Source organism: Balaenoptera ricei, chromosome 1 (genome assembly GCF_028023285.1).
Source record: "Balaenoptera ricei isolate mBalRic1 chromosome 1, mBalRic1.hap2, whole genome shotgun sequence".
Taxonomy (NCBI): domain Eukaryota; kingdom Metazoa; phylum Chordata; class Mammalia; order Artiodactyla; family Balaenopteridae; genus Balaenoptera; species Balaenoptera ricei.
In genome coordinates, this window is record NC_082639.1 from 125,515,687 (window position 1) to 125,587,490 (window position 71,804).

General features: G+C 47.4%; 3 pseudogenes; 2 read left to right on the plus strand and 1 right to left on the minus strand.

Annotated features, from left to right (window-relative positions):
* Positions 1–7,383: 7,383 nt before the first annotated feature.
* Positions 7,384–11,026, minus strand: LOC132369198 (thimet oligopeptidase-like; annotated as a pseudogene).
* On the plus strand, positions 11,025–15,250 carry LOC132369250 (serine/arginine-rich splicing factor 3-like; annotated as a pseudogene).
* A 19,907-nt stretch (positions 15,251–35,157) lies between these two features.
* LOC132369290 (serine/arginine-rich splicing factor 3-like) lies at positions 35,158–39,433 on the plus strand (annotated as a pseudogene).
* The last annotated feature ends 32,371 nt before the right edge of the window (positions 39,434–71,804 follow it).

Consider the following 71,804-nt stretch of genomic DNA (forward strand, 5'->3'; position numbering starts at 1 on the left):
CTGGTTTTCCTTCTGTCCCGCTGGCCCTCCCTCTCAGCCTCCTTTGCTGGTCCCTGATCTCTCCAAGTCTGGGTGCCCCATCCCTACACCTCTTCTGTCTCCCTCTTTAAACGCCCACTTCCTTGGTGATCTCATCCAAGCTCATGGCTTTCAAATGACTCCCGTTCAGTATAATTTAATTAGTTGGTTTTTTATCATCTGTCTTCTCCCAAAGGAAAGCAAGCTCTACAGGCAGGGCTTTTTTTGTCTTAAGTCAGGTTTATTAAGGTATAATTTACATACAGTTAATGTCACCCTTTTTAGTGTTCACTTCTGTAAGTTTCTGACAAACACGTATAGTTGTGAAACTGTCTCTGCCATCAATTACAGGACAGTTCCCATCACCCCCAAAAGTTCTCCATACCCTTGTGGTCATCCCCTCCCCCATGTCCCGCCCTGGGCAGCCACTAATCTGTTCTTTTGTCCCTTTTCCCTAGTTGTGCCTTTTCTGAAAAGTCATATAAATGGGATTGTACTGCGTGTAACCTTTGGAATCGGCTTCTTCCACTTATCACAATGCACAGCGCATTTGAGATTCACCCATATTGTTGCAGCTGTGAGCCGTTAGTTCTTTTATTCTATTGTATTTTATTGCACAGCTTTGTTTATCTGTTCGGAGGGGGACCAGTTGTCCTGGTTTCCGTGGGAGGGAATGGTTTTTCTGGGACATGGGACTTTCAGTGCTAAAACCAGGGTGGTTGGTTATCTTAGTTCTTTAGTTGAGGGACATTTGGGTTGTTTCTAGGTTGTTGATGATTTTGAATACCTACTCAATATAACCAGTGACAGAGGGTTTTTTGGTGAACACAAATGTCCATTTCTCTTGGGTAAATACCTAGGAGTGGGGTTGCTCAGTTGGATGACGAGTGTACGTATCACTGTAAAAGAGGCTGCCAAGCTGTTCTCCAGAGTGGCTGTATTGTGTAGCATTGTGGGAGAATTCCACTTGCTCTGCATCTTAACCAGAACTTGGTAGTGTGTCAAAAAAAATTAAAAACCGGTTTTTTAGCCATCTTAATAGGTGTATAATGATATCTCCTCACGGTTGGCAGAGATTTCCTTTATTCGCCTTGAGTAGTGTTGTGCCCCCAGTGCCTGGGTTAGTGCCTGCTATGTAGTAGACACTCAATGAATTTTTTTTTTTTTTACTGAGTGAATGAATGTATGGATGGATGAATGAATGAAGTCAAAGGGGCTTCCGGTATCTAAATCTGTTATAGCAAATACATAGCACACGTACCGCCAATTCCCCCATGCCCCATTCTGTTTCCATGGCAGACGTCACTCATCAATTGAGCCATTTTATCCACCTGCTTCATTTCAGACAGGTACGATCCAGTCCTTTGTGTAGCAAGTGAGATGAGCCCCATGAGCTAATGCAGCTTTAGTTCAAGCCTCTCATTGGCTGAAGAAGAGGCCAGGCTCAGAGCAGGGTCCAAGGCTGCCCAAGGACTCACAGCGAGCCAGTGGCAGGACTAGATCTCCAGGCTGGGCTCTCCCCAGAAAAATGCACGACGTCTCTGACAAGGCTGGAGTAGGATGGGAGGCATGGACGTGGATCTGGGCCTGAGGCCGGGTTGGAGCATTGTGGAGTGCTCCCTGGGCCCCGGCCGGGTGGGAAGGCTGATGCCGGCGCTCTTCCTGCAGGTGCCCAGGAGCTGCTGGGATGGCCTACCCGCCCACGTTGGCTCCCTGGCCCAGCGGGCGTACTGGGCTCTGCTGAGCCAGCAGAGGGACCAGAGCATCGTGGCCCTGGGCCGGAGCGGTGCTGGCAAGACCACCTGCTGCGAGCAGGTCCTGGAGCACCTGGTGGGGATGGCAGGCAGTGTGGATGGCAGGGTCTCAGGTACAGTGGTCTCCAGGTGACGTGCAGCTGGGACGTGGTGGGGGCGGTGGCGTGGGGGAAGGGAAGGGAGAGTCAGAGGGGGTGCTGGGCGGCTCTTTCTTATATCTGCTCAGCTAGCGTTCACTGAGCACCTGTGTGCAGACCCTGTGCTGGCTTCTGGGCAGGGCCACCCCTAGTCTGTTGGGTACTTTTGTGTGAATTAGAAACAGGTACTCCTTGCCTAAGACACTCACTGCCACATGTGGAACCGTCGTCACGCATTGACATTGTTAGAACCAAACACTTGACCACCACGTTCTGGGCCATCATCCTAATAAGTATACAGGCCTATGGCTATCTGATATAAATGCTGTGCCCTTAGGTGTGGTGTCCTTGTGCAGCGCACAGCCCACTGGACTGTGCAGAGGACCCGATAAGTAAAAACAAAGACAAGGAGGCACTGACAGCCGGAAGGGAGACTCAGCTGCACATCTGTGCCAGACTCCAGTGCTCTGCACCGCTTGCTGGCCGAGCTGGGGAGGGGAGAGGCGGAGGGAGCACAGAGAAGGGGCCGGGGGGCTTCCTTGAGGAAATGATGTTTGAGCTGGGCATTAAAGAAAGAGTTTCAACATTGTAAATCAACTATACTTCAATAAAAAATAGTGTCAGTTGGTGATAATAATTACAATATTGATGGGGATCGTGGTAAATGCTTGCTGAGGACTTACGCGCCAGGCTCTATTCCAAGCAGGTTAACTTATTTATTATTTAAAACATCCCTATAAGGTAGACATTATTATTATTTGAATTTTATAGATGAGGCCATTAAAACGCAGGGAGGTTAACCAGCTTGCCCAAGGCCACACAGCTCATACATCCTAGCACCGAGATTCAAACACAGACAGTTTGGCTCCAGAGCTGTTACCCCTGGGCCAGTGTTCTCAATGTATTGTTGCCCCTCTGAGGAGCCTTTTTAGTTGTTCTTTCTCCTAATCGTCTCCCACCATGAAAAGTTAATGCCATAGATTCACCATATATTTGTTTATGCAGTGTGTGTGTATGTGTGTATATATATACAGACACACACAGACGTGTGTGTGTGTGTGTATCTGTGCTCTATTCTATACATAAGAAAGGAAAACTGCCCCCATCCTCAAGAATCAGTTTCTGCCCTCTTGGGGGCAGTATTCCCCCTGCTGAGAATATATGGCCCAGGCAGTATTGCTTTTCTAATAATAACAAACAATACTAACACCACCACATTTGGAGCATGTTCTGAGCACTTTACATTATTAAATCTTTTAGTCTTTGTGGCAACCACATGAGGTAAGTAAGTACTATTATTACCCCCATCTTATAGATGGGGTATCTGAGGCACAGGGAGGTTAATTTATTCGCTCCAAATCAGGTGACTAACAACGGGGAGAGGCCATATTCAAGCTTGTTTAACCATTGTACTATCCTGCTTCTCCACTGGGCTTATTCCAATGCTTTATTGATCACCTGTTCTGCACCTGGCCCAGGTTAGAGCCCTGTGAGGAGCTGGGGATACAGCAAGGAGAGGCCCTCCCAGAATGTAGATCTGCTGAAAGTGTGTGTTGGGGGAGTGGGAGTCAGGCTAGGCTGTATCCAGGTGCCTAGCACATAGTGGGTGCTTGTTAAATAGTTATGTTAAAAAGCTTGGGACTGCTGGGCTTTTTGAGCTGGCTGTGATGGGCGTTCCCCGACAGCAGGTCCAAGAATGTTAATGCTCTGCCCTCCTCCTAGACTCCACCAGGCCCAGGAGGCCCTAGGGCAGCCCTTGTCACTCAGATCGTACCAATCCTAGGTGTGTGTATCTCCCCTTCTGGGCTCACTCTTGCTCACCCCGCGCCCCTGCTTGCAGCACAGGGCCAGCCCAGCAGCGGAAGAGGTGTGGCTTAGAGCTGAGTTGGGGGAGTGGAGGGGCCCCTGCTGGGGCCTGGGGCCAGAATGGGGTCCTGTGAGAGGTGGGGGTGGCAGCAGCCGGGCCACGGGTGATGCCCTGTCTGTGCCCCACCAGTGGAGAAGATTCGAGCCACCTTCACTGTCCTCCGGGCCTTTGGCTCCGTGTTCACCGGCCACAGCCGCCGTGCCACCCGGTGCTCCATGGTGATGTCACTGGACTTGAACGCCACAGGCCGAGTCACGGCCGCCCAGCTCCAGGTGAGGCCTCTGGGTGGGAGGGAGAGGGGGCTCTTTGGGGCTGCAGTAGCCTCAGCCCCACTCAGCAGGGCCCACGCCTCCAGCTGGGACCCTGGAATGTGTCTAAATGGTCATCGCTCCCCAGGCCAAGGCCAGCTCCTCCCCACCTCACTCAGTGCCCAGACATCTCCTCCCGGAGCAGGCCAGCTCGTCTGTGCCTCGGAGTATCACAGGGATGAAATATTCATGAGTAGATACATAATTCAGCCGCTCATTAGCTGGGTCTTAAAAGCGTAAGCTGAAATTAAACAGGCGCTCGCTGGCCTTCTGCGGCAGCCCGTGTGTGACAGGCACATGGCCTGTTTGTTCCTCTCTCTGAAATCACCTGGCTCCTCCCCTTCCCCCCCCCCACGCCCCCGCCAACATTCTGTTTGAACAGAAAACAGGATTAGGTTATTAGAAGGGTTGTTTGTATGCGGAGCTAGGAGAATACCCAGACTCGCTGGTGCACGATAAATCCCTTTCTGTCCCGGCCCTGAAAGTCTACCGTGCATCACCATGTGGGTCAAGTTATTAAGGGCTTCGGTTGCATAAGAGTGTGTTGGAGGGCGGCTCTGGGTTAATTGTTAGTACCCTTGGATTCCTTCATCGGAATGAGCCCGTTGCATTCGTTGATTGCCTGCGTGGACGCTGAATCAGTGAGACAAAGGCCTGGCACGTTTTGATTTGGAGGCGTCCAGCCAAGTTGGGGCCTGAGGTGCTGCCTCGAAGAGTGGGCCTGGGGGTTGGTGGGGGTGTGCGGGCAGCCTAGCGGGGCCTCGTGCTGACCGGCGCCTGTCCTCTCCCCTGGCAGACGATGCTGTTGGAGAAGAGCCACGTGGCCCGGCAGCTGGAAGGGGAAGGCAATTTCGAGGTTTTCTCCCAGATGCTATCCGGATTGGACCTGGCTCTCAGGTGAGCGACTGGGCTGAGCAGGGACAGCCGAGGGCAGTGAGACAAAGGGCCTCCGCTCTCCAGGGCCCCAGCCCTGCCTCTGCCCAGAGGTGAGAGGCAGTGGAGCCCAGTGGTTAGGAATCTGGCCTCTGATTCTTGCTGCCTGGTACTGCTCCTGGGCTGGGTGAACCTGGCCAGGTGTCACCTGCTCTGAACCTCCGTTTCTTCCTCTGTAAAGTGGAAATAGTACCTTGACTGCTGACCTTACAGGATTAAGTGAGATAATTCACATATGGCTCTTTATACACGCTGGGGGGTGGTGGTGGATGTCTGCTGTGACGGTGACATTTTGGTACAGGTTCTGACAGCAGCGTGGGAGGTGGGCAAGGAACAGCAGACCCCAAATCTTCCAGAAGCTCCTAAACTCTGTGAGAGCCTTGGGTGCACCTGAGGTAGCTCAGGGCGAGGAGGCACCAGGTGGAACAGCAGAGAAGCCACAAGACTCATCTGGGAGGGCCTTCTGGGGGAGGTGGCCCAGGGAGTCATCTCTGCCCCTCGCTGACTCCTGGGAATTCTTGGACATGTGGCTCCCTGTCTCTGAGCCTTGGTTTCCTCATCTGTTGAACGAATGAGTAAGGTTCTATCTAGTGAAGCTCCAGGGAGTGCTCACCCCAGGCGAGGGGTGATAATTTTCAATTTGCCTCTGCGTCCCCCATCATTTGTCTCCTGCCTTCCACCCCCGTCTGAAGGGCAGGCCCAACCTGTCCTGAGCCTCCTGGCTAAGGCCAGAGGGGCACCTTACCCTTTGGAGAGAGGGCAGATTAGGGAGGAAACTCCCAGTTTTCAGAGCAGGGTAACTGAGGAGTAAGGAAGCTTCTGGAAGGCCTTCACTTAAGAAGGGCCCATTGAGGGCAGCAAGTGAGGAATATTCAGGAGGCAGGGCCAGGGCCTGAGGCAGACCCCGGGGCCACCTGGGGCACTCTGTGGAGCCCCGTGCCATGATGCCCACCTGCCCTGCCAGGCCACTGGTGTGGGTGGGTCCTCCCTTACTTCTGGTCCCTTCTCTGTTTCCAGGACAGAACTGTACCTGCACCAGCTGGCAGACAGCAGCTCCTTCGGCATGGGCGTGTGGCCTAAGGTAAAGAGGAGGTCCTTCTGGGTGTGAGTGGGTGTCTGTGTCCCCATGGCCAAGATGGGCGGGTCCCCTGTGTGGCTCGTCCCTCTGCCACTGGGGTGAGTAGTTGGCAAGGGCTGGTCACGTGGGGGAGGCAGGGTTGCCTTTATGGGGCCTGGGCTTGTCAGGGAAATGAGTCTTGTGCTGATAAAGGGAACCAGGAGGTGGTTTGTGTAGAGGTAAGGGCGCGGTCTCCGGGACAGGCTGTCTGGGTTCAAACCCCGGCTCTGACACTTACTGGATATGAGACCTCAGGCATGGACCCTAGCCTCTCTGAATGTCTGTGTCCTCTTCGGTAAAATAACAACAGAACGGGCGGGCAGGCTGAGGGGAGGACAGAGCGTGGCACGGCCTGCCCGCCTGGGCCACGGGGAGAAGGTCGGGGCGCCGCCCGCGCCCTCGTTCCGCTGCCTGGCGTCCTTTGTGGAGGCAGGGCTCCCAAGGAGCTCAAAGGCCAGGGAAGGACACACGGGACGGTCCAGAGCCACCCTACCGCTCCAGTGGTGCAGCACCCTCTCTGAATTCCTACTGCCACCAAAACACATCCCTAAGGCCTTTGGGAAGAATTGCTAGGACCCAGGAAGGCGGCCCCTTGCTGTGGTCCAGACTTCAGCAGCTGCCGATGACCAGAGGGAGCCAGCCGGCCGGCCGTGAGCAGGAGGACAGGACACGGGGACAGGGACAGCCACAGCCGGGCTTCCCGCAGCTGTGCCCACCGCCAGAACCAGCTCCAGCCAGTCACAGCCCCCGAGATGCCAAACAGTGACGGGCGAGAGGCCGGCAGGAAACTGACACCCCCTCACTGGAGAGCCTGCCCGGTCGGGGTGCGGGGCACCATCCCCGTCTGAACTCACCCCACAGCTCAGCCGTCTCCCAGTGACCCAGACGCGTCAACCACGGCCCCAGGGCTGATCCCCGACCAAGGTCAGAACTCCCCCCAGGGTGACGGCCCCCATGCCACTCCTGTGGTGGAAGGGACGGCAGGCAGAGACCAGGAGTAGAGTCTTTTTTATTAATGGCTGCGTTTTCAAAGAACCGTTTTGTTACCAGGAAAGCTCCCCAGGAAGGGATTGCATTAGTGCAACAAGGGGGAGCCTTGATGCCAGGCTTTCCAGACACTTCCAGGTGGAGACTTTTGGCCTAGGCCGGCCGCCGGGGACTCGGGGGCTGGGAGGACACACGGCCCCTCCCCCGCCCCGACGGGGCGCTAAGGCACCCGGCCCGCCTGGGGGGGCAAAACGCCGTGCCGTCAGCAGGCCGGCGGCTTGCAGCCCTCAACCTGCAGCCCTTTGCTCAGGAGGAAGGCGTCCTGCATGGGGTCACAGCCCAGGAAGAGCTTCACCATGCCCTTGGCATCCTCGGAGCCCCCTGGCCTCAGAATGCAGCTTCTGTAGTCCATGGCAACGTGAGGAGAGGGGGCGGGGCTGCAGGAGGGTGGAGCACCCCCTTCACGGAGGGTGTGGGTGTGGCCACCTCTGCTGTGACTCAACAAAGGGCAGGGGAGCAGGGGGTTCTGGGCAGGGCCTTCAGAGCCTGGCAGGCCCAGGCGGGCGGCACAAGCATCTAGGCCCAGGCCAAGGACCTCCGTGTTGGTCTGCACGGCAGGCCGGCCTCTCACCTTGCCACTCAGGACGCCCTCCTGCTTGAAACGAGTGTGTGGACCGTGTCCGCGGAGTACACCTCGCTGCACAGGTAGCCATAGGACTGGGCGTCATAGCTTCCTGCCAGGTGGCCGAAGGTCGCAGGCAGGTGGGTCCCTGGGACACACGCGGAGAGGCTCCTGCCCGGCCCCCTGGCCGCTCTGTGCCCCCTCCCCAGAGCCCAGAGCTTGGGGCCTCAAAGCAGCCCTGTCTGAGTCCCCTGCCACTAGAGGGAGTATTGGCCCAACACTTCTAGAAAACGGGGACCTTGCGGGCAACTCAGTGGAGGGACACAAATCAATCTTTGCCGACTTTCTGCTGAAGCTCACGAGGGTTCACCCCTAAGCCTCTTACAGGGACAGCTGCCCGAGGCTCCGAGGGATGAGTCAGGGCTCGCCCTCCAGCACGGGGAGAGCGCGGGTTAAAGCGCTCACGAGGGAGTGAACTGCGTCTCCGCACCGACACGCACGGGCAAACCTCGTCGACGTGTTCCGTCCGGGGTATGAAGCCCTCTCCTGCCTCTTCCAGGCTCTCCAGAAAGCACGTGCAGATACGCCCAGCCCACCCTCGGACTCCGCGGGCTACAGCTGGAGGGACCAGCCCAGGAACCCAGGCAGGAAGAGGCCAGAGGTCAGCAGGCCTCGACCAGAGCCCGTCAGTCGGTCCCCCTTCACACACCACCAGAGGATCCTCTTGACCTGGGCAGTAGCCGCCAACCGACCGCTAAGGTGGGCCCGGCGTGCGCTTGGCTACCTGGCGTGGCTGGGACCCCGAGGATCTCCTGGCAGAGGCGGGCATTGTCCTAGGCCGGGTCCGAGGGCGTCTGCGTGTGCAGGGCCTGGTCCACCTTGGCCAGGACGATCTGGCGCAGGTTGAAGAGGCCTGGAGGGCGGGAGGAAGGAGACGGGGGCGCTGGCACTGTGTCCAGGCCGCGCTTTCCAGCCGGGCGGTCCGGGAGCCCCTTTCCTTTCCCTCGGCCCGGCCGCACGGGGGTTGGCCAGCCGGGACTTGATGAGCTTGTCCAGCAGCTCCTGGGGGACGGCGCTGCTCGTGCCCCGCCGAGACTGGCAGCAGCGCCAGGGCTTCACAGGGTGCGGCGCTCCCGGCCCCAGAGCCTAGCCTCTGGTTCTCATCCCCGGCTGTCACCAGAGTCGCAGGCAACGTGCCCTTCTTTTCGTTTGTCTTTTTTCCGGCCCTCGACCACGCAAAGGTGTGAAGCCCTGCCACTCGCTGCCACGTGGATGCACCGTGAGAACACGGTGCTCAGCGAGAGAAGTCAGACACAGAAGGACACACAGGGTGTGACCCCACTGAGGGGAAACGTCCAGAACAGGTAGATCCACAGAGTCAGAGTGGGTTCCTGGTTGTCAGGGACAGGGGAGGGGAGGGAATGATAACTAAGGGCGTGAGGGACCTTTTTGGGGTGAGGGAAATGTTCCAGAACAGGGCAGTAGTGACGGCTGCACAGCTCAGTAAAGTGTCCCCACGCGCTCCGGTTGCAGTCTGTGAGAGCATCGCTCTCAGGAAGAAGGGCTGACTGCAGGAAGACTGAACGAGCACTGGGTCCTGGGCCCAGACGCTCATCTGGGGACCCCCCCCACATTGGGAAGTCACTGGGACTTGCTGAGCCTCCACCGAGACTTGCAGCAGCCCCAGGGCCTCACAGGGCGTGGTGCTCCCGGCCCCAGAGCCTAACCTCTGGTTCTCATCACCGCCTGTCACCAGCCTTGCATGCAACGTTCCTTTCTTCTATTTTGTCTTTTTTAAAGGCAACTCTTGAATACCTGTATTTAACATGCAGGGAACCAGTCCTGACTCCTTGATCTGGGACTTCCAGCCTCCAGAGTCTCGAGGACATCCACTTCCGTTGTTTACGCGCCCAGTGCGTGGGGTTTGATGATGGAAACTGACACCGAGGGCGTCGCCTCGTGCGGGGTGACATCAGCGGAAGAATCCCGTGGCGAGGGCTTGCCTGAGGACCACGGGAGAGCCCGGGCCCTCCCCGCTCCCTGCCTTCAGCCCCTCGCCCGCACCCTCCTGGGAGCGGAGCTGGTGCATCGCTTGCCAGAACTCATGGAAGTAGGTCTCCAGCTCATCATGCTGCAACAGGGAGGGCGGGTTGGGCGTAGGCTTGGTGAAGTTGGCCACCATGGCCGCGATGGCAATCTGGCGCCTCCCGTCCTGCTGCAGGCAGCCCGGCTGCAGGCCAAAGCAGGCCATGTGCCCGGACTTCCCTTCCCTGGGGAGGGACGCGGGTGAGGCCCCGCTACCACAGAGGAGCCCCGGCCCACGGCCGACAGGTTCCCCCACGCATGCACCGAGGGTAGAGGTCCAGGTAGAACTTGCTGATGGATGACCTTGCCCGAGGCCGCGTCCCGGACCGTGTAGAGCCTCACATCTTCATCTTCGTGACGCATGTTGGTGCCTTCCTCCAGGTCGAAGGTCAGCCCCAGCAGCTCCTGGGAGATGCCCAGCCGCCCGCGCGTGACCACCTGCATGGGGAAGGACTCATTGAGCAGGTACCGGTCCACGTGGTAGCGCGTCTCCTCCCCCTGGTTCATGTAGTAGCACAGGTCCTAGACGTTGATGGGCCCGTCAAAGTGCAGGCCCCGCCTCTGGCACTCAGCCTTCTTTAGCTCCAGGATCACGGCCGCTCCTGCTCCCCGAGGGGCTTCAGCTTCTGGGCCAGCTCATCTGCGGGCGGAGGGGAGAGGCTCAGCTATGTCCCTGTGGCAGCCGCCCAGCCGCCCCCCACCCCACGCCCCTCGAGGCAGAATGAAGGGTTGGGGAAGGCGACCCCCAAGGGCTGACACAGTGGGGTCTCAGGCAGCACCACGTCCAGTCAAGGTCCACCTGACCCCCGTCCCCACTGGGACTCGGGGAGGCGGGGTTACCTAGGAAAGTGGCCACCACCTGGCTGGTCTTGGCCATGTTCATCTCCAGCACAGAGTCGGCACGCGTCCTGAATCCCAGCAGGCGGGACTTCTGAGCCTGCAGCCTTACCAGCTCCCCGAGGATCGCGCAGTTCTCCTGGAACCCAGAGACAGCCAGCGCTGGGGACCGTGGGCCACGCCCTCCCCACAGGCTCCGGGCCAGGTCTCTATGGGTGGGAGGGCTCTCAGGCCACTGGCGGGCACAGCCAAACCCCCTCCCTCCTCCTCCTGGCCTGGATTTCTAGACACTTTGGTGCTGTCCTAACATGTGGTCTTTATGAACACAGGTCCTGTTGGAACCAGAAACGGCGTGAACCATGATGAGCTCTAAGGCCAAGGGCAGGAAGAAATGTGACCAGGCTCTCCAGGAGCCACCCAGGGGCCTCCCCGGGCTCAACAATACAAACTTGGCTGCCGTGCAGACAGCAGCTCATCCCCACGGCGCCCAAACACCCAGCTCCTGGACGGCGAGAGACCTGTTGCTGCAGGTGGCCCGTGGTTGGCTGGTGAGGCCTGGCCCCAGGCGTACGCCACCTTCTCTGGGGCCACCTCTCTGGGTCTGCGGTGGGGTTCTCCTGGGAGCCCCCAGTCACCACAGGACCAACGTGGCCTGTCTGCAGCCCAAGAAGGTGGGGACACAGGTCTGTCCCCCGTGGACATCACCCGCGAGGCCGAGCAAGCACCAGTGGTGTCTGCGGGGAAGATGAAGGGCTCATGCACAGCCCCCATCTACTGAAGATGCTAAACGGGAGAAGCACAGACTGCAGCCACATGCGGTATGGACCAAACGCAAGTGTCCTTGCAGGAACCGATGTCTGAATGTCGAGGCTGTTCCCGGGCCACAGTGAGAAGGCCCAGGCCCCACGCAAGGCACAGAGAGGGGATGGGGGGAACATCTGCGAATCTGAGCTCATCGGGCATCACCCCAGAAGGAGAGGGAGAGAGCCAGAAGGAGATACGGAGGGAGAGGGAGAGAGAGGGAGGTACAGACATCTCTCCCTTCCCTGGGGGTTCTCTAGTGCAGCCAAGCCTGAAAACCACTGCATTTCGGGAGATGGGTCCTCATGGAAAAGTTAAATAGTAGCTCATGGCATTATCGACACATATTAAAATGGCCCCAAATCTTGGGGAGTCAGGGAGGGGAGCTGGCGGCTGCCTCATAAACGAGGAGAGATTGGGCGTCAGAGGAGGTGCCTGCCTCCACCACCTCCGCCGCAGCCGCCGCCCCCCTCCAGGGCCCCACAGACTTCATCTCCCAGCTGTGGTCCTGGACTGGAAGGCAGCGGGGAGGTCAGGCCGTCCCAAGCATCAACGTTGACTTCAGGGCTGATCTAAAAGGCGCCTGGTCTTTGTTGAAGCAGAAAAAAGAGAAAGCAGTGGGCAGAGGATGGGAGGGGGAGGGAGCCCCCATCAGCCCTTCTCCCTGTCTCCCTCTCTGTCTCCCTCTCTGTCTCCCTCCCTGTCTCCCTCCCTCTACCTCCCTGCCTCTCACTCTCCCTCCATCTCTCCCTCTGCCTCTCTCCCTCCCTCTCTCCCTCCCTCTCTCCCTGTACCTCTTGCCCTATCCTGTCCCTCTCTCCCTCCCTCCATCCCTGTCTCTCTTTCCCTGTCCCTCTCTCCCTCTCCCTCTATCCGTCCCCCCTCCCTTTCCCCGTTTCCGTCTCCCTCTCTGCCTCCCTCTTTCCCTGTCCCTGTTTCCCTGCTCTGCTCTCCCTCTCCCTCTCCCTCTTTCCCTCTCCCTCTCTCCCTGTCCCCCTTTCCCTGTCCCTGTTTCCCTGTTCCGCTCTTCCTATACCTCTTTCCCTCTCCCTCTCTCCCTCTCCTGCTCCCTCTCCCTCTCCCTCCACCTCCTTCCCTCTCTGGAGAGGGAAGGAGGTGGAGGGAGAGGGACAGGGAGCAGGAGAGGGAGGGGGGAGAGGGAGAGAGGGATAGAGGGAGGGAGAGGGACAGGGAGCAGGAGAGGGAGGGGGGAGAGGGAGAGAGGGATAGAGGGAGGGAGGGAAAGACAAAGACATCTCTCCCTCCCTCCCTCTCTCCCTCCCTCTCTCCCTCTCCCTCTTCCTCGCTCCCTCTCCTCCCTCTCCCTCCGTCTCTCCATCTCCCTCACTCCCTCCCAGAGACAGAGAGACGAAGAGGCAGAGACAAGGGAGAGGGAGAGAGGGGGAGAGACGAGAGACGGAGAGAGGGAGAGAGAGAGAGGTCTCTTCCTCCCTTTCCCTCTCTCCTCCTTCTCTCCCTCTCTCCCACTCTCCCTCTTTCCTCTCCCTCTCTCCCCCCTCCCTCTCTCCCTCTCCCCCTCTCCCTCCATCTCTCCCTCTCTGGGAGGGAGTTAGGGAGAGGGAGAGACAGAGGGAGGGAGAGGGTGAGACAGAGGGAGGGAGAGGGAGAGAGGAAGGGAAAGGGCGAGGGAGGGAGAGGGAAGGAGGGCGAGACGTCTCTCCCTCTCTGTCTCCCTCCCCCTCCCTCTCTCCCTCTCCCTCCCTTCCTCTCCCTCTCCCTCTCCTAGAGGGAGGGAGGGAGAGGGCGAGACAGAGGGAGAGGAGAGGGGGAGTCGGAGAAGGAGGTAGGGAGAGGGAGAAGGTGAGAGGGTGCCTGCTTCCCTCTCTGTCTCCCTCCCTCCCTCCCTCCCTCTCCGTGTCCCTGTCTCCCCCCTCTCCCTCTCCCTCTCCCTCTGTCTCTCCCTCTCTGGGAGGGAGAGAGGGAGAGGGAGAAGGTGGGAACGTGATGGAGGGAGGGAGAGGGAGAGAGGGTGAGGGAGAGAGGGAGAGAAGGAGGAGAGAGGGAGAGGGAGGGAGGAAGAGAGCTCTCCCTCTCTCCCCCCTCTCTCTCCCCCCTCTCTCTCCCCCTCCCTCTCTCCCTCTCCCCCTCTCCCTTGTCTTTGCCTCTCCCTCCGTCTCTCCCTCTCTGAGAGGGAGTGAGGGAGACGGAGAGACGGAGGGAGAGGGAAAGGGAGGAGAGGGAGGGAGGCAGAGGGAGGGAGGGAGGGAGAGACGTCTCCTCCCTCCCTCTCCTCCCTCTTCTCCCTCTCCCTCTCCCTCTCCCTCCAACTCTCCCGCTCCCTCCATCTCCCTCACTCCCTCCCAGAGGGAGAGACGGAGGGAGAGGCAGAGACAGGGGAGAGGGAAAGAGGAAGAGGGAGAGAGAGGGGGGAGAGAGGGGGAGGGAGAGAAGGAGAGGGAAAGAGGAGAGGGAAGAGGGAGAGGAAAGAGGCAGAGGAAAGAGGCAGAGGGAAGAGGGAGAGGAAGAGGGAAGAGGGAGAGAGGAGAGAGGGAGATAGGGAGAGGAAAGAGAGAGGGAGAGGGAGGGAGAGGGAGAGAGGGAGATAGGGAGAGGAAAGAGAGAGGGAGAGGGAGGGAGAGGGAGAGAGGGAGGGAGAGAGGAAGAGACAGAGGGAGAGAGAGAGAGGGAGTGGGAAAGAGGTAGAGGGAGAGCGGAACAGGGAAAGAGGTACAGGGAGAGAGGGAGGCAGAGAGGGAGGAGAGGAAGCAGGGAGAAAAGAGAGAAAGAACACACCGTCTACATTTCTGTCAAATGACACCGGGGATCCTTACACAACCAGGAGAAAGTAACACAGGGAGGCTCTTTCTCAGCTGGAACTGGAACTGCAGACGGGGCCAAACACCACCAGGCTGGCCACACGTGTCCAGCCGCCGCTCCAGCCCCGTCAGCCGTGAGTCCGGTCACCAGGGCTCTGAGTGTCTGCTCCAGGGAGCTGGGGTTCACCCTCTCACCCGGGAGGCCGGGCCAAGAGAGCAGGGCCCCGGGCTGGACACATAGGGGAAAACGCATCCCCACAGGACAGCTTGTGCGAGCAGATTCAGCTACCAGATTCTAGAGGCCCGGGACCACCCTGTGGCCCGTGAAACCCAGGAGCCACGAGGGTCTTGCAACGTGATTCCTGTCCGTTGGACTGTAAAGTTTATGTAGGGAATCTTGGAAACAGTGGTAACAAGGCTGAATTGGAACGAGCTTTAGGCTACTATGGACCACTCTGAAGTGTGTGGGGTGCTAAAAACCCTCCCGGCTTCACTCTCGTTGAATGTGAAGATCCCCGAGATGCAGCCGATGCTGTCCGAGAACTAGATGGGAGAACACTATGTGGCTGCCGAGTAAGAGTGGACCTGTCGAATGGGGAAAAGAGAAGTCGAAATCGTGACCGCCTCCTTCTTGGGGTCGTCGCCCTCGAGATGATTATGGGAGGAGGAGTCCTCCACCTCCCACACATCTCCAAGATGGAGAGCCTTCTCCGTCAGCCAGAGCAGGTCCCTTTCTAGATATAGGAGAAGAGAGAGATCCCTGTCCCAAGAGAGAAATCACAAGCCGTCCCGATCTTTCTCTAGGTCTCCTAGCCGATCTAGGTCAGATGAAAGGAAATAGAAGACCACTTTGCAAGAGGAGTGGTGTACAGGCAATAACTTCATTTGGCAGGAGTATGTACAGAAAATTCAAGTTTTGTTTGAGACTTCCGAAGCTTGGTGCACTTTTTAAATGTTTTAGTTGTTCACATTTGTTTGTCTCTTGGGACAGTGACACATAAAGGTGTCATTCTCTATGGTTTGAAATGGGTCCTGGGAGGCATGTAATATGAAGAATTGTTACCTTACAATGTTCCCTTAAGCAAAATTGAACTTGCTTTGAATTTTTGGTCTTGCCTAGACTGATAATAAAACTCTAACTCCTGCCCACCTAAAGTGTGATGTTTACTATTATGGAAACAACACTGGCAAACATTGAAAAGACTTTCTGTAGCTGGGATATGGTATGCAGCTGTAGTTAAGCAAGCAGTCTTTAAAAGGTGCTGTGAACCCAAGCCAGCAGGTAAAAATGAAAGCCGCACCCTTACCCTAGATTAGAGGTTTAAAAATTCCACTAGTCTTCACACCGGACAAGAGATTGTCCAGGGAGTTTAAAATCTAAGAAGTTTCAAGGAAGTTAGTTTACCTTTGAGTTAGGTCATACGTCCCCTCTGTGATTGCTGTACATGAATACATAGCTCTTTGTAATATTTTTTGGAAATTTGAGATTATCAAGATACCAATGTCCTGCCAGATTAAGAGTATATTGTAGAGCTGAACTTTGAGTTACTGTGCAATTTTTTTTTTCATGCTGTCATTTGTAATATGTTTTGTGAGAATCCTTGGGATTAACGTTTTGGTTGCAAAAGAAAAAAAGAAAAGAAAAGAATCCGCCTGCCAATGCAGGGGACACAGGTTCAAGCCCTGGTCCGGGAAGATCCCAGGTGCCGCAGATCAACTAAGCCCGTGGGCCACAACTACTGAGCCTGCACTCTAGATCCTGGGAGCCAGAACTACTGAGCCCCCGTGCCACAACTACAGAAGCCCACACGCAACGAAGACCCAATGCAGCAAGAAAAAAAAGACGATACTGGCCAGGTGATCAAGGGTAAAATCGTTTGTCATAAGTCCCGTTGATGGTGTGTATCCTTGATGTGACCTGAGGAGAATGGCATTTTTATCTCTGTCTGGGTCTTCCGCCCCAAACCCCATAACTCCAGACCAACCATAAGAAAACATCAGAAAACAAACAGACTAACAAATTGAGGGACAAAACACCTGACCAGTCCTCCTCAAAACTTTCAAGGTATCAAAACCCAGCGACGTCTGAGAAATGTCACAGCCCAGAGGAGACTGGGACAGAAAAAGGATGTTAGGGGAACACTAGGGAAATTCTAATAAAGTGTGGACTTTAGTTAATAACAATGTATCCATCTTGGTTCCTTAGTTGGATAAACATGTCACACTAAGGTACTAATGAGTTGGAAATAGGGGTACTGGGTCAGGGTCCACGGCACTCTGTACACTCTGTACAGATCTTTGCAACTTTTTTGTAACTCTAAGCTCTTGTAAAATTAAGCGAGTACTGAACAGAGCTAAGAATGTTATTTCCCTGATTTGAACATGCCTGAGTTTCTTTTCATGGTCACATTTTTGCTATTTGGATGTGTCTTGGAATCAGTAGCAAAGGAGAGTTGCCAGCCCCTGGGAAGATGTGGGTGGTTCGCAGGTGGCTTGCTCTGGAGCTGAAGACCACGGTGGGAAGTCTGCAGCCTCGGGCTGCACTTAGAAACATGGGAGGGGATGGGCCAGCTCAGTTAGGGATGGAACCTATAAATAAAACTTTTTTCTTTTCCGTTATGGCTTATCACAGGATACTGAATATAGTTCCCTGTGCTAGACAGTAGGACGTTGTAGTTTATCCATCCTATATTTAATAGTTTGCATCTGCTAACCCCAAACTCCCAATCCAACCCTCCCTCACTGTTTCTCCCCCTTGGCAACCACAAGTCTGTTCTCTATGTCTGTGAGTCTGTTTTTGTTTTGTAGACGAGTTCATTTGTGTCGTATTTTAGATTTCACATATAAGTGAGATCATATGATATTTGTCTTTCTCTTCTGACTTACTTCACTTAGTATGATAATCTCTAGGTCCATCCACGTTGCTGCAAATAGCATTATTTCATTCTTTTTATGGCTGAATAATATTCCATTGTATATATGTACCACATCTTCTTTATCCATTCATCCATCAGTGGACATTTAGGTAGCTTCCATGTCTTGGCTACTGTAAATAGTGCTGCAATGAACGTTGGGGTGCATGTATCTTTCTTTCTTTCTTCTTTCCTTCTTCCTTTCTTCCTTTCTTTCTTTCTCTCTCTCTCTTTCTCTTTCTTTCTTTCTTTCTTTCTTTCTTTCTTTCTTTCTTTCTCTCTCTCTCTCTTTCTCTCTTTCTTTCTTTTTTCTTTCTTCTTTTATTGTCACACGGCATGTGAGATCTTAGTTCCCTGACCAGAGATGGAACCCACGCCCCCTGCACTGGAAGCATGGATTCTTAACCACTGGACCACCAGGGAAATGCCAGGGGTGTATGTATAGTTTTGAATTAGAGTTTTCTCCGGATCTATGCCCGGGAGTGGAATTGTGGGACCCTATGGCAGCTGTATCTGTTCCTGCACGCCTCACATCAACCACCTGCACTCCAATCCTTGCTCTCAACGTCATCTTCGGGGAACCCAACCTGCGACAGGGACCTTGACAAGAAGAAATGGCTCAGGGAAAAGCTACCTGCACGGGGAGGAGATAGAGACCATCGCCCCTGGGGTGCGGAGGGGAGAGTGGGTGCAGAGGTTTGTCATTTCACCCCCGATACTCATCTCAGCCCTCGTGGCTGCCCCACTCTAGGTCACCTCGGGATACAGAGGTGACCCGGTTAGAGTCCCTGCCTGTGCAGGAATCGGGGCACCAGCGGGTCTGAATAATACTAGTGCAGGGTCTCCCCCGTGGCACTGGGGTTATTCGGGGCGGGTCATCCTCTGCTGAGGGCCCCTCCTGGGCACTGTGTGGGGTTTAGCAGCATCCCTGGCCTCACCCATTTGATTCCAGGGGCCCTCCCTCCCAGTTGTGACAACCACAGATTTTCCCCACACATCACGGAAGACCTGGGTGAGGCGGGGGCAGGATGGCTCTGGGCGAGGACAGCTGTGTTGAAGCAACCAGCCTGGCCCAGGGCAAGGTCTGCCCCAATCCCGTCAGCGCCTGCATTTAGAACTGCCCCTTTCCTCTCCCACCTCCCCTGCCCTGCAGTGGTCTCCGAGACATCATCCCCATGTAATAAATCACACCTTCTCAGTTTACTGTTTGCTGCCCTCGCTAGAACGTGAGCTCTTTGAGGACAGGGATGCTGTTATGTCCCCAGCACCTAGAAGAGTGGCTGCTGTGTAGTAGATGCTTCATAAATACTTGCTGAATAAAGGAGTTGAATAAAGGGATGAGTGGATGAATGAATGAAGGTTACAATGGAAGGAGGGGGGAGATTCCCTTTCTGGCTCTCGGGGGTTGGGAGATCAAGTGAAAGATCTGTCCTAAATAGGCTGACCAGCCTTCTGGGGTTCCCCGGGACTGAGAGTTTCCCCAGAGTTCCAGCGCTCAAACCTGAGCGGTCCTGGGCAAACTGGGGGCGGGTGTTGGTCACCCTATCTAAACACAGTAACAATTCCAGCTGCAATAGCAATGGCCAATGACCTCTACGGTCTTATTGACCATGCACAGTTCTCTACCTGGCGGGGAAGGGTGGGCCGGGATTGGAATTCTGGTGATCCAGGGCGGGTGAGGGCACACCCCGGGCTTGTGGAGGGGAGTCCAGGAAGGTTCTGGAGGAAGTGACAGTGACACAGGAGGGAGGGAGGAGTCTAAGGAAGAACATCCCACATGACAACCTGTGCCAATGGCCCTGGGCCCAAGGTCACACCTGACCAGGGCTTGCTTTTTTTTTTTTCTAATTTACTTTTCCCCACATGGATATGCAATTGTCCTAATGCCATTTATTGAAAACTCCTTAATTTCCCCACTTTCTATCATATCAAGTTCTCATATATCTGTTTCTGGACCTTTTTTCTATACCATAGAGCTATACGTCCCATCCTTGCACCACTAGGGCTGTTTCATCACTATAACTTTATTTATTCATTTTGTTTTGGCCGTGCTGTGTGGCATGTGGGATCTTATGTCCCTGACCAGGGATCGAACCCGCGTCCCCTGCAGTGGAAGCTCGGAGTCTTAATCACTGGACCTCCAGGGAAGTCCCCAGGGCTTGCTTTGACATCCATGGAATGGTGGCAGGTGGGCACGGGGAGCAGCTGTCTGTGAGCCATCCTGTGTAGAAATGCAGGGTGGAGGGGAGGACAGATGGAGCTGGAGGGGAAGAAGCGGAGGAGGGAGGGAGGAAGGGAGGGAGGCCGGGCGAGAGACAGACAGAGAGTTTCCGGAGACAATAGCTCTGGCCGTGTCCTAGGGCATGAAAGCTGAAAATAGCTCCTAGTGCCGGGAGCCTTGGAGCCGGAGGCTGGGAGCCAGGGTGACTGGCTCTCCTCCCTGGTGTGTGTGTGTTGCGGGGGGGTGGGTGGCTCTGGGCTTCTCAGGCTGGGAATGGGGTGCACAGAGCAGGAACGGAGCAGGGACCCTTCTCTCTGGAACCTCGTGGGCCATCCTCAGCTCACAAAGCTGAGCCACTCCTTGCCCTACGAGTGGGGGGCTTATCCTCCCTGTCCCCTGGATCATACCCCCTCACACACAACTTCCCCGTGTGTGTTCCCAGCAACCAAGAGAATCTGTTTTTAAAAGATTTGGGGGAGGGGGGTAACCATACAAACAAGAGCAGAATGGATACTTTTTCAGGATATGAATGGCTCTGTGTAAGCCCACCCCCAGGGTAACCACAGTCCTGACCTCTAACACTCTTGACGAGTCAGCCTTGGTCTGGGCTTGCGGACCCACGGAAGCTTCCTCATTCCCTCCTTCAGGTCCCGACTCTCCCTCGGCGTCTTTGTGAGAAGCACCCGGGGAAGTGGGACTGCTAGGCTGTACTGCTGCTAGAACTCCACCTGGGCTCCACCAGGCTCCAGCCCCCCGCCCTGTCCACCTAACTGACCCTGAGGCACCTCAACTGGTAGGAGCAGCATCACCTTCCCTCCTGGGACTCGTGATACTTAAGGGAGACACCGAAAGACAAGCCTTTGGCTCCCTGGCTGGCAAAGAGCAGGTACTCAATTGTCATAAGTGTCCGTATCAGTGAGGGTTCTCCAGACAAACAGAATCCATATGGGGTGTGTGTGTATATACACACACACGTACATATGTACAAGCATACAAACATATACAGCTGTGTACATATGCAGTATGCGTACACACATATACACATATAGTATATACAATACACACATACATATATACACACATATAAAATGCAGTTTGTATATATACAGTATGTATACACACATATACACACAATATAGACAATACACACATACATATACACTATACATACACACATATAAAATGCATAGTTGGTATGTATACAGTATGTACACATACGTATAACATATGCAATATACACACCTAGGTACATATATAGCATACGTATATACACACATACAAAGATATTTAGGTGTGCATATAGACAGTATACATACATACACATATAATATATGCAATACATACACGTACGTACATATAGACACACATATACACCTACATATAAAAGCATATAGCATAAAAATATATATGTACTGTATATAGAAATTCATCGTATATATACATACATATATCATATATATAAGATATATACACATACATATATACAATGTGTACACACACACCCCTATATGTAAATATGCGCATGTACATACACATATAAATTCATACGCAAGTGTGTATATAATAGTATATTCATATATACATATAATACCTAGAAACATATTGGGGGGGAGGTGTCACGGTACGTCAAGGGCGGGAGTCGAACCCGCCACCCCAGGCCCCGAGGGGTCTCCCCGGGTCTCCACTTCGGGCCGGTGGGTGTGGCCGGGGGGGGGGGCAGCTGAAGACGTGCGTGCGTGCTTGCGTGCGTACGTGCGTGCGTTCGTACGTGCGTACGTGCGTGCGTGGGGGCGGGTCCACGGGGCGGGAGGCGCTCGCCGCGAGTGAGTGGTTCAGCCGGGCCCCGGCTCATTGTGCTTGCCTCACGCCGGCCCCAGTTGGCAGCAGCGCTGGAGGCCCCGGGCCTGTGACCACAAAGAGGGAGCCGGGGGCCGGACGGGAGCAGGCCGGCGGCGGCGGCGGCGGCGCCGGCTGAGGCCCAGGCCAGGCTCCCTCCCCTCAGCCTCCCGCCCCCGCCGGCGGCGCCCCGCCCCTCCCCCAACCGCCAGACTAGCCTGGTGCGGGGGCCGCGCGCGAAAACGTGGGGGAGAAGCTGAGGCTGGAGTCGCCCGTGGTGGCCGAGCCCGCCGTCTACCCATGGCTGCTGCTGGTCTACGTGAGTGCCGCCCGTCCCCTCTTCCCGGACCTCCACCTCTCTTCCCCCACGGCGCGCGCTGAGCCCACCGAGTAACGGAGCGACTCGAGTCGCCAGACCCTCTTTGGAGCCCCCCTTCCCGCCCTGCCTGGTTCTCCGCGGCCGTTTCCAGCCCCCGCGCGCAGGGTGGGCAGAGGGGGGCCGGGGCCACAGACTCGGCAGCGGGGACCCCGCGCTTCCGAGGGGCGCCCGAGCCGGTCTGCCGTTGGCCCTGTAGGGCTGGGGACCCAGGTCCGCCCCCCCGCCCCCCGGCCTGGACTGCCGGCGGGCTTGCCCTTCCATACTTTATGATCTGACACGTCGGGTTTCTTTTTCCTGGCCAGCTTTACCATTACCTGACCAGCTTTCCCAGCATCCCCTGATAATGTGTTAGATATTCAAGTTTTAGGGCCCGGTCCCAGCCCTATGGAATCAGCAACTCTGGTGGGGCTCAGTGATCTCTGTTACAACAGGCCCTCCAGATGATTTTTATTCACCTTAAAGTTTGAAAATATCTGCATTGTCAGCTGGCCGAAGCGTCCACCAGCAGGTGAAGGGGAGTGGCGCCTGGAAAAGATAGGGACTAGCCAAGGTAAGTACAGTAGCATTTGCCATGGTAGTAATGGAGAATGCCTTTTCTCCACTGGTTGGCACAGACTAGTATCTGGGAGCAGTGGCAGGGTTATTTAGGATGCTTTACATTGCAGTGTAGAGTGACCGCTGTCCTGGTTTGCCAGGGACTTCCCCTGTGTGAGCACTTAAAATCTCATCCTGGCAAACCCCTTAGCCTTGGGTTTGAAAAACTTAGGGAATAACATGAAATTTAGGGGAAACATGATCTAGGTTTTGGGCAAGTCACAAGTGCTAATTAAAGCTAAGCAAGTATGGACAACATCTAGCCTTCTTTACCCCTTTGCGGGGAGGTAAATCTTGATTGGGTGAGAGGACTTATTGTTAAGAGATCTTTGTAGAAACATCCCCTTCTGCTTAGTCCGCTGGTTCTCCGTTCTGGCTAGACATTGGCATCGTCTGAGGAGAGTTAAAATGATTGTATTGGTCTAGCATGACCAACCGTCGGTGTGAGGGTTTTTAAAAAGTGCTTCAGAGGATTCTAATGTGCAGCCAAATTTAGGTGCCACTGCTTAAGCTTTTGAACCGCTGCTACGTATTTTCACCTCATCTTGCTGTGAGAATATCCAACTGTAGTTGAGGTTTGTTGTTTTTCTTTTTCTTTTTTTAACTGTCTTATTATAAGATTTACTGTCTTAAATAAGATTGAATGGACAGAAAATCCTGCTAGTCCATCTGGTATAGCTGGATACCCAGAGTAATATCGTTAAGATATGTACCATTTAAGTATTGTGACTGGCCTTTTAAAAATTAACATATGCATTAAATTAGTATTGATAGTATAGATCTCTTTCGAAGTTGTCATGTTGGGGAGCTATACCTCTAATCTGCTGCCATTGCTAAATATCTGGACACCTCTTACTAGGAATTGCTTTTAAAAATCTTTAGGGATTAAAACCAAGATTGCTGTATTATTTGTACTGGGACCACAAAAACCTCACAGAGTTCCCCCGCTGTACCTTCTACCCCCATCTCTAACCCTTGGCAACTTCTAATCTGTTCTCCATCTCCACAGTTTTGTTATTTTAAGAATAATATAATCATGAATTACTTAATCTTCGGAGATTGGCTTTTAAAAACTTTTCCCTCGGCATCATTCCCTTGAAGTTCATTTCAATTTTTGCATATATTAATAATTTGTTCCTTGTTGTTGCTCGGTAGTATTCTATCATAAGATTTTATCACAATTTGTTTCAACATTCACCCATTGAAAGACATTTGGGGAGTTGCCAGTTTGTGGCTATTAGAAATAAAACTGCTCTGAACATTTATGTGTAAGTTTCTGTGGGAACTTCATTAAGTTTTTGTTTCTTTTGGATAAATGCTCAAGAGTACAATTACTGCATTGTAGGGTGAATCTACTTTTAGGATTAAAAGAGACTGTCAAGCTGTTTCTCAGAGTGGCTAAACCATTTTATTTTCCCACCAGTGATGTGATATAATTTTTCTACGTACTCGCTAGCATTTGATGTTGTCACTATACTTTAATTTTAGTTATTCTCTGATATCTCATTATGGTCTTAATTTGCATTTCCCTGATGGCTAACGATGTTGAACATCTTTTCATGTGCTTCTTTGCCATGTGTATATTCTCTTCCATGAAATGTCTGTTCCTGTCTTCTGCCTATTCTCTAGTTGGATTTTTTTAAGTTGTTTGGAGAGTTCTTTGTATATTATAGATACAAGTCATTTGTCTCCTATGGGATTTTCAAATATGTTTTCCCACTGTGTAATTTGAGTTTTCATCCACTTAAAAGGATCTTCTATGAAGCATTTTTAACTCATTTTGATGAGATCCGATTGATCAGTTTTTGCTTTTATTGATCATACTTTCGGTGTCAAGTCTAAGAATTATTCACCTAGTTGTAGATGCCAAAGATTTTCTCCTATTTTTTTTTTCTAAAAATGTCCTGCTTTTACATTTAAGATTATGATCCACTTTGATTTAATTTTTGTGTAAGATGTGTAAGGTTTAGGTTAAGGTTCATTGTTTGTTTGTTTGTTTTTGTCGAGGGATGTCCAACTGTTTCAGTACCATTTTTTGAAAAGTCTATTCTTCCTTGATAGCTTTTGCACTGCTGTCAAAACCAAGTTAAATGTATTTGTGTCAGTCTATTGCTGGGTTCTCTGTTCCATTCCATTGATCTATGTATCTACCCTCCATCACTACTGCGAAATCTTGAAATTGGGTAGATTAATTCCTCCCATTTTAATCTTCCTTTACAAATTGTTTTAGCTGTTCTTCAGCCTCTTCCTACCATATAAATCTTAGAATAAGCTTGTCTATATCCACAAAAACCTTGAGGGCATTTTAAGAGTAATTGTGTTAAGCCTCTTAACTTGGGGAGAATTGACAGCTTTATTATGTTGTGTTTTCTAATCCATGAACAAGGTATGTCTCCCTATTTGTTTGGGACTTTTAAAATTTTCTTCATCAGCATTTTGTAATTTTCAGTATAGAGGTCCTATAAATGTCTTATTGGGCTTCTATTTAAGTATTTATTTAGGTCAGTTGTAAATGGCATCACATATTTTTATTTAAGCTTCTACACATTTGTTATTAATATATAATTTGATAAAATTGTGTGGATCTTGTACTCTAAAACATTTACAAACTAATATTATTTCTCAAGCTTTATGTGGATTCCTTGGTATTTTCTCCATTTAGATTATCATCTCATCTTCAGATACAGACAGTTTTAGTTTTCCTTATTCAATATAATAGGATATATTACTATTCAACATTCAGGAGGATATATTCCTTCCTATTCAACATAGTAGGAATAGTTCTTTCATCTTTTAAATAAACTTTTTAAAAATTTAACTTTTAAATTTATCTATTTATTTATTTTTGCTTTATTTTCTTACTAGAACCTCCAGTAATATATTTAATAAAAGTGGTGAGAGCAGATATCGGTGCCTTGTTTCTGATCTTACAGAGAAAGCGTTCAGTCTTTCACAGTTAAATATAATGTCGGTATAGGTTGTTTGTAGATCATCTTTATGAGTTTCTGTATGTTCCTTTTCTATTCCTAGTTTGCTTGGAGTTTCTTTTCTTCTTTTTTTTTAAATCATGAATGGGATTGGATTTTGTCAAATGCTTTCTCTGCATTAATGATTAGGATCACATGACTTTTCCCCCTTAATCTATTGGATATGGTAGATTACATTGTTTGATTTTCAAATATTTAACCAACTTTGCATAACTGGAATAAATACCACTTGGTCATGGTATATTATTCTTTTTATATATTTCTGGAGTTAATTTGCTAATATTTGGCTGAAGATTTTTACAGCCAATTTCATAAAAAATACTGGCCTGTAGTTTTCTTCTTTCTATACTATCCCAGTCTGGTTTTGGTATCAAGGTAATACTGGCTTCATAAAATTAATTAGGAACTGTTCCCTCTACTTCTGTTTCTTATCAAGTCATGTAAAATTGGTGTTAATTCTTTAAGTCTTGGGTAAAAGTGAAACATCTAAGCCTGAATATTTCTTTTGGGAGTTTTTAAATGAAAAATCAGTGTTTCTCATAGTTACAGGAAAACTGAGATTGTCTCTTTCATCTTGGCTGAGTTTTGGTAGTTTTGGGTGTAGACGCATTGGTCCATTTCATCCACATTTTTGAATTTATAGTGTAGACTTGTTCATAATAACTTGTCCCTTATTAACCTGCAGGATATGTCATGGTATCCTTGGTTGCATTTCTGATATCTGTGATTTGTGCCATCTCTCTTTTTATCTTGATCAGTCTTGCTACATCTTTCTTGATGAGATTGTTTATTTTGAAGAACCAGCCTTTTGTTTCATTGATTTCCTCCCCCCCCCCATTTTCCTGTTTTCAGTTTCATGGATTTTTGTTTCATCTTTATTATTTCCTTCTTTCTGCTTGTTTAGTGTTTCTTCCTCTTCCGTTTTTACTATTTTAATATAGAAAATTAGACTATTTCTTTGAAATATTTTCTTTCCCAATTTAGTGCTATAGACTTCCCTTTCAGCATTGCTTTCACTTCATTCCACAAATGTTGATCTGTTATATCTCCATTTTCTTTTATTCTACGCATTTAAAAATTTTTCCTTGACTTTTTACCCATGAGTTATTTGGAATTGTGATGTTTAGTTTTCATGTGATTGAAGATTTTCCTGTTGTCTTTCTGTTATTGATTTCTAGTCTGGTTCCATTATGGCTAGAGAATATACTCTCTATGATTTTAATTCTTTTAAATCTGCTAATGTTTTTTTTTATCACCCAGTGTATGGTATATGAGTGAATGTTCCATGGACACTTGAATATGTATTCTGCTTTTATTGAGTGTGTTCTTTAAATGTCAGTTATATCCTGTTGATTGATGATGTTTTCAGTTCTTCCATACCCTTGCTGATTTTTCTCTCTGGGAGTTCTATAAATTGCTGTGTTGAAGTCTCAAATAATAATTGTGGATTTGAAATTCTCTCCTTTTACCTTTTTCAGTGTTTGCTTCATGTGTTTTGAAGTTCTGTTGTTTGGTGCACACACATTTAGTATCACTAGGTCATCTAGGTGGATTATTCCTGTTATCTTTATGTAATGACCCTCTTTGCCCCTAATAATTTCCTTTGCTCTGAAATCTACTTTATCTGATATTAATATAGCCATTCCTGCTTTTTCTGATGAATGTTCACATGATATACCTTTTTCATCCTTTTACTTTGAACTACCTATATCATGATGTTTAAAGTAAGCTTCTTATAGACAGTATAGAGTTGGATCATGCTTGTGATTTTTTCATCTACTCTTCCAATCTCTGTCTTTGACTTGGTTATTTAGATCGTTTACAGTTAATGTAATTATTGCTATGTTAAAGATTAGGTCTACCATTTTATTTTTTGTTTTGTCTTTTACCTTAGTTTCTCAATCCTGTGTTTCTCTTATTTTGCCTTCTTGTGGGTTACTTAAACATTTTTTGGTAAGTCCATTTTAATCTAATTTATTTATAATCATTTGTGTATACTGTTTGTATAGTTTTCTTAGTGGTTGCTTTTGGCATTACACTATACATATGTAACTTATCATAGCCTACTGGAATCTGTCTTTTATTACTTCAAGTGAAGTTTCAAAATTTTACTTCCATTTAGGTCTCTTAATAGTCCCCCGTTTTAAAGTATGATTTTCTGTAGTATTTCCTTTATATACATTGAGAACCACATCAGATGGTGTCATAATTTTTGCTTTGACCATCATAGGGAATTTAAGAAACTCATGAGGCTAATGATAGTCTCTTATATTTATCCCACTTGTTTTCACCCATTCCATTGTTCGCCTTTTCTTTCTGAAGTTGCCAGTCTTCTGTTATTGTTTTTTATGTTTTCATAACAGTAGGTGATATCTGGGCTTTCCAGTGCCATTGGATTTGAGTTTCAGGAAACACTGAGCCTGGCTCACTTAATGCTACTGAGTTGGAGGGTTTGTATACGTTGGGCCTGTTGGCACAGCAGATGCTAGCAGATTAGACTAATGCTGATGGGACTAGTGCCACAGGAGGATGCATTCCCATTCAGGCTACGCTGCTGCTACAGTAGATCAAATCCCCCTCTACCCCAAGTGTGGGGCAGTGACCTGCTGCTGTCACTGCTTCTTTATTAGGCTGCTTTCGCCTCAGGTGTGTGGTGGGATCCCTTGGAAGCTGCTGCTGCTGTGAATCACAGGGTTAAATTCATTTTAGAAATACTTAAATATAAATATATAGCCTGGCTCTTGTAGGACCTCTGTATTTGTTTTTTATTGCTTTCATACGAATTACCGCAAATTGAGTGACTCAAAACATCGTAAATTTATTACCTTACAAGTCTGACATTGGTCTCAGTTGAGTAAAGTAAAAGTGTTGGCAGGATCGACAGATGAATGGATAAAGCTGTGGCACATATATACAATGGACTATTACTCAGCCATAAAAAGAAATGAAATTGAGTTATTTGTAGTGAGGTGGATTGACCTAGAGACTGTCATACAGAGTGAAGTAAGTCAGAAAGAGAAAAACAAATACCGTATGCTAACACATATATATGGAATCTAAAAAAAAAGAAAAAAATGGTTATGAAGAACCTAGGGGCAGGACAGGAATAAAGACTCAGCCATAGAGAATGGACTTGAGGACACAGGGAGGGGGAAGGGTAATCTGGGATGAAGTCAGAGAGTGGCATGGACATATATACACTACCAAATGTAAACTAGATAGCTAGTGGGAAGCAGCCACAAAGCACAGGGAGTGGAATCCTGCAGTGTTTGCTGATGGTCATTTGACTGGTGTGAGCTGAAACCTTTTTGACGTTGGATTTACATGTGGCTAATAATTCCTTATACTGAGCTTTAGGCATGTCCTTTTTTTTCTTTTCCTTTTTTTTTTAAAGAGTGACTACAACTTCCCTCTTCATATTGACGTCTTGAAAAATTTGTCATGTGTTGAATTTCCTTGCCTATTCCCTACCCCAGGGCATTTTTTGAGGGCAGGCGTCATTTACAGCCCAGCAGTCCTTGTGACTATTAAGCTACCATTAGCACTGGGTTTAAAGCTGCTGTTGTGGGAAAGAGCCACAAGGTGGCAGCATTATTTCGTTCTCAACTCTTGTTACTAGGGCAACAGAGTCTTCCTGGAGGTAGTGTTCCAAGGTTGTAAATTAGAGTGGAATGTGCTGGGACAAGCCCCCAGAAGTTTATGTCTCCTTACTTATGTTTGCTTTTTAAATTTAATTTCTATTTCTTATCGGAGTAAATTTGATTCGAGTGTTGTGATTGTTTGGCTGTACAGAATCTGCTCAATGATTCATGCATATGTCTGTTCATCTTCGGATCCTGTTACCATGTATGTTATTACAGAATGTTGAGTAGACCTCCCTTGGTATTTGGTAGGTGTTTTGTCATTATATATTTTCTATGTATTAGTGATTATATAATTCATATAGTTTATATGTTATATGTTTATGTACATTTAACATACATTAATCTATGTATGTTAGCCCCTTAGTCCTAAATTATCCATCCTCCCACCTTTCATTTTGGTTAACCATTAGTTTGTTTTATAAGTCTGTGAGTGTCTTTTTCTGTGGAAATATGTTCATTGGTAGCAATCTTAGGATAACATGTATAAATGATATCATAGGATATTTGTCATTCCCTTTTGACTGACTTAACCTAATATGATTATTTCTAGGCTCATCTGTAGTCCTGTAAACGGCACTGTTCATTTTTTTCCCGAGGCTACTATTCCATTCGGTACGTATACCACTTCTTCTTTGTCCATTTATCTGTTGATGGGCATTTTGTTTGCTTCCATGTCTTGCCTATTGTAAATACTGCTGCAATACACGATTTTCCATCCCGTGTCTTTTGGATTCTGGCTTTCACAGGTGACAGGCCCAATAGTGGGCCTTCCAGATCATATGGTGACTCACTTTTTACCTTTAAACACACTGCCATTCTGTTCCTATTATTGGCTGTTACCAGTTTACATCCCACTTAGACCGAGAGGTTATGCTGTTCTCCACAACTTCTTCAACATCTATTGTTTGTTGACTTTTTGCTGATGGTCATTCTGACTGGTGTGAGGTGATACCTTTGTGTAGATTGGGTTTCCATGCGTCTGACAATTCCTGATGTTTTGCGTTTATCAATGTCCTTTTCATTTTTTTTTAAGATTGAGCTAAACTTACAACTTCTAATTGCCTTCTTGAAAAATTTGCCGCGTTTGGATTTTTTGGCCATTCCCTGCCCCAGGATATTTTTTGAGGGCATGAGTCATTTACAGCCCTGCAGTCCTTGTGAATATTAGTGACCATTAGCAGTAGATTTGAGCTGCTGTTTGAGGAAACGGCCTTAGGGTGGGAAGACTTCTACGTTGCCAACTCTGCTTGCTAGGGAAACAGAACCTTGCTGCAAGTTGTGCTTTTAGGTTGCAGATTAGAGTGGAATGTGCCAGGACAAACCCCCATAAGTTTTAGCCTCCTTAATTCTTGTCTGTGTCTTTAAGTTGTAGTTTTTATCAGAGCAAACTTGATTGAAAAATGTCTTTTTTTCTAGGTGTACAGAATCTTGTTCATTTACACATATACATATATCTATTGATCTTTGGGTTCTTTTCCATGTAGGTTATTACAGAGTGTTGAGTAGACCACTCTTGGTATTCCATAGGTCTTTGGGGATTATATATTTTATACGTATTAGTATATGTGTGTTAACCCCAATATCCTAATTTATCCATTCCTCACACCTTTTCTTTGGCTTAACCATAAGTTTGTCTTCTCAATCTGAGATTGCCTTTCTCTGTGGAAATATGTTCATTTTTATGAATTTTCAGATAACATAAGTGATATCAAAAGGCATTTGTCTTTCGCATTCTGATTTACTTCACGTTGTGTGATTATCTCTAGGCTCATGTGTGGTGCTGCATATGCCATTCTTTTATTTTTTTTCGTGACTTATATTCCATTCTGTCTATATACCACTTCTTCTTTGTCCATTCATCTGTTTATGGACCTTTTTTTTGCTTCCATATCTTGGCTATTTCAATATTGCTGCAGTGCACATTTGCCTGCCTCTGTCTTTCCGATTCTGGTGGCCTTAGGTTATAGGCCCAAAAGGTGCCCTGCCGCATCATATGGTAGCTGAATTTTTACCTTTTAAAGCAGCTCCGTTCAGTTTGTGTTAGTGCTGTTACCACTTTACATCCCACCAGCAGCTAGAAGGTACACAGTTCTCTAAAAGCCCTTCAGCATTTACAGTTTGTAGACTTTTTGCTGATGGTCATTTGACTGGTGTGAGCTGAAACCTTTTTGGACGTTGGATTTGCATATGGCTGAGAATTCCTTATAGTGAACTTTAGGCATGTCCTTTTTTTTCTTTTCCTTTTTTTTTTAAAGAGTGACTACACCTTCCCTCTTCATATTGAGTTCTTGAAAAATTTGTCATGTGTTGAATTTCCTTGCCTATGCCCTACCCCAGGGCATTTTTTGAGGGCAGGCGTCATTTACAGTTTTTTTTTAAATTTAATTTATTTTATTTTTTATTTTATTTTATTTTTGGCTGTGTTGGGTCTTCATTGCTGCGCACTGGCTTTCTCTAGTTGCGGTGAGCGGGGGCTACTCTTTGTTACAGTGCGCAGGCCTCTCATTGTGGTGGCTTCTCTTATTGTGGAGCACGGGCTCTAGGGTGCGCGGGCTTCAGTAGTTGTGGCACGCGGGCTCAGTAGTTGTGGCTCGCGGGCTCTAGAGCGCAGTCTCAGTAGTTGTGGCGCACGGGCTTAGTTGCTCCGCGGCATGTGGGATCTTCCGGGACCAGGGCTCGAACCCGTGTCCCCTGCGTTGGCAGGCGGATTCGTAACCACTGCGCCACCAGGGAAGGCCAAGAAGGTGTTTTTTAACGTGTAATTTGAGCAAGTGGTTCCGTGTTATTAACATGCCCGGGGCGGGGTGGGGGGTCGGTGTGACAGGGCTGCCCTCCTCTGCAGGTCTAGTTCCAGTCTCTGAAAGGCATTGAGGATTCTGTTTGAGGATTCTGTCTTCCTTTGTGTTTTCTGCTCCCCACGCTCCCTCCTGTAACCCCTTTCTGCCATCCCCACTCCCCCCACCCCCCCAGTCACACGTTGCAAACCCCAGACCCGTTTTTTCCGTTGTGATTAAACCGTCACCTGAAGCCGCCTCCAGGAGCCTCTGATCTGAACCCCCTAGTGGCATTAACGTGGCCCTCGTGCTATTAACTTCAGCCTCACAGACTTTCCCCGCTGAGAACAGCTTTGCTGGGCACTGAGGGTCTGTGACTTTTATCTCAGTTAGGCCGTTAAAAAACTGAAACATGGTTTAGATAAATAAATAACTCCTCCTTCCCTTCCTCCTGACTCTGAGCTTGGAGCTGGTGAGCTGTCTGGGGAGAAGGTCACGGGATGGGGGCTGGGGGATGGGGAGAGAGGACAAGGTAACCGTGCCTGACACGGATCTGTAACTACACGTGGACAGAGCTCTATACTGAACGTGTCTGGTCCCTCCTTTGCTCCGAGGCGTTCCCGTTTTCTGGTTGGTGTGAGGGGTGGGGCAGAGTGGAAGGTGGACCAAGGTTGCAGTAGCTTTGTCTGACTCTAGGTCTGTGACATCCCCCTTCAAGCACATCCCTCTTCCCCACTGTCTCCCCATCTCTTCCCTCCGCCCCTTTCCGTGACTGTCTCCCTGTGTTTCCACCTTGTTGCTTTTCTGTGGTCCCTCTGTTTCTCTTTCACCCTCTACCTGTCTCCGCCTTTTGTCTCCTTCCGAACCTTCCAGCATCCCCTGTGCTGCGGTTGGCGCATGGTTTGGGGCATCGCCCTCCAACGCGGGCTGCAGGCGACTTGTCAGACTGCTTTGTGAAACAAAAAAATGTAGAAATCTTTCATTTCCTTGGCCTCTGAGGCTTCGCTGGGGTGGCGGGCAATTGGCAGGCCTGTCGGCTACACCCCACACTGGTCGTTGTTTCATATTCTTAGCTATAAAAGTGGGGATACAAATGGTACCTGCTTCATAAGGCCGTAGTGAGGATCCAGCAGGAAGTGGATGCGAAGCCCTGAGCACAGTGATTGATTCTCAGCAGATGCTCAATGAATGAAATCTCTTAAATGAAATCGTTTATTATAAAAATTTTTAGTCCGGGGTAAAAGTGGACCAGAACAATGAGCCCCCATGCATATACATCAGCCAGATTCGGTATGTTTCAACATTTTGTGTACCTGCTTTGTCCATCCCCTCTTCTTGTGGTTGCCGGAATATTTTAAAGCAATTAGCAAACCCCTCGTAGCATTTCAGCCCTATGTGCGTCTCTAAAAAATCTGAATGTTTTCTCATACAACCTTAAGACCTTTATGCCAACCAATGAAAATGATGATTCTTACTTTAATACTGAGTCCATATTCAGGTTTTTCTGATTAACTTTAAAATGTCCTTTTACTCTTGTGTTTTTTGAATCAGGATCCAAATATTGTTCTTGTATTGTAATTGGTAATAACATCCCATTAATCCAGAACAGCCCCCCACCCCACCCCCACCCCCACCCCCAGGTAATTGACGTATTGAAGAAACTGGGCCGGCTGTAGAGTGTTCCACATTCTGGATTTCTCTGTTTGCTTTTTCGTGGTGTCATTTAAATTGCACTTCTGCTTCCTAAATTTCCTATGAGCTGAAAGCCAGCTCCAACAGCTGGATTAGCGTGTTAGGTTCGGACTTTGTAGCAAGAGGCACATGACACGTAGGGGCCGCTCTGCCGTCCGTCACTTCTCTAAAGTGGGCTCAGGTGCGCTCAGCTCTCCGGCTCCTCATTCAGCTGTCATCTGCCATTCGTTTCATTTTCACTGACGATCTCTGCATAAATCGATTATTTTATTAGGAAGTTAGGAAGCGGTGAGTTTGCTAATCATGCCATTCCTTCCACGTTGACTGCTTTTTACTCATCCACTTGTGCTATATATTTGCCTGTAAAGACAGTCAGGTGCGGTTGGCAGATTTCTGCGACGTCTCCCGTGACTTTTAAAAGCCTCCAGGGGTTACTCCCAGGGGTAACCCGCTGAAAGAGATTTTGCAGATATAATTAAGGTTGTGTTCTGGGTGGGTTGAATTTGCTCACACCAGCCCTTTAAAAGCAGAGAATGTCCTCAGGCCGGCAGCAGAAGTCAGAGAGATTGAAGCAGGAGAAAGGTGGGACGCACCCTTGGCAACTTTGCAGGTGGAGGGGGCCCCATGAGAAGGATTGTGAGTGTGTCGAGGAGCTGAGGGTGACGCCTCCTCCTTGGCAGGCAGCAAGGGAACGGGGACCTCAGTCCTACAGCCCTCGGAACTGCATTCTGCCAACAGCATGAATGAGTTTGGGAGCAGATTCCTCCCTGGAGCCTCTAGATAAGAACCCAGGTTGCCAGCACCTTGATTCTGGCTTTGTGAGCCCCTAGGCAGAAAACCCAGCAGAGCCAGCCAGGACTTCTGACCTCCAGAACTGGGAGGTATTTATTAGTGGTGTTTTTAAGTCACTGAGTTTGTGGATATTTGTTACACAGCAATAGAAGACTAATAGAGCAGGATCAATGCTTAACTTCTTTGTTTTTAATTGCCGGTTTCCAGAATAAAAAAGGTTAAGTAAATGACAGCTGCCTTTATCTTCCTCATCCTTACATAGAAACCATACGTCTTAACGGACATCAATGAAGTGGATTCCTAATTTGCTGTCAGTAAAACTTACTCATTTAGAGATTGACAAGTGTCCTGGGTTTGGCTCATTGAAAGAATGGTTTTAAAGGGATACTGGTTATCAAATAGACAGTAAAATCAATTTGTCGGTTAAAATCAATTTGTATGGTTAAGATGTTTTGCTACCATTTTCTTCTGTGATATACTGAAATAATTTCATCATATGCAAGTGGGGCACATAACATTTGATAAATTCCATCTGTCTGTTGACAATCTACTCACTTCTCTGACTGCATACCCTCTCCTGTTAGAGAAGGATGTTTCCGATTATAAGGAGACTCCAAAATAGATGCTTAATTCATAAAGTATGCAAATGTTACTCTCATATATAAAGAACATCATGGTTAAAGTACTATGACGTCACATCATTATTGCCATGGAAGACATTTCATTTTCTCACACTGACTTCAGAGCTTAATCCAGAGTCTGAATATTGATCTTTTTGAATTCGTGTGAGAATTGGTGTCTTTGAAACATGGTTTTGGTCAAAACAAAATTTTGCAACTTTTACTCTTTGAAAAACAGCTTTATCGAGGCATGATATTACATGTTATAAAATTCACTCACTATGAGTGTAAATTTGATGAGTTTTAGTAAACTCTGAGTTGTGCAGCCAGCACCACAGTCTAATTTTAAAACATTTCCATGTGTCAAAGAGACCCCCTGTGCCCACTTGTAGCACTTTGGTGCTGTCCTAACATGTGGTCTTTATGAACACAGGTCCTGTTGGAACCAGAAACGGCGTGAACCATGATGAGCTCTAAGGCCAAGGGCAGGAAGAAATGTGACCAGGCTCTCCAGGAGCCACCCAGGGGCCTCCCCGGGCTCAACAATACAAACTTGGCTGCCGTGCAGACAGCAGCTCATCCCCACGGCGCCCAAACACCCAGCTCCTGGACGGCGAGAGACCTGTTGCTGCAGGTGGCCCGTGGTTGGCTGGTGAGGCCTGGCCCCAGGCGTACGCCACCTTCTCTGGGGCCACCTCTCTGGGTCTGCGGTGGGGTTCTCCTGGGAGCCCCCAGTCACCACAGGACCAACGTGGCCTGTCTGCAGCCCAAGAAGGTGGGGACACAGGTCTGTCCCCCGTGGACATCACCCGCGAGGCCGAGCAAGCACCAGTGGTGTCTGCGGGGAAGATGAAGGGCTCATGCACAGCCCCCATCTACTGAAGATGCTAAACGGGAGAAGCACAGACTGCAGCCACATGCGGTATGGACCAAACGCAAGTGTCCTTGCAGGAACCGATGTCTGAATGTCGAGGCTGTTCCCGGGCCACAGTGAGAAGGCCCAGGCCCCACGCAAGGCACAGAGAGGGGATGGGGGGAACATCTGCGAATCTGAGCTCATCGGGCATCACCCCAGAAGGAGAGGGAGAGAGCCAGAAGGAGATACGGAGGGAGAGGGAGAGAGAGGGAGGTACAGACATCTCTCCCTTCCCTGGGGGTTCTCTAGTGCAGCCAAGCCTGAAAACCACTGCATTTCGGGAGATGGGTCCTCATGGAAAAGTTAAATAGTAGCTCATGGCATTATCGACACATATTAAAATGGCCCCAAATCTTGGGGAGTCAGGGAGGGGAGCTGGCGGCTGCCTCATAAACGAGGAGAGATTGGGCGTCAGAGGAGGTGCCTGCCTCCACCACCTCCGCCGCCGCCGCCGCCCCCCTCCAGGGCCCCACAGACTTCATCTCCCAGCTGTGGTCCTGGGCTGGAAGGCAGCGGGGAGGTCAGGCCGTCCCAAGCATCAACGTTGACTTCAGGGCTGATCTAAAAGGCGCCTGGTCTTTGTTGAAGCAGAAAAAAGAGAAAGCAGTGGGCAGAGGATGGGAGGGGGAGGGAGCCCCCATCAGCCCTTCTCCCTGTCTCCCTCTCTGTCTCCCTCTCTGTCTCCCTCCCTGTCTCCCTCCCTCTACCTCCCTGCCTCTCACTCTCCCTCCATCTCTCCCTCTGCCTCTCTCCCTCCCTCTCTCCCTCCCTCTCTCCCTGTACCTCTTGCCCTATCCTGTCCCTCTCTCCCTCCCTCCATCCCTGTCTCTCTTTCCCTGTCCCTCTCTCCCTCTCCCTCTATCCGTCCCCCCTCCCTTTCCCCGTTTCCGTCTCCCTCTCTGCCTCCCTCTTTCCCTGTCCCTGTTTCCCTGCTCTGCTCTCCCTCTCCCTCTCCCTCTTTCCCTCTCCCTGTTTCCCTGCTCTGCTCTCCCTCTCCCTCTTTCCCTCTCCCTCTCTCCCTGTCCCCCTTTCCCTGTCCCTGTTTCCCTGTTCCGCTCTTCCTATACCTCTTTCCCTCTCCCTCTCTCCCTCTCCTGCTCCCTCTCCCTCTCCCTCCACCTCCTTCCCTCTCTGGAGAGGGAAGGAGGTGGAGGGAGAGGGACAGGGAGCAGGAGAGGGAGGGGGGAGAGGGAGAGAGGGATAGAGGGAGGGAGAGGGACAGGGAGCAGGAGAGGGAGGGGGGAGAGGGAGAGAGGGATAGAGGGAGGGAGGGAAAGACAAAGACATCCCTCCCTCCCTCCCTCTCTCCCTCCCTCTCTCCCTCTCCCTCTTCCTCGCTCCCTCTCCTCCCTCTCCCTCCGTCTCTCCATCTCCCTCACTCCCTCCCAGAGACAGAGAGACGAAGAGGCAGAGACAAGGGAGAGGGAGAGAGGGGGAGAGACGAGAGACGGAGAGAGGGAGAGAGAGAGAGGTCTCTTCCTCCCTTTCCCTCTCTCCTCCTTCTCTCCCTCTCTCCCACTCTCCCTCTTTCCTCTCCCTCTCTCCCCCCTCCCTCTCTCCCTCTCCCCCTCTCCCTCCATCTCTCCCTCTCTGGGAGGGAGTTAGGGAGAGGGAGAGACAGAGGGAGGGAGAGGGTGAGACAGAGGGAGGGAGAGGGAGAGAGGAAGGGAAAGGGCGAGGGAGGGAGAGGGAAGGAGGGCGAGACGTCTCTCCCTCTCTGTCTCCCTCCCCCTCCCTCTCTCCCTCTCCCTCCCTTCCTCTCCCTCTCCCTCTCCTAGAGGGAGGGAGGGAGAGGGCGAGACAGAGGGAGAGGAGAGGGGGAGTCGGAGAAGGAGGTAGGGAGAGGGAGAAGGTGAGAGGGTGCCTGCTTCCCTCTCTGTCTCCCTCCCTCCCTCCCTCCCTCTCCGTGTCCCTGTCTCCCCCCTCTCCCTCTCCCTCTCCCTCTGTCTCTCCCTCTCTGGGAGGGAGAGAGGGAGAGGGAGAAGGTGGGAACGTGATGGAGGGAGGGAGAGGGAGAGAGGGTGAGGGAGAGAGGGAGAGAAGGAGGAGAGAGGGAGAGGGAGGGAGGAAGAGAGCTCTCCCTCTCTCCCCCCTCTCTCTCCCCCCTCTCTCTCCCCCTCCCTCTCTCCCTCTCCCCCTCTCCCTTGTCTTTGCCTCTCCCTCCGTCTCTCCCTCTCTGAGAGGGAGTGAGGGAGACGGAGAGACGGAGGGAGAGGGAAAGGGAGGAGAGGGAGGGAGGCAGAGGGAGGGAGGGAGGGAGAGACGTCTCCTCCCTCCCTCTCCTCCCTCTTCTCCCTCTCCCTCTCCCTCTCCCTCCAACTCTCCCGCTCCCTCCATCTCTCCATCTCCCTCACTCCCTCCCAGAGGGAGAGACGGAGGGAGAGGCAGAGACAGGGGAGAGGGAAAGAGGAAGAGGGAGAGAGAGGGGGGAGAGAGGGGGAGGGAGAGAAGGAGAGGGAAAGAGGAGAGGGAAGAGGGAGAGGAAAGAGGCAGAGGAAAGAGGCAGAGGGAAGAGGGAGAGGAAGAGGGAAGAGGGAGAGAGGAGAGAGGGAGATAGGGAGAGGAAAGAGAGAGGGAGAGGGAGGGAGAGGGAGAGAGGGAGATAGGGAGAGGAAAGAGAGAGGGAGAGGGAGGGAGAGGGAGAGAGGGAGGGAGAGAGGAAGAGACAGAGGGAGAGAGAGAGAGGGAGTGGGAAAGAGGTAGAGGGAGAGCGGAACAGGGAAAGAGGTACAGGGAGAGAGGGAGGCAGAGAGGGAGGAGAGGAAGCAGGGAGAAAAGAGAGAAAGAACACACCGTCTACATTTCTGTCAAATGACACCGGGGATCCTTACACAACCAGGAGAAAGTAACACAGGGAGGCTCTTTCTCAGCTGGAACTGGAACTGCAGACGGGGCCAAACACCACCAGGCTGGCCACACGTGTCCAGCCGCCACTCCAGCCCCGTCAGCCGTGAGTCCGGTCACCAGGGCTCTGAGTGTCTGCTCCAGGGAGCTGGGGTTCACCCTCTCACCCGGGAGGCCGGGCCAAGAGAGCAGGGCCCCGGGCTGGACACATAGGGGAAAACGCATCCCCACAGGACAGCTTGTGCGAGCAGATTCAGCTACCAGATTCTAGAGGCCCGGGACCACCCTGTGGCCCGTGAAACCCAGGAGCCACGAGGGTCTTGCAACGTGATTCCTGTCCGTTGGACTGTAAAGTTTATGTAGGGAATCTTGGAAACAGTGGTAACAAGGCTGAATTGGAACGAGCTTTAGGCTACTATGGACCACTCTGAAGTGTGTGGGGTGCTAAAAACCCTCCCGGCTTCGCTCTCGTTGAATGTGAAGATCCCCGAGATGCAGCCGATGCTGTCCGAGAACTAGATGGGAGAACACTATGTGGCTGCCGAGTAAGAGTGGACCTGTCGAATGGGGAAAAGAGAAGTCGAAATCGTGACCGCCTCCTTCTTGGGGTCGTCGCCCTCGAGATGATTATGGGAGGAGGAGTCCTCCACCTCCCACACATCTCCAAGATGGAGAGCCTTCTCCGTCAGCCAGAGCAGGTCCCTTTCTAGATATAGGAGAAGAGAGAGATCCCTGTCCCAAGAGAGAAATCACAAGCCGTCCCGATCTTTCTCTAGGTCTCCTAGCCGATCTAGGTCAGATGAAAGGAAATAGAAGACCACTTTGCAAGAGGAGTGGTGTACAGGCAATAACTTCATTTGGCAGGAGTATGTACAGAAAATTCAAGTTTTGTTTGAGACTTCCGAAGCTTGGTGCACTTTTTAAATGTTTTAGTTGTTCACATTTGTTTGTCTCTTGGGACAGTGACACATAAAGGTGTCATTCTCTATGGTTTGAAATGGGTCCTGGGAGGCATGTAATATGAAGAATTGTTACCTTACAATGTTCCCTTAAGCAAAATTGAACTTGCTTTGAATTTTTGGTCTTGCCTAGACTGATAATAAAACTCTAACTCCTGCCCACCTAAAGTGTGATGTTTACTATTATGGAAACAACACTGGCAAACATTGAAAAGACTTTCTGTAGCTGGGATATGGTATGCAGCTGTAGTTAAGCAAGCAGTCTTTAAAAGGTGCTGTGAACCCAAGCCAGCAGGTAAAAATGAAAGCCGCACCCTTACCCTAGATTAGAGGTTTAAAAATTCCACTAGTCTTCACACCGGACAAGAGATTGTCCAGGGAGTTTAAAATCTAAGAAGTTTCAAGGAAGTTAGTTTACCTTTGAGTTAGGTCATACGTCCCCTCTGTGATTGCTGTACATGAATACATAGCTCTTTGTAATATTTTTTGGAAATTTGAGATTATCAAGATACCAATGTCCTGCCAGATTAAGAGTATATTGTAGAGCTGAACTTTGAGTTACTGTGCAATTTTTTTTTTCATGCTGTCATTTGTAATATGTTTTGTGAGAATCCTTGGGATTAACGTTTTGGTTGCAAAAGAAAAAAAGAAAAGAAAAGAATCCGCCTGCCAATGCAGGGGACACAGGTTCAAGCCCTGGTCCGGGAAGATCCCAGGTGCCGCAGATCAACTAAGCCCGTGGGCCACAACTACTGAGCCTGCACTCTAGATCCTGGGAGCCAGAACTACTGAGCCCCCGTGCCACAACTACAGAAGCCCACACGCAACGAAGACCCAATGCAGCAAGAAAAAAAAGACGATACTGGCCAGGTGATCAAGGGTAAAATCGTTTGTCATAAGTCCCGTTGATGGTGTGTATCCTTGATGTGACCTGAGGAGAATGGCATTTTTATCTCTGTCTGGGTCTTCCGCCCCAAACCCCATAACTCCAGACCAACCATAAGAAAACATCAGAAAACAAACAGACTAACAAATTGAGGGACAAAACACCTGACCAGTCCTCCTCAAAACTTTCAAGGTATCAAAACCCAGCGACGTCTGAGAAATGTCACAGCCCAGAGGAGACTGGGACAGAAAAAGGATGTTAGGGGAACACTAGGGAAATTCTAATAAAGTGTGGACTTTAGTTAATAACAATGTATCCATCTTGGTTCCTTAGTTGGATAAACATGTCACACTAAGGTACTAATGAGTTGGAAATAGGGGTACTGGGTCAGGGTCCACGGCACTCTGTACACTCTGTACAGATCTTTGCAACTTTTTTGTAACTCTAAGCTCTTGTAAAATTAAGCGAGTACTGAACAGAGCTAAGAATGTTATTTCCCTGATTTGAACATGCCTGAGTTTCTTTTCATGGTCACATTTTTGCTATTTGGATGTGTCTTGGAATCAGTAGCAAAGGAGAGTTGCCAGCCCCTGGGAAGATGTGGGTGGTTCGCAGGTGGCTTGCTCTGGAGCTGAAGACCACGGTGGGAAGTCTGCAGCCTCGGGCTGCACTTAGAAACATGGGAGGGGATGGGCCAGCTCAGTTAGGGATGGAACCTATAAATAAAACTTTTTTCTTTTCCGTTATGGCTTATCACAGGATACTGAATATAGTTCCCTGTGCTAGACAGTAGGACGTTGTAGTTTATCCATCCTATATTTAATAGTTTGCATCTGCTAACCCCAAACTCCCAATCCAACCCTCCCTCACTGTTTCTCCCCCTTGGCAACCACAAGTCTGTTCTCTATGTCTGTGAGTCTGTTTTTGTTTTGTAGACGAGTTCATTTGTGTCGTATTTTAGATTTCACATATAAGTGAGATCATATGATATTTGTCTTTCTCTTCTGACTTACTTCACTTAGTATGATAATCTCTAGGTCCATCCACGTTGCTGCAAATAGCATTATTTCATTCTTTTTATGGCTGAATAATATTCCATTGTATATATGTACCACATCTTCTTTATCCATTCATCCATCAGTGGACATTTAGGTAGCTTCCATGTCTTGGCTACTGTAAATAGTGCTGCAATGAACGTTGGGGTGCATGTATCTTTCTTTCTTTCTTCTTTCCTTCTTCCTTTCTTCCTTTCTTTCTTTCTCTCTCTCTCTTTCTCTTTCTTTCTTTCTTTCTCTCTCTCTCTCTTTCTCTCTTTCTTTCTTTTTTCTTTCTTCTTTTATTGTCACACGGCATGTGAGATCTTAGTTCCCTGACCAGAGATGGAACCCACGCCCCCTGCACTGGAAGCATGGATTCTTAACCACTGGACCACCAGGGAAATGCCAGGGGTGTATGTATAGTTTTGAATTAGAGTTTTCTCCGGATCTATGCCCGGGAGTGGAATTGTGGAACCCTATGGCAGCTGTATCTGTTCCTGCACGCCTCACATCAACCACCTGCACTCCAATCCTTGCTCTCAACGTCATCTTCGGGGAACCCAACCTGCGACAGGGACCTTGACAAGAAGAAATGGCTCAGGGAAAAGCTACCTGCACGGGGAGGAGATAGAGACCATCGCCCCTGGGGTGCGGAGGGGAGAGTGGGTGCAGAGGTTTGTCATTTCACCCCCGATACTCATCTCAGCCCTCGTGGCTGCCCCACTCTAGGTCACCTCGGGATACAGAGGTGAGCCGGTTAGAGTCCCTGCCTGTGCAGGAATCGGGGCACCAGCGGGTCTGAATAATACTAGTGCAGGGTCTCCCCCGTGGCACTGGGGTTATTCGGGGCGGGTCATCCTCTGCTGAGGGCCCCTCCTGGGCACTGTGTGGGGTTTAGCAGCATCCCTGGCCTCACCCATTTGATTCCAGGGGCCCTCCCTCCCAGTTGTGACAACCACAGATTTTCCCCACACATCACGGAAGAACTGGGTGAGGCGGGGGCAGGATGGCTCTGGGCGAGGACAGCTGTGTTGAAGCAACCAGCCTGGCCCAGGGCAAGGTCTGCCCCAATCCCGTCAGCGCCTGCATTTAGAACTGCCCCTTTCCTCTCCCACCTCCCCTGCCCTGCAGTGGTCTCCGAGACATCATCCCCATGTAATAAATCACACCTTCTCAGTTTACTGTTTGCTGCCCTCGCTAGAACGTGAGCTCTTTGAGGACAGGGATGCTGTTATGTCCCCAGCACCTAGAAGAGTGGCTGCTGTGTAGTAGATGCTTCATAAATACTTGCTGAATAAAGGAGTTGAATAAAGGGATGAGTGGATGAATGAATGAAGGTTACAATGGAAGGAGGGGGGAGATTCCCTTTCTGGCTCTCGGGGGTTGGGAGATCAAGTGAAAGATCTGTCCTAAATAGGCTGACCAGCCTTCTGGGGTTCCCCGGGACTGAGAGTTTCCCCAGAGTTCCAGCGCTCAAACCTGAGCGGTCCTGGGCAAACTGGGGGCGGGTGTTGGTCACCCTATCTAAACACAGTAACAATTCCAGCTGCAATAGCAATGGCCAATGACCTCTACGGTCTTATTGACCATGCACAGTTCTCTACCTGGCGGGGAAGGGTGGGCCGGGATTGGAATTCTGGTGATCCAGGGCGGGTGAGGGCACACCCCGGGCTTGTGGAGGGGAGTCCAGGAAGGTTCTGGAGGAAGTGACAGTGACACAGGAGGGAGGGAGGAGTCTAAGGAAGAACATCCCACATGACAACCTGTGCCAATGGCCCTGGGCCCAAGGTCACACCTGACCAGGGCTTGCTTTTTTTTTTTTCTAATTTACTTTTCCCCACATGGATATGCAATTGTCCTAATGCCATTTATTGAAAACTCCTTAATTTCCCCACTTTCTATCATATCAAGTTCTCATATATCTGTTTCTGGACCTTTTTTCTATACCATAGAGCTATACGTCCCATCCTTGCACCACTAGGGCTGTTTCATCACTATAACTTTATTTATTCATTTTGTTTTGGCCGTGCTGTGTGGCATGTGGGATCTTATGTCCCTGACCAGGGATCGAACCCGCGTCCCCTGCAGTGGAAGCTCGGAGTCTTAATCACTGGACCTCCAGGGAAGTCCCCAGGGCTTGCTTTGACATCCATGGAATGGTGGCAGGTGGGCACGGGGAGCAGCTGTCTGTGAGCCATCCTGTGTAGAAATGCAGGGTGGAGGGGAGGACAGATGGAGCTGGAGGGGAAGAAGCGGAGGAGGGAGGGAGGAAGGGAGGGAGGCCGGGCGAGAGACAGACAGAGAGTTTCCGGAGACAATAGCTCTGGCCGTGTCCTAGGGCATGAAAGCTGAAAATAGCTCCTAGTGCCGGGAGCCTTGGAGCCGGAGGCTGGGAGCCAGGGTGACTGGCTCTCCTCCCTGGTGTGTGTGTGTTGCGGGGGGGTGGGTGGCTCTGGGCTTCTCAGGCTGGGAATGGGGTGCACAGAGCAGGAACGGAGCAGGGACCCTTCTCTCTGGAACCTCGTGGGCCATCCTCAGCTCACAAAGCTGAGCCACTCCTTGCCCTACGAGTGGGGGGCTTATCCTCCCTGTCCCCTGGATCATACCCCCTCACACACAACTTCCCCGTGTGTGTTCCCAGCAACCAAGAGAATCTGTTTTTAAAAGATTTGGGGGAGGGGGGTAACCATACAAACAAGAGCAGAATGGATACTTTTTCAGGATATGAATGGCTCTGTGTAAGCCCACCCCCAGGGTAACCACAGTCCTGACCTCTAACACTCTTGACGAGTCAGCCTTGGTCTGGGCTTGCGGACCCACGGAAGCTTCCTCATTCCCTCCTTCAGGTCCCGACTCTCCCTCGGCGTCTTTGTGAGAAGCACCCGGGGAAGTGGGACTGCTAGGCTGTACTGCTGCTAGAACTCCACCTGGGCTCCACCAGGCTCCAGCCCCCCGCCCTGTCCACCTAACTGACCCTGAGGCACCTCAACTGGTAGGAGCAGCATCACCTTCCCTCCTGGGACTCGTGATACTTAAGGGAGACACCGAAAGACAAGCCTTTGGCTCCCTGGCTGGCAAAGAGCAGGTACTCAATTGTCATAAGTGTCCGTATCAGTGAGGGTTCTCCAGACAAACAGAATCCATATGGGGTGTGTGTGTATATACACACACACGTACATATGTACAAGCATACAAACATATACAGCTGTGTACATATGCAGTATGCGTACACACATATACACATATAGTATATACAATACACACATACATATATACACACATATAAAATGCAGTTTGTATATATACAGTATGTATACACACATATACACACAATATAGACAATACACACATACATATACACTATACATACACACATATAAAATGCATAGTTGGTATGTATACAGTATGTACACATACGTATAACATATGCAATATACACACCTAGGTACATATATAGCATACGTATATACACACATACAAAGATATTTAGGTGTGCATATAGACAGTATACATACATACACATATAATATATGCAATACATACACGTACGTACATATAGACACACATATACACCTACATATAAAAGCATATAGCATAAAAATATATATGTACTGTATATAGAAATTCATCGTATATATACATACATATATCATATATATAAGATATATACACATACATATATACAATGTGTACACACACACCCCTATATGTAAATATGCGCATGTACATACACATATAAATTCATACGCAAGTGTGTATATAATAGTATATTCATATATACATATAATACCTAGAAACATATTGGGGGGGAGGTGTCACGGTACGTCAAGGGCGGGAGTCGAACCCGCCACCCCAGGCCCCGAGGGGTCTCCCCGGGTCTCCACTTCGGGCCGGTGGGTGTGGCCGGGGGGGCAGCTGAAGACGTGCGTGCGTGCTTGCGTGCGTACGTGCGTGCGTTCGTACGTGCGTACGTGCGTGCGTGGGGGCGGGTCCACGGGGCGGGAGGCGCTCGCCGCGAGTGAGTGGTTCAGCCGGGCCCCGGCTCATTGTGCTTGCCTCACGCCGGCCCCAGTTGGCAGCAGCGCTGGAGGCCCCGGGCCTGTGACCACAAAGAGGGAGCCGGGGGCCGGACGGGAGCAGGCCGGCGGCGGCGGCGGCGGCGGCTGAGGCCCAGGCCAGGCTCCCTCCCCTCAGCCTCCCGCCCACCCGCCCGCCTGTCCCGCCCCCGCCGGCGGCGCCCCGCCCCTCCCCCAACCGCCAGACTAGCCTGGTGCGGGGGCCGCGCGCGAAAACGTGGGGGAGAAGCTGAGGCTGGAGTCGCCCGTGGTGGCCGAGCCCGCCGTCTACCCATGGCTGCTGCTGGTCTACGTGAGTGCCGCCCGTCCCCTCTTCCCGGACCTCCACCTCTCTTCCCCCACGGCGCGCGCTGAGCCCACCGAGTAACGGAGCGACTCGAGTCGCCAGACCCTCTTTGGAGCCCCCCTTCCCGCCCTGCCTGGTTCTCCGCGGCCGTTTCCAGCCCCCGCGCGCAGGGTGGGCAGAGGGGAGCCGGGGCCGGCCGGGACCACAGACTCGGCAGCGGGGACCCCGCGCTTCCGAGGGGCGCCCGAACCGGTCTGCCGTTGGCCCTGTAGGGCTGGGGACCCAGGTCCGCCCCCCCCCCGGCCTGGACTGCCGGTGGGCTTGCCTTTCCATACTTTATGATCTGACACGTCGGGTTTCTTTTTCCTGGCCAGCTTTACCATTACCTGACCAGCTTTCCCAGCATCCCCTGATAATGTGTTAGATATTCAAGTTTTAGGGCCCGGTCCCAGCCCTATGGAATCAGCAACTCTGGTGGGGCTCAGTGATCTCTGTTACAACAGGCCCTCCAGATGATTTTTATTCACCTTAAAGTTTGAAAATATCTGCATTGTCAGCTGGCCGAAGCGTCCACCAGCAGGTGAAGGGGAGTGGCGCCTGGAAAAGATAGGGACTAGCCAAGGTAAGTACAGTAGCATTTGCCATGGTAGTAATGGAGAATGCCTTTTCTCCACTGGTTGGCACAGACTAGTATCTGGGAGCAGTGGCAGGGTTATTTAGGATGCTTTACATTGCAGTGTAGAGTGACCGCTGTCCTGGTTTGCCAGGGACTTCCCCTGTGTGAGCAGTTAAAATCTCATCCTGGCAAACCCCTTAGCCTTGGGTTTGAAAAACTTAGGGAATAACATGAAATTTAGGGGAAACATGATCTAGGTTTTGGGCAAGTCACAAGTGCTAATTAAAGCTAAGCAAGTATGGACAACATCTAGCCTTCTTTACCCCTTTGCGGGGAGGTAAATCTTGATTGGGTGAGAGGACTTATTGTTAAGAGATCTTTGTAGAAACATCCCCTTCTGCTTAGTCCGCTGGTTCTCCGTTCTGGCTAGACATTGGCATCGTCTGAGGAGAGTTAAAATGATTGTATTGGTCTAGCATGACCAACCGTCGGTGTGAGGGTTTTTAAAAAGTGCTTCAGAGGATTCTAATGTGCAGCCAAATTTAGGTGCCACTGCTTAAGCTTTTGAACCGCTGCTACGTATTTTCACCTCATCTTGCTGTGAGAATATCCAACTGTAGTTGAGGTTTGTTGTTTTTCTTTTTCTTTTTTTAACTGTCTTATTATAAGATTTACTGTCTTAAATAAGATTGAATGGACAGAAAATCCTGCTAGTCCATCTGGTATAGCTGGATACCCAGAGTAATATCGTTAAGATATGTACCATTTAAGTATTGTGACTGGCCTTTTAAAAATTAACATATGCATTAAATTAGTATTGATAGTATAGATCTCTTTCGAAGTTGTCATGTTGGGGAGCTATACCTCTAATCTGCTGCCATTGCTAAATATCTGGACACCTCTTACTAGGAATTGCTTTTAAAAATCTTTAGGGATTAAAACCAAGATTGCTGTATTATTTGTACTGGGACCACAAAAACCTCACAGAGTTCCCCCGCTGTACCTTCTACCCCCATCTCTAACCCTTGGCAACTTCTAATCTGTTCTCCATCTCCACAGTTTTGTTATTTTAAGAATAATATAATCATGAATTACTTAATCTTCGGAGATTGGCTTTTAAAAACTTTTCCCTCGGCATCATTCCCTTGAAGTTCATTTCAATTTTTGCATATATTAATAATTTGTTCCTTGTTGTTGCTCGGTAGTATTCTATCATAAGATTTTATCACAATTTGTTTCAACATTCACCCATTGAAAGACATTTGGGGAGTTGCCAGTTTGTGGCTATTAGAAATAAAACTGCTCTGAACATTTATGTGTAAGTTTCTGTGGGAACTTCATTAAGTTTTTGTTTCTTTTGGATAAATGCTCAAGAGTACAATTACTGCATTGTAGGGTGAATCTACTTTTAGGATTAAAAGAGACTGTCAAGCTGTTTCTCAGAGTGGCTAAACCATTTTATTTTCCCACCAGTGATGTGATATAATTTTTCTACGTACTCGCTAGCATTTGATGTTGTCACTATACTTTAATTTTAGTTATTCTCTGATATCTCATTATGGTCTTAATTTGCATTTCCCTGATGGCTAACGATGTTGAACATCTTTTCATGTGCTTCTTTGCCATGTGTATATTCTCTTCCATGAAATGTCTGTTCCTGTCTTCTGCCTATTCTCTAGTTGGATTTTTTTAAGTTGTTTGGAGAGTTCTTTGTATATTATAGATACAAGTCATTTGTCTCCTATGGGATTTTCAAATATGTTTTCCCACTGTGTAATTTGAGTTTTCATCCACTTAAAAGGATCTTCTATGAAGCATTTTTAACTCATTTTGATGAGATCCGATTGATCAGTTTTTGCTTTTATTGATCATACTTTCGGTGTCAAGTCTAAGAATTATTCACCTAGTTGTAGATGCCAAAGATTTTCTCCTATTTTTTTTTTCTAAAAATGTCCTGCTTTTACATTTAAGATTATGATCCACTTTGATTTAATTTTTGTGTAAGATGTGTAAGGTTTAGGTTAAGGTTCATTGTTTGTTTGTTTGTTTTTGTCGAGGGATGTCCAACTGTTTCAGTACCATTTTTTGAAAAGTCTATTCTTCCTTGATAGCTTTTGCACTGCTGTCAAAACCAAGTTAAATGTATTTGTGTCAGTCTATTGCTGGGTTCTCTGTTCCATTCCATTGATCTATGTATCTACCCTCCATCACTACTGCGAAATCTTGAAATTGGGTAGATTAATTCCTCCCATTTTAATCTTCCTTTACAAATTGTTTTAGCTGTTCTTCAGCCTCTTCCTACCATATAAATCTTAGAATAAGCTTGTCTATATCCACAAAAACCTTGAGGGCATTTTAAGAGTAATTGTGTTAAGCCTCTTAACTTGGGGAGAATTGACAGCTTTATTATGTTGTGTTTTCTAATCCATGAACAAGGTATGTCTCCCTATTTGTTTGGGACTTTTAAAATTTTCTTCATCAGCATTTTGTAATTTTCAGTATAGAGGTCCTATAAATGTCTTATTGGGCTTCTATTTAAGTATTTATTTAGGTCAGTTGTAAATGGCATCACATATTTTTATTTAAGCTTCTACACATTTGTTATTAATATATAATTTGATAAAATTGTGTGGATCTTGTACTCTAAAACATTTACAAACTAATATTATTTCTCAAGCTTTATGTGGATTCCTTGGTATTTTCTCCATTTAGATTATCATCTCATCTTCAGATACAGACAGTTTTAGTTTTCCTTATTCAATATAATAGGATATATTACTATTCAACATTCAGGAGGATATATTCCTTCCTATTCAACATAGTAGGAATAGTTCTTTCATCTTTTAAATAAACTTTTTAAAACTTTAACTTTTAAATTTATCTATTTATTTATTTTTGCTTTATTTTCTTACTAGAACCTCCAGTAATATATTTAATAAAAGTGGTGAGAGCAGATATCGGTGCCTTGTTTCTGATCTTACAGAGAAAGCGTTCAGTCTTTCACAGTTAAATATAATGTCGGTATAGGTTGTTTGTAGATCATCTTTATGAGTTTCTGTATGTTCCTTTTCTATTCCTAGTTTGCTTGGAGTTTCTTTTCTTCTTTTTTTTTAAATCATGAATGGGATTGGATTTTGTCAAATGCTTTCTCTGCATTAATGATTAGGATCACATGACTTTTCCCCCTTAATCTATTGGATATGGTAGATTACATTGTTTGATTTTCAAATATTTAACCAACTTTGCATAACTGGCATAAATACCACTTGGTCATGGTATATTATTCTTTTTATATATTTCTGGAGTTAATTTGCTAATATTTGGCTGAAGATTTTTACAGCCAATTTCATAAAAAATACTGGCCTGTAGTTTTCTTCTTTCTATACTATCCCAGTCTGGTTTTGGTATCAAGGTAATACTGGCTTCATAAAATTAATTAGGAACTGTTCCCTCTACTTCTGTTTCTTATCAAGTCATGTAAAATTGGTGTTAATTCTTTAAGTCTTGGGTAAAAGTGAAACATCTAAGCCTGAATATTTCTTTTGGGAGTTTTTAAATGAAAAATCAGTGTTTCTCATAGTTACAGGAAAATTGAGATTGTCTCTTTCATCTTGGCTGAGTTTTGGTAGTTTTGGGTGTAGACGCATTGGTCCATTTCATCCACATTTTTGAATTTATAGTGTAGACTTGTTCATAATAACTTGTCCCTTATTAACCTGCAGGATATGTCATGGTATCCTTGGTTGCATTTCTGATATCTGTGATTTGTGCCATCTCTCTTTTTATCTTGATCAGTCTTGCTACATCTTTCTTGATGAGATTGTTTATTTTGAAGAACCAGCCTTTTGTTTCATTGATTTCCTCCCCCCCCCCATTTTCCTGTTTTCAGTTTCATGGATTTTTGTTTCATCTTTATTATTTCCTTCTTTCTGCTTGTTTAGTGTTTTTTCCTCTTCCGTTTTTACTATTTTAATATAGAAAACTAGACTATTTCTTTGAAATATTTTCTTTCCCAATTTAGTGCTATAGACTTCCCTTTCAGCATTGCTTTCACTTCATTCCACAAATGTTGATCTGTTATATCTCCATTTTCTTTTATTCTATGCATTTAAAATTTTTTCCTTGACTTTTTACCCATGAGTTATTTGGAATTGTGATGTTTAGTTTTCATGTGATTGAAGATTTTCCTGTTGTCTTTCTGTTATTGATTTCTAGTCTGGTTCCATTATGGCTAGAGAATATACTCTCTATGATTTTAATTCTTTTAAATCTGCTAATGTTTTTTTTTATCACCCAGTGTATGGTATATGAGTGAATGTTCCATGGACACTTGAATATGTATTCTGCTTTTATTGAGTGTGTTCTTTAAATGTCAGTTATATCCTGTTGATTGATGATGTTTTCAGTTCTTCCATACCCTTGCTGATTTTTCTCTCTGGGAGTTCTATAAATTGCTGTGTTGAAGTCTCAAATAATAATTGTGGATTTGAAATTCTCTCCTTTTACCTTTTTCAGTGTTTGCTTCATGTGTTTTGAAGTTCTGTTGTTTGGTGCACACACATTTAGTATCACTAGGTCATCTAGGTGGATTATTCCTGTTATCTTTATGTAATGACCCTCTTTGCCCCTAATAATTTCCTTTGCTCTGAAATCTACTTTATCTGATATTAATATAGCCATTCCTGCTTTTTCTGATGAATGTTCACATGATATACCTTTTTCATCCTTTTACTTTGAACTACCTATATCATGATGTTTAAAGTAAGCTTCTTATAGACAGTATAGAGTTGGATCATGCTTGTGATTTTTTCATCTACTCTTCCAATCTCTGTCTTTGACTTGGTTATTTAGATCGTTTACAGTTAATGTAATTATTGCTATGTTAAAGATTAGGTCTACCATTTTATTTTTTGTTTTGTCTTTTACCTTAGTTTCTCAATCCTGTGTTTCTCTTATTTTGCCTTCTTGTGGGTTACTTAAACATTTTTTGGTAAGTCCATTTTAATCTAATTTATTTATAATCATTTGTGTATACTGTTTGTATAGTTTTCTTAGTGGTTGCTTTTGGCATTACACTATACATATGTAACTTATCATAGCCTACTGGAATCTGTCTTTTATTACTTCAAGTGAAGTTTCAAAATTTTACTTCCATTTAGGTCTCTTAATAGTCCCCCGTTTTAAAGTATGATTTTCTGTAGTATTTCCTTTATATACATTGAGAACCACATCAGATGGTGTCATAATTTTTGCTTTGACCGTCATAGGGAATTTAAGAAACTCATGAGGCTAATGATAGTCTCTTATATTTATCCCACTTGTTTTCACCCATTCCATTGTTCGCCTTTTCTTTCTGAAGTTGCCAGTCTTCTGTTATTGTTTTTTATGTTTTCATAACAGTAGGTGATATCTGGGCTTTCCAGTGCCATTGGATTTGAGTTTCAGGAAACACTGAGCCTGGCTCACTTAATGCTACTGAGTTGGAGGGTTTGTATACGTTGGGCCTGTTGGCACAGCAGATGCTAGCAGATTAGACTAATGCTGATGGGACTAGTGCCACAGGAGGATGCATTCCCATTCAGGCTACGCTGCTGCTACAGTAGATCAAATCCCCCTCTACCCCAAGTGTGGGGCAGTGACCTGCTGCTGTCACTGCTTCTTTATTAGGCTGCTTTCGCCTCAGGTGTGTGGTGGGATCCCTTGGAAGCTGCTGCTGCTGTGAATCACAGGGTTAAATTCATTTTAGAAATACTTAAATATAAATATATAGCCTGGCTCTTGTAGGACCTCTGTATTTGTTTTTTATTGCTTTCATACGAATTACCGCAAATTGAGTGACTCAAAACATCGTAAATTTATTACCTTACAAGTCTGACATTGGTCTCAGTTGAGTAAAGTAAAAGTGTTGGCAGGATCGACAGATGAATGGATAAAGCTGTGGCACATATATACAATGGACTATTACTCAGCCATAAAAAGAAATGAAATTGAGTTATTTGTAGTGAGGTGGATTGACCTAGAGACTGTCATACAGAGTGAAGTAAGTCAGAAAGAGAAAAACAAATACCGTATGCTAACACATATATATGGAATCTAAAAAAAAAGAAAAAAATGGTTATGAAGAACCTAGGGGCAGGACAGGAATAAAGACTCAGCCATAGAGAATGGACTTGAGGACACAGGGAGGGGGAAGGGTAATCTGGGATGAAGTCAGAGAGTGGCATGGACATATATACACTACCAAATGTAAACTAGATAGCTAGTGGGAAGCAGCCACAAAGCACAGGGAGTGGAATCCTGCAGTGTTTGCTGATGGTCATTTGACTGGTGTGAGCTGAAACCTTTTTGACATTGGATTTGCATGTGGCTAATAATTCCTTATACTGAGCTTTAGGCATGTCCTTTTTTTTCTTTTCCTTTTTTTTTTAAAGAGTGACTACAACTTCCCTCTTCATATTGACGTCTTGAAAAATTTGTCATGTGTTGAATTTCCTTGCCTATTCCCTACCCCAGGGCATTTTTTGAGGGCAGGCGTCATTTACAGCCCAGCAGTCCTTGTGACTATTAAGCTACCATTAGCACTGGGTTTAAAGCTGCTGTTGTGGGAAAGAGCCACAAGGTGGCAGCATTATTTCGTTCTCAACTCTTGTTACTAGGGCAACAGAGTCTTCCTGGAGGTAGTGTTCCAAGGTTGTAAATTAGAGTGGAATGTGCTGGGACAAGCCCCCAGAAGTTTATGTCTCCTTACTTATGTTTGCTTTTTAAATTTAATTTCTATTTCTTATCGGAGTAAATTTGATTCGAGTGTTGTGATTGTTTGGCTGTACAGAATCTGCTCAATGATTCATGCATATGTCTGTTCATCTTCGGATCCTGTTACCATGTATGTTATTACAGAATGTTGAGTAGACCTCCCTTGGTATTTGGTAGGTGTTTTGTCATTATATATTTTCTATGTATTAGTGATTATATAATTCATATAGTTTATATGTTATATGTTTATGTACATTTAACATACATTAATCTATGTATGTTAGCCCCTTAGTCCTAAATTATCCATCCTCCCACCTTTCATTTTGGTTAACCATTAGTTTGTTTTATAAGTCTGTGAGTGTCTTTTTCTGTGGAAATATGTTCATTGGTAGCAATCTTAGGATAACATGTATAAATGATATCATAGGATATTTGTCATTCCCTTTTGACTGACTTAACCTAATATGATTATTTCTAGGCTCATCTGTAGTCCTGTAAACGGCACTGTTCATTTTTTTCCCGAGGCTACTATTCCATTCGGTACGTATACCACTTCTTCTTTGTCCATTTATCTGTTGATGGGCATTTTGTTTGCTTCCATGTCTTGCCTATTGTAAATACTGCTGCAATACACGATTTTCCATCCCGTGTCTTTTGGATTCTGGCTTTCACAGGTGACAGGCCCAATAGTGGGCCTTCCAGATCATATGGTGACTCACTTTTTACCTTTAAACACACTGCCATTCTGTTCCTATTATTGGCTGTTACCAGTTTACATCCCACTTAGACCGAGAGGTTATGCTGTTCTCCACAACTTCTTCAACATCTATTGTTTGTTGACTTTTTGCTGATGGTCATTCTGACTGGTGTGAGGTGATACCTTTGTGTAGATTGGGTTTCCATGCGTCTGACAATTCCTGATGTTTTGCGTTTATCAATGTCCTTTTCATTTTTTTTTAAGATTGAGCTAAACTTACAACTTCTAATTGCCTTCTTGAAAAATTTGCCGCGTTTGGATTTTTTGGCCATTCCCTGCCCCAGGATATTTTTTGAGGGCATGAGTCATTTACAGCCCTGCAGTCCTTGTGAATATTAGTGACCATTAGCAGTAGATTTGAGCTGCTGTTTGAGGAAACGGCCTTAGGGTGGGAAGACTTCTACGTTGCCAACTCTGCTTGCTAGGGAAACAGAACCTTGCTGCAAGTTGTGCTTTTAGGTTGCAGATTAGAGTGGAATGTGCCAGGACAAACCCCCATAAGTTTTAGCCTCCTTAATTCTTGTCTGTGTCTTTAAGTTGTAGTTTTTATCAGAGCAAACTTGATTGAAAAATGTCTTTTTTTCTAGGTGTACAGAATCTTGTTCATTTACACATATGCATATATCTATTGATCTTTGGGTTCTTTTCCATGTAGGTTATTACAGAGTGTTGAGTAGACCACTCTTGGTATTCCATAGGTCTTTGGGGATTATATATTTTATACGTATTAGTATATGTGTGTTAACCCCAATATCCTAATTTATCCATTCCTCACACCTTTTCTTTGGCTTAACCATAAGTTTGTCTTCTCAATCTGAGATTGCCTTTCTCTGTGGAAATATGTTCATTTTTATGAATTTTCAGATAACATAAGTGATATCAAAAGGCATTTGTCTTTCGCATTCTGATTTACTTCACGTTGTGTGATTATCTCTAGGCTCATGTGTGGTGCTGCATATGCCATTCTTTTATTTTTTTTCGTGACTTATATTCCATTCTGTCTATATACCACTTCTTCTTTGTCCATTCATCTGTTTATGGACCTTTTTTTTGCTTCCATATCTTGGCTATTTCAATATTGCTGCAGTGCACATTTGCCTGCCTCTGTCTTTCCGATTCTGGTGGCCTTAGGTTATAGGCCCAAAAGGTGCCCTGCCGCATCATATGGTAGCTGAATTTTTACCTTTTAAAGCAGCTCCGTTCAGTTTGTGTTAGTGCTGTTACCACTTTACATCCCACCAGCAGCTAGAAGGTACACAGTTCTCTAAAAGCCCTTCAGCATTTACAGTTTGTAGACTTTTTGCTGATGGTCATTTGACTGGTGTGAGCTGAAACCTTTTTGGACGTTGGATTTGCATATGGCTGAGAATTCCTTATAGTGAACTTTAGGCATGTCCTTTTTTTTCTTTTCCTTTTTTTTTTAAAGAGTGACTACACCTTCCCTCTTCATATTGAGTTCTTGAAAAATTTGTCATGTGTTGAATTTCCTTGCCTATGCCCTACCCCAGGGCATTTTTTGAGGGCAGGCGTCATTTACAGTTTTTTTTTAAATTTAATTTATTTTATTTTTTATTTTATTTTATTTTTGGCTGTGTTGGGTCTTCATTGCTGCGCACTGGCTTTCTCTAGTTGCGGTGAGCGGGGGCTACTCTTTGTTACAGTGCGCAGGCCTCTCATTGTGGTGGCTTCTCTTATTGTGGAGCACGGGCTCTAGGGTGCGCGGGCTTCAGTAGTTGTGGCACGCGGGCTCAGTAGTTGTGGCTCGCGGGCTCTAGAGCGCAGTCTCAGTAGTTGTGGCGCACGGGCTTAGTTGCTCCGCGGCATGTGGGATCTTCCGGGACCAGGGCTCGAACCCGTGTCTCCTGCGTTGGCAGGCGGATTCGTAACCACTGCGCCACCAGGGAAGGCCAAGAAGGTGTTTTTTAACGTGTAATTTGAGCAAGTGGTTCCGTGTTATTAACATGCCCGGGGCGGGGTGGGGGGTCGGTGCGACAGGGCTGCCCTCCTCTGCAGGTCTAGTTCCAGTCTCTGAAAGGCATTGAGGATTCTGTTTGAGGATTCTGTCTTCCTTTGTGTTTTCTGCTCCCCACGCTCCCTCCTGTAACCCCTTTCTGCCATCCCCACTCCCCCCACCCCCCCAGTCACACGTTGCAAACCCCAGACCCGTTTTTTCCGTTGTGATTAAACCGTCACCTGAAGCCGCCTCCAGGAGCCTCTGATCTGAACCCCCTAGTGGCATTAACGTGGCCCTCGTGCTATTAACTTCAGCCTCACAGACTTTCCCCGCTGAGAACAGCTTTGCTGGGCACTGAGGGTCTGTGACTTTTATCTCAGTTAGGCCGTTAAAAAACTGAAACATGGTTTAGATAAATAAATAACTCCTCCTTCCCTTCCTCCTGACTCTGAGCTTGGAGCTGGTGAGCTGTCTGGGGAGAAGGTCACGGGATGGGGGCTGGGGGATGGGGAGAGAGGACAAGGTAACCGTGCCTGACACGGATCTGTAACTACACGTGGACAGAGCTCTATACTGAACGTGTCTGGTCCCTCCTTTGCTCCGAGGCGTTCCCGTTTTCTGGTTGGTGTGAGGGGTGGGGCAGAGTGGAAGGTGGACCAAGGTTGCAGTAGCTTTGTCTGACTCTAGGTCTGTGACATCCCCCTTCAAGCACATCCCTCTTCCCCACTGTCTCCCCATCTCTTCCCTCCGCCCCTTTCCGTGACTGTCTCCGTGTGTTTCCACCTTGTTGCTTTTCTGTGGTCCCTCTGTTTCTCTTTCACCCTCTACCTGTCTCCGCCTTTTGTCTCCTTCCGAACCTTCCAGCATCCCCTGTGCTGCGGTTGGCGCATGGTTTGGGGCATCGCCCTCCAACGCGGGCTGCAGGCGACTTGTCAGACTGCTTTGTGAAACAAAAAAATGTAGAAATCTTTCATTTCCTTGGCCTCTGAGGCTTCGCTGGGGTGGCGGGCAATTGGCAGGCCTGTCGGCTACACCCCACACTGGTCGTTGTTTCATATTCTTAGCTATAAAAGTGGGGATACAAATGGTACCTGCTTCATAAGGCCGTAGTGAGGATCCAGCAGGAAGTGGATGCGAAGCCCTGAGCACAGTGATTGATTCTCAGCAGATGCTCAATGAATGAAATCTCTTAAATGAAATCGTTTATTATAAAAATTTTTAGTCCGGGGTAAAAGTGGACCAGAACAATGAGCCCCCATGCATATACATCAGCCAGATTCGGTATGTTTCAACATTTTGTGTACCTGCTTTGTCCATCCCCTCTTCTTGTGGTTGCCGGAATATTTTAAAGCAATTAGCAAACCCCTCGTAGCATTTCAGCCCTATGTGCGTCTCTAAAAAATCTGAATGTTTTCTCATACAACCTTAAGACCTTTATGCCAACCAATGAAAATGATGATTCTTACTTTAATACTGAGTCCATATTCAGGTTTTTCTGATTAACTTTAAAATGTCCTTTTACTCTTGTGTTTTTTGAATCAGGATCCAAATATTGTTCTTGTATTGTAATTGGTAATAACATCCCATTAATCCAGAACAGCCCCCCACCCCACCCCCACCCCCACCCCCAGGTAATTGACGTATTGAAGAAACTGGGCCGGCTGTAGAGTGTTCCACATTCTGGATTTCTCTGTTTGCTTTTTCGTGGTGTCATTTAAATTGCACTTCTGCTTCCTAAATTTCCTATGAGCTGAAAGCCAGCTCCAACAGCTGGATTAGCGTGTTAGGTTCGGACTTTGTAGCAAGAGGCACATGACACGTAGGGGCCGCTCTGCCGTCCGTCACTTCTCTAAAGTGGGCTCAGGTGCGCTCAGCTCTCCGGCTCCTCATTCAGCTGTCATCTGCCATTCGTTTCATCTTCACTGACGATCTCTGCATAAATCGATTATTTTATTAGGAAGTTAGGAAGCGGTGAGTTTGCTAATCATGCCATTCCTTCCACGTTGACTGCTTTTTACTCATCCACTTGCGCTATATATTTGCCTGTAAAGACAGTCAGGTGCGGTTGGCAGATTTCTGCGACGTCTCCCGTGACTTTTAAAAGCCTCCAGGGGTTACTCCCAGGGGTAACCCGCTGAAAGAGATTTTGCAGATATAATTAAGGTTGTGTTCTGGGTGGGTTGAATTTGCTCACACCAGCCCTTTAAAAGCAGAGAATGTCCTCAGGCCGGCAGCAGAAGTCAGAGAGATTGAAGCAGGAGAAAGGTGGGACGCACCCTTGGCAACTTTGCAGGTGGAGGGGGCCCCATGAGAAGGATTGTGAGTGTGTCGAGGAGCTGAGGGTGACGCCTCCTCCTTGGCAGGCAGCAAGGGAACGGGGACCTCAGTCCTACAGCCCTCGGAACTGCATTCTGCCAACAGCATGAATGAGTTTGGGAGCAGATTCCTCCCTGGAGCCTCTAGATAAGAACCCAGGTTGCCAGCACCTTGATTCTGGCTTTGTGAGCCCCTAGGCAGAAAACCCAGCAGAGCCAGCCAGGACTTCTGACCTCCAGAACTGGGAGGTATTTATTAGTGGTGTTTTTAAGTCACTGAGTTTGTGGATATTTGTTACACAGCAATAGAAGACTAATAGAGCAGGATCAATGCTTAACTTCTTTGTTTTTAATTGCCGGTTTCCAGAATAAAAAAGGTTAAGTAAATGACAGCTGCCTTTATCTTCCTCATCCTTACATAGAAACCATACGTCTTAACGGACATCAATGAAGTGGATTCCTAATTTGCTGTCAGTAAAACTTACTCATTTAGAGATTGACAAGTGTCCTGGGTTTGGCTCATTGAAAGAATGGTTTTAAAGGGATACTGGTTATCAAATAGACAGTAAAATCAATTTGTCGGTTAAAATCAATTTGTATGGTTAAGATGTTTTGCTACCATTTTCTTCTGTGATATACTGAAATAATTTCATCATATGCAAGTGGGGCACATAACATTTGATAAATTCCATCTGTCTGTTGACAATCTACTCACTTCTCTGACTGCATACCCTCTCCTGTTAGAGAAGGATGTTTCCGATTATAAGGAGACTCCAAAATAGATGCTTAATTCATAAAGTATGCAAATGTTACTCTCATATATAAAGAACATCATGGTTAAAGTACTATGACGTCACATCATTATTGCCATGGAAGACATTTCATTTTCTCACACTGACTTCAGAGCTTAATCCAGAGTCTGAATATTGATCTTTTTGAATTCGTGTGAGAATTGGTGTCTTTGAAACATGGTTTTGGTCAAAACAAAATTTTGCAACTTTTACTCTTTGAAAAACAGCTTTATCGAGGCATGATATTACATGTTATAAAATTCACTCACTATGAGTGTAAATTTGATGAGTTTTAGTAAACTCTGAGTTGTGCAGCCAGCACCACAGTCTAATTTTAAAACATTTCCATGTGTCAAAGAGACCCCCTGTGCCCACTTGTAGTCACTTCCTGCTCCCATCCCCAGGCAACCAATAATCTGCTTTCTGTCTCTATAGTAATTTTCCTTTTCTGAACATTTCATATGAGTGGAATCTTACAGGTTGTAGACTGTTTGTCTTTTGCACATGGCTTCTTTCATTTAACACCAGGTTTTGGAGGTTGATCCACGTTGTGTGTTCCGGTCTCTCGTTCCCTTTTGTTGCTGAATAATATTCCATTACGTGGATAGACCACATTTTGTTTATCCCTTCGCCAGTTGATGGACATTTGAATTATTCCCACTTTTGGTCTATTACAAACGATGCTGCTGTGTTCACATTCACGTACAAGTGTGGATGTATGTTTTCATTTCTCCTGGGTATGTAACTAGGAGTGGAACTGCTGGGCTGTATGGTGAATTCATGTTTAACTTTCTAAGGAATCACTAATTGCTTTCTAAATTATACTACATTTACATTCTCACCATCATTTTATGAGAGTTCCGGGTTTGCCATAGCCTCATCAACACTTGCTGTTGTCTTTGATTCTAGCCTTCCTAGTGGGTGTGAAGTGGTGCTTCATTGGGGTCTTGATTTGCATTTCCCTAACAGTTAGTGATATTGGACATGTTTGTGGTGATTAGCCATTCTTATATCTTCTTTGGTGAAATATCTATTTGAATCTTATGCCCATTTAAAAAATTGATTGTCTTTATTTATGTTATTTATCATGTGTATAATTCACAAATACTTCCTCCCAGTCAGTGGCTTCTTTTTCATTTTCTTCATAGTGACTTTTGAAGTACAGAAGGTTTTAATTTTGAAGTCCAGTTTACAACTTTTTGGAATGAATTTTAGGTCTTATCTAAGAACTTTTTGCCTAACTGAATTCCCCAAAGATTTTTTTCTCTTTTTCTTCTAGAAGTGTTTTAGCATTTTAGCTCTTAGGTCTTTGTTTGATTTTTGAGTTGTCATGTATAACGTGAGGTAAGGGTCTAAATTCATCTTTTTTTGCATGTGGCTATCTAGTTGTCTGAAAAATGTTTGTTTTTTTGTTTGAAGATAAAAACGTTTTCTTCCCCCGTTGGATTGTCTTGGCACCTTTGTTGAAAATTGATTGACCATAAACTTAAGGACTTATTTCTGGACTCTTAGTTTTGTTCTGTTGATGTATATGTCTGTCCTTATGCTGGTCCCACAGTGTCTTGATTACTGTAGCTTTATAGTAAGTTTTGAAATCAGGAAATAAAAATCTTCTCACTTTATTCTTTTCTTTCTTTTTTTTTTCAAACTTGTTTTTGGCTCTTCTGGATCCTTTGCATTTCCATATGAATTTTAGCATCAGTTTTTCAATTTCTGCCCCCCCTCAAAAAAAAGCCTACTCAGATTTTGGTAGGGATTTTGTTGAATGTATAGATTTGGAGACAACTGTCATTTTAACAACATTAAGTCTTCCAATCCATGAATGAAATGTCTCTACAGTTGTTTACGTCGTCCCTAATTTCTCTCAGCAGTGCTTTGTAGTTTTCAGTCTTATGTGTCTTCTTAAATTTATTCACAAATATTTTAATGTTTTTGATGCTATTATGGATGAAATTGTTTCTTTAATTTCATTTTTGGTTGTTCATTGCTAGTACATGGAAATAGAATTGGATTTTGTATGGTGATCTTGTATCCTACAATCTTGCTGAACTAATTTATTAGTTCTAGTAGATTTGTGTATGTGTGTATGTGTGTGAGTTCTTCAGGATTTTCTACATGTAAGATCCTGTCTCTGAATAAAAACAAATGTACTCCTTTCTTTCCAGTCTGGTGCCTTTTCTTTTCGATTTTTACTTTTCACTTTAATTTCTTAAATATTTATTAACGTTGGTCTCAAACATATTTAGCATGCTTTCAAAGAACATTCGGGTTGAAAGAATGCATAAATTATATTTGGCGTTTGGGGCTAAGGCATAAGAAATATACTTGCCATGGACTTTGAAAAAAAAATGTATGTTTCATTATAAAAAGGATACATTGGAAAGACAGAAATTGCTACCTTATAAAGTTCTTTTTTTTAAATTATTATTTATTTATTTATTTATTTATTTATTTTTGGCTGTGTTGGGTCTTCGTTTCTGTGCGAGGGCTTCCTCTAGCTGTGGCAAGTGGGGGCCACTCTTCATCGCGGTGCGTGGGCCTCACTATCGTGGCCTTTCGTTGCGGAGCACAGGCTCCAGACGCGCAGGCTCAGTAGTTGTGGCTCACGGGCCTAGTTGCTCCGCGGCATGTGGGATCTTCCCAGACCAGGGCTCGAACCCGTGTCCCCTGCATTGGCAGGCAGATTCTCAACCACTGCGCCACCAGGGAAGCCCTGGGTTTTTTTTTAATTGAAGTATAGTTGATAGAATGTTGTGTTAGTTTCAGGTGTACAGCAAAGTGATTCAGCTATACATATATATATTCTTTTTCAGATTCTTTTCCATTATAGGTTATTACAAGATACTGAATGTAGTTCCCTGTGCCATACAGTAGGTCCTTGTGTTTATCTATTTTATATATAATGGTGTGTATCTGTTAATCCCAAACTCCTAATTTATCCCTCCCCACGTTTCTCCTTCGGTAGCCATAAGTTTGTTTTCTATGTCTGTGAGTCTATTTCTGTTTTGTAAATCAGTTCATTTGTATCATTTTTTTAGATTCCATGTATAAGTGATACCATGTAATATTTGTCTTTCTCTGTCTGACTCACTTCACTTAGTATGATCATCTCTAGGTCCGTCCATGTTGCTGCAAATGGCATTATTTCATTCTTTTTTATGGCTGCATAATATACCATTGTGTATATATTGATATATACCACATCATCTTTATCCATTCATCTGTGGACGGACATTTAGGCTGCTTCCATGTCTTGGCTATTGTAAGTAGTGCTGGAGTTTGTTTTTTAAAAAAGCATATAAACTATACAATTCCTAGTTAATATATCATGATACTAAAATCCAGAATTTGGGGGCAGTGCACAGGTCTCTGCTTTATGTGCTTTGTTGAATGAGACATTGAGAATCTAATATATATTAAGTGCTCCACTGGAAATGTCTTATTAAACAAAACAGCACATAGGGGAGACTAGAACAGCGTCAGGCCACAGAGGACTTTCCACCTGCCACCAGCTCACTCTGCAAAAGGATGGATGTGAAACCCACAGACCTCTGGCATGCCAGTATCAGACAGCTGTAAGGAGTGTTTACTACTGCCCAGAAGTCTCCGAAATTCTTGGAAGGGGCTACTGGTGATGTTTCAGAGCCATGAGTTTAGATCCCACGGCAAGTGTGGGGAAACCACTCTTAGCCAAAAGGAAAGTCTAGCCAATCAGCCAACATCTGCAACTGACTCAACTTTGTAGCTGTCTCGTTGCCTGGGTCCACATAATTAAGGGAAAATGCTACATGCTCTAGCAATATTAGCAAAGCTGGGGTCTTAATATATATTCCTAGAGAGTTCTAAGGACCCAGGAAACATCACCTCTACTGGAAAAGTTGACCGTCAGCTTTTTGAACTGACAGTAGAGGGATGATTGGGCGGTTTTAGGGCTTTAGGAGCCCCAAACGCCTGAAATTCCAGGTGGCAGTGCACTGTCATTAATATCCCCTGGTTTTAGCTCTTTGGGAGATACCTTTTCTGAGGGTTTTATACATTATTTTTGATTTATTTTAGTATTCCTACTTCTAGTCAAAGTCAAGACCAGGAAATGTAGAGATATGCTATGAGGTGGTTCTCGGGCTTTGTTTGAAATCTACTAAAAATTCCGTCATTCATTCAGTGACTTTCACTGTGTACCATGCATCCGTGAATAGTACTGCTATGGGTGCCCCTATGGAGCTGACATTCTTTGTTTAATATATTTATTTAATTATTTATTTGGCTGCGCTGGGTCTTAGTTGTGGCACGTGGGATCTTTTAGTTGCAGCATGCGAACTCTTAGTTGTGGCATGTGGGATCTAGTGCCCTGACCAGGGATCGAACCCGGGCCCCCCTGCACTTAGCCACTGGACCACCAGGGAAGTCCCTGGAGCTAACATTCTACCGGGGGGTTGGGGGGGGGCGGGAGACAGACCAACGAATACACACTGTCCGCACAGTAGTAAATGTTGTGGAGAATTGTAGAGGCCAGAGGGGGGCAGGGCTTGCCGGTATGTGCGGCAGTTTCAAAAGGGTGTTTGGAGAAGGCACCACTTATAAAGGGACGGTTGAACAGCGTCCTGGGGAGGTGTGAGGGCTGAGCCCCTGTGTACTGGGGGGAAGTGGGTCCAGGCAGAGGGCTCAGCAGGGCAGAGACCCTAAGACTGGAACCACGTGGTGGAGGAAGAGCAAGGTGGCTGCAGCCAAGGGGCTGAGTGCGAGGGACCGCGAGACAGGTGGGGGGTGGTTGGCGAGGCTTTTTAGGCAATCACGAGGATCTCCACTCTTACTGGTCCTGGGATGGGGCACAGGAAAGTTTGAGCACTGGGGCGGCACACCCTGACTCAAGTGCTCATGCAGCATCGTCTCGGTGCTGTGGAAGCAAGAAGCAGGAGATGCTGCAGCGCTCAGCAAGAGATGATCCCGGCTTTGGGACCAGCGGCCAGCAGTGGAGGTGGTGAGAAGTCATCTGAAGATGGGAGGATAGATTTGCAGTGAATTGTGCTGTGGTACAAAAGCGGGTGGGAGGCACAGGGGCTTGCAGGGTACCATGTGCTTGGGTTCAGCTGGGGTCAGAAGGTGAAAGAAAGGCTCAGGCAAGAGCCTGAGGGTGTAGGGCGATGACTGTGTTCATGCATCTCGGAATTAAGGTGACTTGCTTGCTTTGCACAGTGGGCCGTCTGCTGAAGAGTATTGTCACACCCGCTCTGTGTTCTGCGTGATGCTTTTAGGTCAGCCTTAGAGTTCAGAGCTTTGTCCCAACTCTGCTCGCTGATGAACAGAGAAGATTCTTGTGATTTGGTGGTTTCCAAGAGAAATCCCAGCAAAGTGTGGATGGAGGTGGGGGCAGAGAGAATTGCTTTAGTCCCTCAAAGAGACTGTTTATAACAGTAGAACACAGTGAGAGCAACTAGGACAGCTTCTTCAAGAAGCACATATTCTTTCTTCCCTTGTAAGAGGCACTTACTCTCCAAAGAAATCTTTTTTTTTTTTCCTTACTGGAAATATTTCACTGCTTTGATTTTATTTTTTAATTCATTGTCTTCAAAGTTTGCTCTTTCAGAATTCATTTGCTTACCATATAATCTATGACTATTTCAGAAGATTGAAATTAGGTTTGTTTTGTGGCTTCTACTTTTAAACCAAGAAGTGGGTTCAGAATTGGTGATGGAAGAGAACTTGAAATAGGATAGCTTATTGGGAACATTGATTTGGGCCCTTTTCTTCTAGTGTTACTTTTTAGCTTATCTCTTTCAGAATATGCCTGATTTCCTTCTCGTGAGATACCACATGTCTAAGGATCCAGTTGTTACTTAATTTTTCTTTGTTTACTGATAAATATGCTGTATGCTTTTGTTCTTTTAAAAAGCAATTTTATTGAGGTATAAAACACTCACAATAAAATACATCCAATTTAAGTATAGAGTTTGAGTTTTGACAAAAGTGTGCACCCGCGTACCTGTTACCACGATCCATATATGGACCATTTCCATCACTTTAAAAAGTACACTCTGGGCCCGTTTCTAAATAGCTCATCCCACCCAGCCCCAGGCAAACACTGATCTGCTTCTGCTTCCAGTCACAATAGATTATATTTGCCTTTTCTAGAACATCCTATCAATAGAATCAAATCCTATGCACTCTTTTGGGTCTGGCCCCTTTGCCTCAGCACCATGTTCTTCCTTGAGGTTCATTATCATGTTGCTTGTGTTGGGATTTTTGTTTCTTTTATTGCTGAATAGTATTCCAATGTATGGACTTATTAACACACTTCACTTTTCATGGACATCGGGTTGTTTCCAGTTCAGGGAAATTATGAGTAAAGCTGCTATGGATATTTTTCATCAAGTCTTGTTGTGAACAAATGCTGTCATTTCTCTTTGGTAAGTGCCTAGGAGAGGCATTGTTGCATCTCCTGTGATAGGTACACACGGTATTTTTTTGTTTTTTGGTCGTACCATGCAGCTTGCGGGATCTTAGTCCCCCGACCAGAGATTGAACCTGTGCCCCCTGCAGTGGAAGCATGGACCCCTAACCACTTACCACCAGGGAATTCCCAGTACACACACATTATGATTGTTATGTCATCTTGATGAATCTACCACTTTTATCATGATGAGAAGTCTGTCCTGGTAATAATATATTTGTTCTGACGTCTACTTTGTCTAATATTGTTATAATCACTCGAGCTTTCTTGATATTGGTGTTTGCATGGTATGTCTATTCTCTGACCTCTGCCTTGTAATTAGACTATTTAGACCATTTACACTTGAATAATTACCAATTTAGTTGGATTTAAATCTCGTATGTATTATTTGTTTCCTTGTTGCTTTTTTCTTCTCCAGTCTTCTTTTGGATTGAGTATATCCTAGTAAGTTGTCATCACCACTGGCTTATAATAGCTATATAGCTCTTCATTTCATTTATTTTTCTGGTGTTTCCAGGCACCTCGTCTTCCGTGAACTCCTGGTGCCTTTGCCTCGGCAGGACCACCATGGTCTGCTTGGGTCCCCCTCCCAGCACCACATTTCAGAAAGTGCCTCCAGGCGAAGAGCTGACGCAGCCTGGGGTCCTCCTAGTTTGCTTCCCTTCTTTCAGGGACTCTAGCCCCTTCTGTGTCTGAAAACAGTTACTTCATATACTTTGTCCAGTTTTCTGGTTGTTATTGTGGGAGCTTCGGTTCGGCTCTGGTTACCATATTATGTTCTGAAGTGTAATTTTATTTTTGAAATAAAGTATTTGGTTCTTGGCAGGAGAATGTGTTAAATATGTGAAATTGGGACTGCCTGTAAAACCCTAGATGCATAACACCATTGTTATGACTTCACAAAGTGATGTAAAGATGGTGATGATCAGTTTCCGGCTTACGCATAGCAGCACGTGTAAACCTCAGAAGCAGAAGCTTTGAAAAGTTCTGTATCAGTCCCGTTTGAATGATAACAGCCCATAATCGAGCCCTTAGGTGCTCAGTGTTCTACATACAGATCTTTTTTAAAAAAAATCATCTTACGTGTGTGTTTTTTAAATTATTTATTTATTTATTTATTTATTTATTTTTGGCTGCGTTGAGTCTTCGTTGCTGTGCACGGGTTTTCTCTAGTTGCGGCGAGCGGGGGCTGCTCTTCGTTGTGGTGTGAGGGCTTCTCACTGTGGTAGCTTCTCTTGTTGCAGAGCACGGGCTGTAGCACGCGGGCTTCAGTAGTTGTGGTGCGTGGGCTTCAGTAGTTGTGGCTCACCGGCTCTAGAGCGCAGGCTCAGTAGTTGTAGTGCACGGGCTTAGTTGCTCCGAGGCATGTGGGATCTTCCCAGACCAGGGCTTAAACCCGTGTCCCCTGCATTGACAGGCGGATTCTTAACCACTGTGCCACCAGGGAAGCCCCTGAGGTTTTAATTTAATTTTAATTCATTTAAATTGAAATAGCCCCATGTGGCTAGTGGCTGCCGTATTAGACAGCAAAACTCCAGGTAGCAAGGGAGCAGGGGTAGAAAGACAGCCCTGTGATGGAGCAGTCAGGGGAGCCTCCCAGCAAAAGACTGACCAGCCTCTTGCCTCACTGTGGCAGGGGAAGCCCCAGGCTGGAAATGGCAAATACTTGGCACAGGCACCACTCCGAACCATTCCTGCGCCCATGGCAGACATTGCTAGTCAATCACCACACACTTTCTTGCTAGTTCAGCCATAGCTCAGGATCCTTCTCAATACAACACTCCAGGCAGTCCCCAACTACAGATCAGTAGATGCTAGCATTTGAGAGAAATATTACTGGTCATCCCTAGGCCAGGAGGCCCATCTGGGAGGTCCAGGATCTCACCAGGCTGTAAGGTGGCTGGCAAGGGACGTGTGGCCAACCTGGGTCAGTGAGGCAACCACAAATATGGAGAGTGGAGAGGCAATGTGCTGGAGGAGCCAAGATTTTTCTATTTCTTCAAGAAACACTCAGAGCATGATTTAGGGAGAGAGGAAGGGGGTGGGGGGAGAGGTGAAGACTTGTCAAAGCCAGCTGATGTGCAAAGCATTTGGAGATTTTTATTGAGCTGGGTGCAATATTGTGATTTATGAAGAAAAATACATATTTGGTCATTCAGACCAAAAATATATATTTGGCCATCTCCCACGTGGCCCAAACCTTAAAATATTTACATTTTCGCCCTTTTTGGAAAAAAAAAAATTTGCTGACCCTTATTCTAGAGAGGGTTCTGAATTGCCCACGAAAGTGGACTTGCTGGATTAAAGGAAATATGCATTGAAAATTTCAGCAGATGCTGCCCTTCATACTTGCACTAGCAGTGTATGAGATTGCCTGTTCCCCAGTATCCTCACCAACACAGAGTAATATCAAACTTTTCCATGTGGCCAATTTGATAGGTGAAAATGGTATTTCACTATAGTTTTAATTGTACTTACCTTATTAGCAGTAAGATTTAGTATTAGGCAGTAGGTATAATAAAATATATATTTGGTCTTTGTCCCTCATTCCTGGCACAAAACTTCTAAACCCCGTGGAATTTCCAGATAGGAGTGTCTTTTGATATTCATAACAAAACCCTTTCAACCACACCTGAGTTTGTGTTAATGAGGTGACTTTTGGAAAGCCCCTAAGGAAGGGGCTGGTTGCCAGGGGAACCAACCAGAATTAGAGGATTGGAACTTTCAGTCGCTTCCACCCTCCCCCCCACCCCCTTGAAGGGGAGAGGGGCTTGAGGTTGAATCAGTTAATCCTGTCTACATAACGAAGCTTCAGTGAAATTAAAAGAATGGAGTTTGGGGCTTCCCTGGTGGCGCAGTGGTTGAGAGTCTGCCTGCCAATGCAGGGGACGCGGGCTCGAGCCCTGGTCTGGGAAGATCCCACATGACACGGAGCAAGTGGGCCCGTGAGCCACAACTGCTGAGCCTGCGCGTCTGGAGCCTGTGCTCCGCAACAAGAGAGGCCGCGATGGTGAGAGACCCGCGCATCGCGATGAAGAGTGGCCCCCGCTTGCCACAACTAGAGAAAGCCCTTGCACAGAAACGAAGACCCAACACAACTAAAATAAATAAATAAATAAATAATTTTAAAAAAAAGTTCTTCAAAATTATTAAAAAAAAAAAAAAAAAAGAATGGAGTTTGGAGAGCTTCTGGATTGGTGTACCCAGGGAGGTGCCAGGTGGGACAGCATGGAAGCTTTGCACCCCTTTCCCCATACCTTGCCCTGTGCGTCTCTTCCATATGGCTGTTCCTGAGTTAGATCTTTTTATAATAAACTGGTAATCTAGAAAGGAAAAAAAAATATTATATATATATATATATATATATATATATATATTTGGTCATCTCATATATATTTGGCTTTCCAAAAGTCACCTCATTAACATAACAAAAGGCACCTTTTTTTAAAAATTAATTTTATTTGAGCGTAGTTCTGCTGTACAGCAAAGTGAATCAGCTATACATATACATATATCCCCTCTTTTTTGGATTTCCTTCCCATTTAGGTCACCACAGAGCATTGAGTAGAGTTCCCTGTGCTATACAGTAGGTTCTCATTAGCCTGGAAGGGCGACGCTGCACTCTCCCCTCCGTTGCCAGGCAGGCTGTGCTTCTGTTACTGCAGCCCAAGGCCCCGAGAGCCTGCTCTGGTTCCTTAGGGGCCCCTGGGAGGGGTGTTTGTCACAGGTCTCTCCGCAAGCCCAGTTCTCTCGACCGTGACTGTCCTCGATTGCGGCGTCTGCTACACGGCCTGGGTCAAAGAGCCTAAAAGTGCGGGGATTGGGACCCAACCTGGTAGGAGGAACTTGAGTCCCGTGATCCCCCTAAGCCCCTGTAACCCTGCGGTGGGCGTGGGTCCCCCTCAAGTCACGCTGCCTCCCACACCCACAGCTTCCTTCTGTCTTTGGCTGAGTCCCCTCTGGTTCCTCAAATGGCCACCAGGTGGGAGCAGAGACCTGCGGTGAGGCTGGGACTGAGGCCTCCTTGAAGATGGGCTAGGAGGGCTCCAGGCAGGGCTGGGGGCCTCTCTCACTGGGGGGTCTGGGCTTGCCGGGTGGCTGGGAGCTGGGTGCGTGCCTGGGGGTGCAGGCCTCTTTTGGGGTGAGTGTGCTGTGACTGCGTGGGGTGTAGATGGGCACACCTGTGTGCAGAGGCCTCTGCAGCTGTTGGGTGCGTGTGCCCTTGAGCATGCCCGTGTGCAAGCATGCAGGGGGTACCTGTGTGTGACTGTGGGGCCTGGGTCTGCAGAATCCTCCCTGTTCCCCTGCAGGCCTGAGAAGGCTGACGATTGGGATAGCCTGGCCCTTGAACTTTATGTTTCCAAAGCGGCAGGTGGCTCCGAGGCTCGGACCTCAGGACCCCCTGCCCGCTGCGTTCCCTTAGGCTGTGTCCAGCCAGTGTGGCGGCTTGTCCTACTTTGCCAGGTTTGGGGTCCTGCTGAGCCTTTTTTATTTATTTATTTATTTTAACATCTTTATTGGAGTATACTTGCTTTACAATGGTGTGTTAGTTTCTGCTGTGTAACAAAGTGAATCAGTTATACATATACGTATGTTCCCATATCTCTTCCCTCTTGCATCTCCCTCCCTCCCACCCTCCCTATCCCACCCCTCTAGGTGGTCACAAAGCACCAAGCTGATCTCCCTGTGCTCTGCGGCTGCTTCCCACTAGCTCTCTGTTTGACGTTTGATAGTGTATATATGTCCATGCCACTGTCTCACTTTGTCACATCTTACCCTTCCCCCTCCCCATATCCTCAGGTCCATTCTCTAGTAGGTCTGTGAGCCTTTTGATTTGTGTCAGGATGGGGACTCATTGCTGTTCCTGGGGGCCTCGGGGTAGGAAAGGCCAACAGTGCACTGGGGGTGCTCCTTAGCCCCAGGCTGGGGGTTCGGGGAGGGGGAGGGCCGCCACACCGGAGTTTGTGCCCCTGGTCCTGCCAAGCCACTGGGAGGGTGGATGCTAGCCCACTTGTCACCCGCTTAGCATCCTGGGCTTCCAAGGTCCTCCTCCAGCCAGGCCCGTTTCCCTGCTCCCTTTGGTGCCTTTCTACTGCCCTCACTACCTCCACCGCCCTCTTCCGTTCTCCCTGAAAACCACGCTAAGCAGACATTTGTCAAGGTCACAGTGACCTCCATGCTGCCAAGCCCAGTGGACAATTCTCCGGCCTCCTCTGACTTGACCCTCAGCAGCACTTCAGGGGCTGGTCCTTCCCTCCTCCTGCCATCACTCCCTTCCGCAGCTCAGGAATTCCGCTCTCCTGGTTTTCCTTCTGTCCCGCTGGCCCTCCCTCTCAGCCTCCTTTGCTGGTCCCTGATCTCTCCAAGTCTGGGTGCCCCATCCCTACACCTCTTCTGTCTCCCTCTTTAAACGCCCACTTCCTTGGTGATCTCATCCAAGCTCATGGCTTTCAAATGACTCCCGTTCAGTATAATTTAATTAGTTGGTTTTTTATCATCTGTCTTCTCCCAAAGGAAAGCAAGCTCTACAGGCAGGGCTTTTTTTGTCTTAAGTCAGGTTTATTAAGGTATAATTTACATACAGTTAATGTCACCCTTTTTAGTGTTCACTTCTGTAAGTTTTTGACAAACACGTATAGTTGTGAAACTGTCTCTGCCTTCAATTACAGGACAGTTCCCATCACCCCCAAAAGTTCTCCATACCCTTGTGGTCATCCCCTCCCCCATGTCCCGCCCTGGGCAGCCACTAATCTGTTCTTTTGTCCCTTTTCCCTAGTTGTGCCTTTTCTGAAAAGTCATATAAATGGGATTGTACTGCGTGTAACCTTTGGAATCGGCTTCTTGCACTTATCACAATGCACAGCGCATTTGAGATTCACCCATATTGTTGCAGCTGTGAGCCGTTAGTTCTTTTATTCTATTGTATTTTATTGCACAGCTTTGTTTATCTGTTCGGAGGGGGACCAGTTGTCCTGGTTTCCGTGGGAGGGAATGGTTTTTCTGGGACATGGGACTTTCAGTGCTAAAACCAGGGTGGTTGGTTATCTTAGTTCTTTAGTTGAGGGACATTTGGGTTGTTTCTAGGTTGTTGATGATTTTGAATACCTACTCAATATAACCAGTGACAGAGGGTTTTTTGGTGAACACAAATGTCCATTTCTCTTGGGTAAATACCTAGGAGTGGGGTTGCTCAGTTGGATGACGAGTGTACGTATCACTGTAAAAGAGGCTGCCAAGCTGTTCTCCAGAGTGGCTGTATTGTGTAGCATTGTGGGAGAATTCCACTTGCTCTGCATCTTAACCAGAACTTGGTAGTGTGTCAAAAAAAATTAAAAACCGGTTTTTTAGCCATCTTAATAGGTGTATAATGATATCTCCTCACGGTTGGCAGAGATTTCCTTTATTCGCCTTGAGTAGTGTTGTGCCCCCAGTGCCTGGGTTAGTGCCTGCTATGTAGTAGACACTCAATGAA